Here is a 71,399-nt window from a genome sequence, read left to right as displayed (position 1 = left end):
CCTGCAGACAGAGCGTTTTGTGTCCCAGCATTCAGATGTGCTAATTGATGGCAACACTGAGTGACAGAGCTGAAGAGCTCTGGACATTGTTCTTCCTTCCACTGGGTGCTTCATTTGTCTCTGAAGATGGCACGACAGAGAGAAACGTGCTTTAAAATAAATAAATATGTAACACAGAAATGTAGGTTAGGCAGAGATATATTAAACATTTAACTCATGTTTCATATAGTGGTGTTTTAAAATGCATCGGTTTCATGATACTATTGAGCTTTTGAAATATGTCTTGTAGGTTTTACTGTTTTTTTTTTGTTGTAATTTTCTCCCAAAAGAGCTGTGAAATACTTTACATGCGTTATCTGTTCGCAATTGAGTATTCCCTGAATTTAAACCTGCAATCAATGACTTATAATAGCACCTTGAGACGTGCAGTTGAAAGGTAGTTTGATCTGCAAATCATTATATATCATAGGGGTCTTCTAAAGTGCACCTTGGGTATTGTTATCATATGAAACAAATCCATTTTCTTTTTCATAAGCAGCAAGTCAAGTTCATTTATCGTAACTCCCATCTGTTTTTTCCCCTTATTCTTGTGCAGGGTGTTAAAATTCTGTGCCTTTTTCTTTCTCCTCTGACAGAGGGATGAATATTGTATTTCTGCAGAGGAGCTGTTAGCCGTGGTTCACCTGCAGTGAGATAGGTGTGTGGTGAAGAAAGAAAGTGAACGAATGGATCTGTCAATCAGCTGTCCTGGGCTTTCACCTGTGTGTAGACAGGAAATTTGAAAAGACAGGAGTGTCAGTGACAGCAAGCTGTGTGGCAGAGGGGGATGATGGGATAGGGCAGGGCAGCGATAGAGAGCTCATGCCTGGAGACAGATCGGCACAGGGCACAGCTTTTTCATCAGAGGGGCACAAACAGAAGCAGAAAGTGCTCAGTAAGCCTCTAGCCCTCCCTTCCTCTCTCCTCTTCCTCCCTGCTGACCAGGCCGGGCTGTGGAATGTACTGTAACAAACCGGCCACAAAGGTTTGCCATAGAGACACTGTGGGGATTCTGAAAGGCAGGGTTAGTGCTGGACCCTGAGGTTTCCCTCGTCTCCGGGCTGGGGGGAGGCTCTTTGTGCTTCGGGCCTGGGAGAGAGTGGCTGTCAGTGTGGTGCCAGGGCAGTCATTGACCCCAGACTGGGATCCACTGCCCCTTTAACAAAATCTAATCCCTGAGTCAATAGTCACGCCGCGCTCCCCATTCTTCCTCTGCGAGCTGCTGGGAAGAGTCTCTGTGGCGAAAGGCTGAGGCCCGGCTTTGTGCTCTTCGCTGTGTGCTGCCCAGAGGATCCGAGCGGATTTCTGGGAAAGCGCGGGCCCTTTCCCCATCCATCCATATGAAACATCCAGATCCAGATGAGGGGGTCTTGGGCCGAAACGCACTTTAGTAAAAACGTCTGCCTCGCAGCTCGAGCTGTGACTGATCAGTGCACTTCAGTGTATGGGGATTGCTCTCAGTTAAGGCAACAAGCTCTCTGTTACCTTGGTTTAACCTTGCGTAACTTTCCTAAAATACTGTTGTATCCCCCCAATCCAAATGCACACAATCATTTTTACCAACCTGACAAAAAATGCCGATATTCCTCCTTTTGCTTGTATTGTCTGTGAAAAAGGAACACCTGAGGTTGCTTCGGATAAGGACACTTGGATGCTCTCCAAAAGTGTTTTGGAGAAGGATGCCAGGGTCCTTCAATACAGGCCTTTTCTGATTGTGCCTGTTTGAGCTCGTCAAGTTCTACCACCTGGGTCTGAGGGAAGGAGACAGGCGTGTCAAGGAGCAGCCCACGGTCAGGACCCCACAGTCCCTCAGTCATAAATGTGGTGTCCACACACTGCCTGGACACCTTGCTTCCCTGCGGTCCAGGAAGGCTTGTCCTGCCATCGTTTCATTTATTGAAACGACCCAGTGCTGTTTATTCTCTCCAGAGCTTGCATTTGGATTCAGGCAGCCGTGGGAGGGGAAGAAAATCACACACTCGTCGTTTTTTTGAAATAAGTGTTGTGTTTAATTAAAAAAACAAAATCCCACGTCTGGCGTTTTCTCCGCGAGTTAGAGGCCAGTTTCCATGGAGGAGGTCTTGAGAGGTTTGAAAGTAGCCTGATGAAGGGGCCGGAGCTGGAGCAGTCTGGCAGATGAGTGCCCCGGTCAGTCATGGTTCCGCATGCTATCCCCCGCCTCCCCGTCCTCCTATAGTGTGTCATTAAGAAGAAGAGGAAAAAAATAGTTTCTTCCCCCTTAATTGAGGTGAAATCTAGACCCTGGCTAAGTGTCCTATAGACCAAAGGCCCTTCTTTATTGCCCTGGATTTGTCCGCATTGGTACTCGAGCTCAATTTGTAATTTAGGCAATTTTGGCTTCTTAGAGATCCCTGGCAATTGAGCAGTGTCAGCTGTCAGCCGGGCCATGATGCAAGAGCTGGTGTGATTAGCGCAGCCTCTTTCTGGCTCCCTGCCTCCCCCCCTCCTCTCTGCCTTTTCAGCACGGAGATAAAGCCCCCCTCCGCTGCCATAAATTGTCGCCCTTATTTGCTGTCCCCTATTTCTGGGCTCGCAGTGGGGAGTGTATACAGCGGGGTCCCCCATCGCCTCCCTCAATCGCCGGCCCTTCCAGGAAACACTTTATTTTTGTAAATGTTATCTCTTTGATGGCTTTTTTTCATTCGGAGTTCCTCATTAGGTTGGGCTCAGCGTGTCACTAGGAAGCTTTTTATCATTTCAATGACCTTACGGGAGGCTTACAGTGGACCGGGCCAGCTCTTACTGATTCTCAAGGCATTGTTCCCTTGTAGGCCCGTCACCAAGCAACTGATTATAAAAGCCCTACAAAATGGCTTTTATGATCAATCGAAAAGACGAGCTTTTGTCCCTTTCTTACCATTAATTGGAAAGAGTTTAAGCTTTGTAAGTTATAATTTATTTTTTTGGTGTCCATTCAGTGAGTAAGACTGTAATTGACCTGGTTGGCTCTGGTATAGATCTGGAGATCCTGACTGAAGTGCAACTTGATTGCGAGATGAAACACTTAACCCAGAGCAAATGGGGAGAAGAAAAAGGAAGGTAAATGCTGAGGATTGTGAAAGCATGCAAAGTAAGAAGAAAGTAAATAGAAATAAAGTAAGAATGAGCTGATCCCATAGCTTTGCAAACAGAACTCAGCAAAATGGCATTCTGGGACAAGCTAGAGGCTAGTCTTTACAGGTGGTTCAAAAAACAAACACTTTGGGAAGGTTTCATTATCTCTGCAAAATATCAGTTCTCTGGAAGGATTTAAAGTATTTTAGTAATCGAACTGAAGGATAAGAGACAAAGGTGATCTGTTTAAGGGAGAGAAAGTGCTTTGTGAAGGTCATGTTACTAATAAAATCTCACATTTATCGCACTTCATTTCATTTGCAGTGAGTGGAATCCGCATTTTATGAAGCTTGTCTCCTGCTTTCCTAAACCAACTTTTGGAGAGTCGTGTCGGCATGAGGGAACCTGATTTAAATAATGATTTTTTACATTTATCGGGCTGTGCAATCCCCACTCCCCACAGGCTCAGAAGAAATGCAGCGAGACAAAAGCTAATGTGACAAAAAAAAAACAGTGCGGCCGATGTGTGTTTGTAAGATTGTCTGTGCAGATTAAAACAATACCCCTGAAATTCAAGAACGTGCCCATGTGGGTTGTATCTCCCTCCTTCCGTGGCTGGAATGACAAAGAAGAGGTCATGTTGACATATAACCATCAAAGTGCTGCTGGACGTCAGGGGGGCTGCAGGAATTCCTCGGGCCGGATGGAGGGGCTCCTCACAGTGGCCCCCCCCCCCGATCCCTGCTCCAGTCCGGCTCTGGTCCCGTCTGGATCACGTGCCTGCCGACGGGCCACCGTCTCTCCGGCATTCCTTGATTAATGCCTCTGCTTTGTCCACCTTAAGAGGCCCCTCATTACGTGTCTTTGATGTTGCGTTTCGCACTTACCACTGTCACCGAGCTCAATGGCTAATTTTCACAGGTCAGGGGAGAGCCACAATAGATCAGAATACATTTGGAGGAAACAAATGAAATTGTGCTGCAACTGAGAGCACTAATTACGAGCTGGAGTAGCTTGTGCCACAGCCGCAGCACAAAGGAGAGGAAGTAAGAGGCAGAAACGTTTCATTTACAGTGTCTGTGACAGGGGGGACAGGAATGGGCCGCAAGCTGTTGAAACGCAGGTTAACGCTCTGGGGATAAAGCATTCTGTATTGAAGGGTGGTGGGCGAGATGAATGTCTTGATTGTGGCGCTGGCATGATTTTGTGTTTTTGCTACAGTGTGAGCTGGAACCTTTCAGATCCCTTTCAGCCTCCTTCTACTGGACTTGCGTGGCAGCTGATTAAGGTGGAGTATTAATTTGCCTGTGCAGTGTAGTGCACAGCTCTCATAGAATTCAGCTTCCCTCCCAGTTCATTACAGTGTCAGCAAAGCTAAAGCAATGATGTAGGACTGCCTTGATCTGTTAAGAAGACATATGTGTCTCTCGCTGCAATGTGAATAGTGTAGCGGAAATGGGCATTCTTGTGCTTTAAAGAGGTCTCCCAAGCCTTGTCTGAACAAGTGCCATCCATCCAGTAGCCCCTGCTCAGTTAGTGCTATAGTGTAGCCTGAAAAATACCTTGAGGTTTGCTTTGCAGTGTTTTACTCCATAAGGAGTAAACAGCAAACCATAGTGACTTTTGTGTGTGCAGTGTGTATATTTTTATGTTTTACTTGAAAAAAAAACACTTTTTAGTGTTTTTTATTTTTTTACAGTGCTCTGTCTGGATATGGGGATTAGAAACATAAATAAATAGTGATTTATGACTGTGAATGCCCTGATGTGATTAAAGATTCTCAAACATTCTGCAGGAAAACAGATGATTAAGCTCCAAGAGGTCAGCTAGATGCAATTGCGCTCGAAAAAGACCAAGCATTTCCCCTGTAAACTATACATGTTGATATGTTGCTCTACAGTTCTGTAAGCTGATAAATTCCTCACTCAGAAACATGATGTTTTCAAGTCAAAAGGAGGTTTCATACACAGTAAATAAAATACCTAGCTGTCTCTCATTTGGGAGCAACAAACCTGCAATTCTCCAGCATCTTTCAGCTTAGAAAATTACAGACAAAGGCTGGATTCTATCAGTTAAGATACAATTCTACCAAAGCCACCGAGGGCTCTGAATATGTTGCTACCTGTGGTGATTCCTCTGTCTGATTCTTCTCAACTCTTTATGCTGCAGTGATTAAGGGGACAGTTCTGAGGGAAGCTAACTATAGGTATTCAGACTCTCTGAAGTTGATTATTAACGCAATTTTATTACAAGAGGAAAGGGCAGTGTTTTGTGGGGCTGTCTACATTGCTGTGTGGGTGTGAAGTGTGTATGGAATTAGTGATGAGGCGAATGTAGGTCTTTTATATGGCTTGCTTCTGTCGGACACGTTAGTGCAAGGCAGAGACTGTTCCCTTAGCTGCAATGGCCCCTGATCTGCATGAAGCTCCTAGCAGGCACTAGATTGTCTGTTTTCAGTGGCTTTTAAACCCATTGCCTGCTGAACCAGGTTCCTCTCCAAGGTGAGCATCAAAGACCCCGAAACGATGGCATCAGGTGTTTCATCTGGTTTGATTCACTGTGAGTCCATGCATCAAGCATTAACTGTATAGGACAGAGGGGAGCAAGGAGAATAATAACAAACACAAGGCAGCAGCTGGGTGAATTCTGTGTGCTTTCAATTTGATCATCACGCCCTTGCCAGACTGCCTTCATTTACAAACCTTGTGACAGCACTTTTAAATTGCCTGTTTTATTTTGTCTCTTTTCCCCCTTATTTACAGTATGCTGTTGAGCAGTTGTAAATGACATAGCAGTAAGCGTTCTCACCTCTGTACTGCATTTCACTACCTGGCGTGGCGTTCTTGAGAATGCTCCTCAGCTGCTTTTTTGATATTTACCTAGATGTGTGCTAAAAGGCACAGCAGCCTAGTGCAGATCTTCAGTCGGGATCAGCAGCCTGTGCTACTCTACTGCTGCCCATGCCTTGTGCTTCCCATGTGGGCTGGAAGGCTACAGTGAGTTACTTCCACCCTTTTCTGTCGTTGGCAATATGTTGTGTCTCTTTCCAAGAGAGTCTGATCTTGGCCAGCTTGAAAGATATAGGAAAAGGCCACCAGACTCAGAGCTGCCTGGCCTTGGCCTCATTGTTACTTATTGATAAGAAGCCGCGGTCTCCCATGTCGTATTTTATGGATTTTCTGCACAGACATCCTAAGGGCTCTTCACATCTGGAACTAAGTACAGGGTTCCGGTTAAGAGGAGTGGAGGGTAGCGTTGGAAGAAGATCCTAATCATATTACATTTTTGGATTGCATGTGTTTGTGTTTGCTGTTTCCTCTGTGAGGGTTCTGACCAAGTCTTCCCGGCGAGCGTGTGTGAGGATTTGTGAGTGTGAATTCTAAGTGTGTATTTCGGTGCACCCTTCATCCTTTCGCGTGTTTCTGAAGCTGAAGGTCAGGCCCATCACAACGCAACAAGAAATATCCAAGATGAAATGCTGCAGAAACAGGTTGGGGTGGGCCTACGGTGAAAAGGACTCCATGAGATGCACGCTAGATGAAAGAGACAGAGAGAAGAAGAGTGGAATGTCAGTTTCATATTCCCTTGCATAATGATTGTATTTGGCCCGTATCTGCCAGATTGAGTCAGTCAGACATACACTCTGCGCCAATCAAATGAAAGGCTCTTCTGTTGCTATAAAACAATGCTGTGTCCTCGGGGGCTTCAGGAAGCAGCTTGCTTCTGCCTTCAGGCTTGCTAATCAAGGCAGAGGCGATGCTTGAGGTGGAGGGGGTGGGGGCGGCAGTTCCACCGTATCCTTGCATGTCCTTTGAGAGGACCCGGTTTGGAGACACTGCGGGCGGTGCGTCTCTATTGATCGGCCACACTCCGCACAAACAGATAGGCGGCCTGGGCCTGTTATTGTCCCGCTGGAAGTGGAGTGGGAACCCGGCTCGGTTATGTGATCTCCCCAGGCGCCAGAGAGGAGCAGTGCGACACATCAGTCAAGGAAAGACCCCCGTTTCCCAGACCATCCTCTCCCTGCAACTTTACTCCCATCGACAGCCACAATGGCAGCGGGCCTGTCACTTTGTTTCAGATGGCCTTTAACCGGAATTAAAGAGACATGGTTCCCACAGCTGCTTCTCCAGGGGCAGAGGGCAGAATTCGCCACACAGCCTGAAGCGTACCCCTCTCAATGTTAATGTCGACACTAAACAGCTTCCAAAGGCATCACGGGGTTTATGACAGGTCCCTGCATTTTTCTTTGCTTCTACTCCTGGTACAAAGTGTCTGTCTTGCTCTGTGGACTGCTAGGCTCCATTATGTCTCGTAAGAAAATGAGGGCCTTCTTTCTCAAGCAGCGCCTTCACGACAGCACAACCCCCTCCGGAGCTGAGGTCACATTTCTGCTTTGTCCACCCAAACGGTTTAATAATCCTCAAACACGGATCCTCTGGTTTAGTACTCGTGCTCCTCCTTCTGCTTCCTGGGAAAGTCTCTCTCTCGTTTTCCAGGTGTAGCTTCGCTAGCCAGAGGGTGGAACAAAAAGCCCATGTGCAGTAGACAGAGGGGTTCATCAGTCCTCCTTATCCGTGGGGCATAAGTTCCTGAACTATCTGTGAACAACACATGTACTGACAAAGTCTCCCCTACCATACCTTTTCTTATCGTATTTACCTTATGAATATACCTAATACAGCAAACAAATCAAGTCAAATGTGCCAAATAGCAAAAGTACATGACAGAAAATAAATACAGTACTGCACAGATTTGTTAGGCTACAGGGTAAGCCACTGCAGTTACTGTCTGTTCTAGTGACTGGGATTGTTTCTGATGGTACGTCTCAGAACAAAACATTAATAAGAGACTGCATCGGAAGCCTAGTCTCCTATCATAATTAGTGAAAATGCCATATAATTTAAATAACCCATTTACTCAAATATCATCGATCTCAAATTTATCAACTATGTCTAAACATATGAGACAAGTTTGTCCCAATGTCCCCACATCCTTCTAGTTATAAAAGGGACCATTATCGACACTAATCTTCGGGAAGATTTGATGAGACTGCAGCACTGCACACGAGTGTGCACGATAATGGTGGGGCAGACGTGAATCCAATGGCACTGTGATTCCGAGTGGAGCCTCGGATATGGGCCTCTCAGAATCATCTAGAATCTTAAGGAACACCTCTGTGGCGCCTCTGACACCGTGGGTGTGAAACTGTGGATGGGCAGGAAGGGGTGCCAGTCCCTGAAAGGCCAGTTTCTCTCCAGCATCAGGCAGCTCAGGAATAATTGGAAGGTGTGGGGAGGGGCTGTTTCCCTGAGCAAGCCCTGCAGTTTCTACAATAACAAATTGCACAACCTTTACAGCTCAATCAGGGAACTGCGCTGTTGTATTGAAGCTGCTTGTAATGGATCCATTCAGTGGCTCTGACTGGACATCATGAGCTGTTCAGCCTTTTCATCATCCTATTGCATCTTTTACAGACCTTGTAAACCACATTGGGCCCTTCTTTTGTGGTATGGATATACAGTACAGGGCTGTTTTTATAGCTATTTCTATTAATTGACTTCTCCGGTCAACTGATGTCACCAACACAAAAAAATTCTAGTCTGAACTCTGCAGTGTTATTGGTCATTGAAATTGCAATTGTCAGGACCTCCAGTTAAAAATAAAATCCAGCTATAGATTAAGCCATAGTATATTTAATTTTCTGGTGCATTTGGAAGTTTCTGTGTAGCCTGGGGTTCAAACCATAGAGCCGGAGGAACCCTGGAGTGCAGTTCTCACAGGGGATTCCCACTCTAAATCTCGCTGCTCAGTGAGTCTACAGGGCTGTTGTCATCAATGGATACGAGTGCAGAAGTAATGGCACAAAGCCAGGGACAGATTACTGAGCTCGCAGGGTATCAGAGCGCTGAATCTCAGAGTTCCTATGTGAACCTTTGCCTGATGCACACAGAAGATGCCCATTGTGAAAAAAGGGGTGTTCTGTCTGAACAAATGTGGTTTGGAAGAGTCGAAGCTGACTGGCTTACAAATCAAACGCCCTTTGTTTTTTTGCAATCAAATCTCATGCTTTTCTGTACAATTTGGATTAAGTCCGTAAACAGCTCCTCTTTGCTTTAGGCATGATGGAATATTCCCTTTCCTCCTGGATGTGAGGCAGGTCGTGTGCAGGCTGCTGCTGCCAGCCTTAACAGAACACGGGGAGATGGCCTTTAGACCAGATTGGAGCAGTGAAACTGTTTTCCTTGTGTTACCCCTGCCTGCACCCTGGAATGTAAAGTGCACCCAGTGTTCCTGTGGTCCTGCCACCTGGTCATTTGTGGTTAAGGTCTTTATTTCGGAAGAAAACTGAGATGCACCACACCACAGCACCCCACTGTCCCCAGTCCTTCTTAATTTTCTTAATTTGTGAGTTTGCCCTAGAACCTGGAGCTGTATCTTTAGTTGAGCTGAAATTCATGAAAGATGTGCCATGAGGAAGCCATTGATCTGGAGTAGAATACTGCCTTTATCACAGCCCCTACCCCCCCATCTGTAACGTATGAAACAGGTAGCTGTAAAAAGGAACTTAAGGGCATGACCAATTGTTGAGTTTTTAGTCTCAGTCACAGATAGAAAAGAGACAGACATGAAATTTGCTCTTTTTTGGTTTTGCCTCTCTTGAAACATAATCCATCAGTTTGTTTATTGGGGTTTTTGAAAAGAATGTTTCATTTATCCCTGCTTAGGCTGCTTTGATGTCCCTCTCTCAGCAAGACAGATGAAAACTGAAATGTGTTCAGAGGAAAACCTCTGCAATTAGCAGTTTGTTTCTGCTGCAGGAATGGCCAGGAATGGGGTCGAGCAGTGCAGTAGAATTGTACTGGGAGTCTTTCTGTCAGGAATGAAAATTGGGGATGTTTCTCTTCACATGCCTTTCTCTGGATACAGTTTATGAATCTGCAGGTAGCTTATTCTCTAGCTGTGGGCTCCTGTGCAGTATCTCTTGTAATATCTCTGTGTAATTAGGGAATGAAGTTGCTTCTTTGTTTTTGTGAGCTTGTGAAGTCCAGACAAGCTAAGTGTTTGTAGACAGAACAGTAGACATACAGACAGGGAGATGGGAAAGGTAATGTTTTGTGCTGATTTGTAGCTGGATGAATGGTAACTTGTAGAGAATCTTACTTTGTTCATTTTTTGTTTCGATCACACGGGTGCTCAGTGCTTGACATTTTATTTTGAAACTGACATGATCTAAAGTAAATAAAAATGCACATTGAAAAGCAGATGGCTTCTTGAGAGGTTATGAAAACACTGATATTGCTCAGTTTCTCTCCTTGGACATTTTCCTTCATTCTCTTTTCAGCACACAAACATCTATTGTAAGATATTGTGATCTCAACTGGATTTTAACGGCACTGTTCTTAATTTGTCTTGAATTTAATGACTGCCTTCACTTTGTAAGCTTTCAGACAATGCTCTTCTGTTACAGTAGAAGTTTATTCTATTAATGACTGGGCTCCAAGATGCCCCTGTAGTATTCAATCAGGGTCACTTGTCAGCTTTAACATTCTGAATGGACAGCAATCTAGAACTGTAGCCTATTAAAAGCCAATAATATAATTTGTATTGATTGTCACCTTGTCAAGGGTGACCCTAAAGGCTTGTCCTTGATTTTAAAGGCACATGGTTGGCAGTTTTCAAAGCCAGTTAATTACAGCTCAGTGGCTTTTGAAATTGGTCATTTATATATATTTTTTTACTTTGATTTTCATCCTTTCAATACAGGACAAAAATCCATCAAGTTGGAGTTGACCTCTTTAGAATGCAGTGACCATGGTTGACATGTTTGGTGAGCTACATGGGATTAGTATGTTATTAGCCATTATATTATTCTTATTAGCTGGAGCTATGACCTTATTTTGGCTAGTGTGTACAGTATGTGTACCTTTCACCATAGGCTTGCTGTGGGCTTCATTTCAACCAGAGCACCATGAAAGTTTGTGCTTTCTTCAGTGGTTTGGCTTCATTCATAGGTGTGATATCTGTGTAGTGCACACATAGATACTTACTGCCTGATGTACAGCGCAAAGGTTTTTCGCATTGAAATGTCTAATTCAGCTTTGCATTTTGTGCCCAAATGCTCTAAGGAATCAGCAGCATTCCGATTCCTGTGGAATAATCGGACTAACAGGCACATCCAAGTCTTCACTACCACCCCCTAGCAATGCTGTGTACAGATGTGTACATATCAATTCCAGACTCATAATGTGTCTGTAGGCGACATTGTACCAACAGCTCAGTGAAGTTCATAAAAACCTGGTTGTCCAGGCTGTCCGGGGTTGTCTGGGATTTCCACATCTTACAAATGTATAAATCCCGGAGCCTGCTTCACAACACCATGGTAATGGTCATTGAAAAAAAGAAAATTATTTAAAAGATGTGCTAGTATACAAATTTGTACGCGATGTGTTAGACTGACCAGCTGCTTGATATGGAATACCAGCTGAGAAACTGATCACTGGTAAATGTGCAGCTCTCCCTAAACTGTAATTTAGGCGGGAAGGGATATGTTGGGTGACATAAATGTTACCTGATTGTGTCTGGTCTCCTACCAGAGTGCTGATGTCAAACCTGCCTGTCTATTAATCAGTACGGTAAACCCTTCTCCTCACGCAGATTTAATTATATATAAAAACAATCAATGGGAACAAATACCTGTCAAACGTGCTAAATTTGACTACGCGTTGTGGCATGCGGATCCACCAATATCTGTGGTAACCCATGCATTCTAGAATCTTCGAGATGACTCTCCAAAACTCCCACACCTCCTCTCTCTCACCCTCTCTTGTTTGGCGAGCACTGAATGTCACAGCTGGCTGAACTGGTTGTGTTTTCTGCAGAACCGTACAACTGAATGGACGGGTATTGGACCAATTTTTGTACTTTTTTGGTTAAAACCCTAACAAAGCAGTATGGCCGCAAAACGCAAGGTGTGCAGGTTTCCGCCTGAAAACACTCATGAGGAGAAAAAAAAACCCGTAAGGTTATGACATTATGACATTGTACATCCAATGGCCTCCGGCAGTTAAGTCCCCTGCTTCCAAGTGTATCATCATCATTGACAGCCTTCATTGTCACTATTGAAATGCACGTGTTTAAGAATTCTTACTTACCATATGTGGGGCCATTCCCGTTTGTGTAATAATATGCAAATATAGGTATTAATGGTGACACTACATGGCCCTGTTCACTTGTCCATACTTATTACAAGGGGTGTTAAGTACCTCTGATACAGATTTGCCCAACGTGCTGCTGTGGTGCTGTGTAGCCCAGTGATGGACAAGCGTCTCCTGTACAGTGTGAACGTCTTGGGTGCATCCCCTATGAATTTTTCTTGTAAAGGATGCAAGAGATAAAGCTTTCTTGCAGGATCATTTTGGACTTCTGGCCATTCCAGCTCCGGCAGAAATTGACTTTTTTTTTTGTGGAGGGAATGCCTGGCTCCTGGCCAATGACAATAATGACCTGGCATACTAGAACTAACAGACAAATAACACTTTTGCAGCGTGGGGTAATTAGACGGCACACTCTCAGCTGCACTCCTCAAAACCATTCATTCACGGGCAGCCAGGAAAATGTCTGTGAGGAAGTGTGTGACTGTTGTGACAAGGTCACTGTGAAAACATGAGTGACAGAGTGACATTTGGAGAGCTTGACTACAGTGGCTTGGCTGTGGATTTAAATAGGCAGGTTTGAATCTTTGGCTTTTGAAATTAAGATGAAGTGGAGACAGCTGCTGCAAAATGAAGGAGGATATTTTTTCCCCCCTCTGCAGCTAACAAGCTCCATACCAGAGGTGCTGAGAGGAATGTGGGCCGCAGAAAAAAAATGCAGCTGCCAGTCAAACAGCAAAAAGATGATTAGAATGGTCTTAAATGGCTTAGTGTGGAGCTGAATAAATAATCTGTAATGCCACATGATGCTTTAGTCTCCTCTTTTTAAATGGCCTCCTATTTCAAGGTGTGGGGTTATTATCTCAGTCCATTAGGAAATACCAGTACTTATGCACGTACTCTGTAGAGAAATGTTCCTAAAACTGGGTATTCTTAACTTAAAATTTTCTAATGTTCACACAGTAGCACAGTAGTCTACTGTAGCCTTGGATGATGTCTGTGGAACTTTTGAACATTTGTGTTGTTGGTACATGAGGTAGGTGCAGAATAATAAAATCTTTGCAGCTAGACAGCAAAAAGCACAAAAGCAATGTACTGTGGAAGGCGCACACAAAAAAAGACGTGTTGAGCTGTCCTCCCATTGTTGAGCAAAGCGTCTAACCTTGACCATGGAATTGCAGCGCTTGCAAGCAGCTGAGCTTTGGTTCATATTCAAATTCTGGCCAATTGTTCAGGAGGATTTGCCATTGTGAAGTCAGAGGGTGGTGTAGCGCTGGTGAAGGGATTCGGTTAATTAATTCTGTCTTGGTCCGGATGTCTCGGGACCACCCTGGCCTGCTCAAACAAACGAATGAAAAGGAGGCCAAAAATCCCCTAGTTTTAAGGCTCATCTGGGGAATTCCTGAGTAATGGAGGTCAGAGGTCAGCAGGGGCAGGGCGAGAGAGGTCAGAGGTGAGAGTGGGGCGGGGCAGGAGAGGTCAAAGGAGAGAAGGGGGCGGGGCTGTATGGCATTCTCCATTGGTTACAGTCTGACGGTGTGTTTTTATTCCACATGTGCCCTCTTAATGTCTGGGAACGTCTGCTTTGAGGGACCCTGTGTCTGTGTGCGGACTTGTATGGTGCACTGTATTTATATCTGTGTGTGCCTTGAGTTTTTAGTCTTGGTCTGATACCACTTTGTAAAGATTGTGTGTGGTAGTCCCTGTGGTGCCTTTTCCCCCTGTCTATGTTCTCTCTGAAAGGCACTTTTAAAATAATTTCAATTTACAAGGCATTGTAGTTTATGATCACGTTCAAGTTTCAAGATACATTCCCAGAGTTCTCAGTCTCCTGTTTGCACTAGGATGGTTTTTACCACTCTGAATCTCTGCTGAGCTTTACTGTGAAATCCTACCATAAAATCTTTAAAGAGCAGCACCATCAACTTTTATTAGTAACACCCTCTTCCTGCCTCTGCCTCTCTCTCAACACTCAACAGAGTCCAGCTCTGCTGGTGTGAGCTCCGAGGACACATTAACACACCAAACTTGTTTTTAAAAAGAAAAAAATTGCATTCAGTGGTGTGCGGCTGCCAGGAAACTATGCCATTTTCACTCAATCATGAGGTTCCTTTTATAATAGCGGAATTGTTGCCTTTATTGCAGTACTGATCAGAAGACAAAACTTTGTTCCACGGTTACTTTATGGTGTTGCAAACATCACCGATATTTGAGGCTTACTATTTACCATAGTATTCATTTAGAAATGTGTCTTGTTGTTCGTGTTTATGTTTAAACAGTACAGTCTATGGGATTCCAATAAATCTGTCTCTTAAGAAGTATACAGTTGTTTAGCAAAACCTCAGACTTGCTGTCAGAGAGCAGGTCTAGATTTCTATATAAATAGAACATTATGGGCAGAATTACTAAAGGATGTCAGTTTCCTGCTCTGCCACTCTGTTCTTCCTGTCTGCTAGATGCCATAAGGGCAGCACTGCTATGCTATAGGAAGGAAGGACCAAAACTGTCACTGTGACCACAGTATATTGAGATGTACTGTACATAACATCTCAGGCACAATACAATTATTGCTGCATTAATAATTCCAATAGTGCTCATTGCAGCCATCTCGAGTAACATGTTCTTGTAGAGCAAGGTGCATGTGTTTAAGAGCTACAGAGCTAATCCTCTTTTTATATTGCACTATTTGGTGAAACGTGCATCTCAGTAATGGGTTACCTGACCTTGCAGGATAGCTGCGGGGTGTCAGCTTTCTAATGTGTTTGCTCTTAACATTCGTCATGTAACAGCCTGGAGAGTGATGCTCTATGGCTTATGGGGACCAGCTTTGGGTTTCCTATTTGCCTGCCTCAGTGGTGAAGGAAGTGCCTTAAAATGGGGAGTACAACAGGGTTACCGAAGACCCCATACATCTGCAGGGTTTGTGTACTCCAGTCTGCCTGGCCTCTGTACATCTTGGACGCCATCCCCGATCTGTGTTGTTTTGGAAGGCAAGGTCTCTGTAAGCCATCTCAATTTGCTTGCACAGTCTCTCTACTTGGTTTAAAGTTGGCCTCGTAGCTAATAGAAAAAGCCATATTTAAGCGATGGCCAGTAAAAAAAATCCAAAGCCAAAGACAACAAAGATGTGTCGCAAAGCCCCCCCACACATCCCCCAACGAGGTATTTATCTGAGGGGTCCCAGGGAGATCATCTGACGATTCAATTGAAAGCTTTAAAGTGCTGCACTTGGTGGGAATTGGAAAAGACTCACAAAGGGCAATAGGTAGTGTGCTCTTTGTGAGGATGGCCGCAGTGTAATGCCTTTCTCTTGACTGACTGGGGCCCCCTTTTGTCATTTCTTTCTGGTTTTATTCCGCCTCTCTCTATTTACCCGGGGTCAGAGGTCATCGGGGGGGGGCGGGGGGGACAGGGTGCTGGGAAACCGTAACCTCTGAGAAAGCTCTGGGACAGGAGGCCTCTCCCATGGTCCTGGGGCCTGGCAGCTCTGACCTCTGGCTTCGGTGGAGAGAGGAGACACCCTGGCCTTGGCAGTGATACCGTCAGCGATGGAGCCCCCAACCCCAGTCCTGTCCCCAGAATAAAACGCCACAGCCGGCTTGTGAATGGGAGGAGGCGAGAGCCGTACAAATAAAAAACACCATTGTGATTGGTCAGGCTGTCAGCAGGGACGGACTGCGAGGATTAGGGTTTCTTTAAGCTGCCTGAATCCTTGCAGCACATGGGCCCTTATTTGAGTGAGAAGTACAGGTTCTGCTTCTCTTCAATATGAGTGATGATTGGCTTCATGGTGGGTTCCTCAGTGTTATTACGAATATATAAAGGTATATCCTGGTGATTTCAAGAATATTTAACTCATTTGTAATGAAAATGAGAGGAAAACCACATGATGGTAAAAATGCACTTTGCTAAGTGTGGTTTAGAGTAAAGTTTCAGGGGAAAAAACAAGAGAGATTTTTTTTTTTGTCCCATCACAGCTTCTCGGCCATGCTGGGGGTAAAATGTGCCCCAAAATAAGAGGGGTTAGAGGTCGGCGAGCTAATTTCTAGAGCTGAAATGCAGTTCTGCATGAACCAGTGAGACAAAGTTGCTGATTTGAGAATGCAGCTGCTCGTGTCATCTGCTCCTGTTGGGCGTGTTCTGTGTGCTCTGTGGGGTTTGGTGTGTGTGGAGTGGTGAAAAGTGACTGCCTGTCTTCTTCTGGGCCAGTAAAATACGACTACAGCACCATCCCTACAAGAATCGGCACCTCTGCCATGCTTAGAGGAGGCCCTGCCCCAGTGTTTTCCCACTTGACTGCCCTTCACGTTGGCATAGTGGCAGTGTCTCTGACAGACAACAGCTTGGCCCTCTGCGCACCAGCTCTGACGACAGGGGCTCTTCCTCCTCCGCATGAACACTTTTTTTTCACAACAGGTAAAAACAAAAGAGAGAGCAGTGAAGTGTGGGAGAACAGAGGCCGTTATGGTGACTGAGGTTTGGTGATGAAACTCTGCACTTTTCTAATGTAAGCGGAAGGCGTTTACAGACGAATTGGCCTGTCTTCTAAAGCCGCCTTATCATGCCTGTCTATCTGTATTAGTTATGAACTGTAAATGGGATCTGGGAGCCTCCAGGACATCAATTACCTCGGAGCAGGCAGGGAGTGTGTGTGTGTGTTCACAAGGAAGGAGCGAGGTCTCTCTCACGCTGGGAGGTTATGATGCGATTCTGCTTTATCACATGTGCTGTTGTCAGTGTTCCCACATGGTAGTTTCATCTTTAATGTGTGGGGACCTAAAGAAGGTGAGGAGGAAGAGGCCACTGGTCTTCCATTATATTGCACTGCCTTCTGTCTTCACCCTTCTTCACCGAATTCAGATCCCAAGTGCTTGATTGGCATGACCGATGAGTTACAGTGTCGCCAAAGCAGATGCAATTAACACAATATTTACAGACATATACAGTACAAACATATCATTGGACATTTACATACATCACATAAAGATCTTTAGGTCTTAAGGGCTTTCATCTCGTTCTTAGCTTTCCCCTTGAACACACCTGGATATTAGTGAACAATGGACGACTGTTGACCGATCCCCAGCGGTGAAGGCTGCCGACACGTGATCTTGTTTTGTGAACAGAAAGGCCCTGCTGTTGTGACTGCAGTACAGTTAACTATGGAATTGCCTTGTCAGATAAAGATTTTAAGGGAAGACCCATAAAAAACCGATGAAAAATGCCAGCCGTAGCTATATAACAAATACATAGCAAAAAACAAAACAACCAAAGCCATTATGCAATGCAACTTGAATAAGGTTTGTGCTCATCTTAAATATGTGTTAATTTAATCTCAGAGAGTTTTTTTCTGATACCCAGTTGAGTCTGTTGAAAAAATGGTTTTACAGATACTATTAAATCCTATACCAGCTTGTCTGGTCAAGTTAACAGTTTGAAGGTGCTCATAAATGCTTCCTGTGGATTCACAGATGTCAGGCTTTGTCCTTTAGGTCATCATGTAAAGAATTTATAATGATCGTGTGACTGGAAAGACTTATTATCCTCTTATATGGAGCAGATGTTTGAAATGTTTAAACAATGCATTTCAAAGCATGCAGTTTGATTTTAAAATGCTGCACATATGCTTTGAAAACACTCATCCTAAATTTGTATTTTTTAAATTTGTATATAAAAAACAGTGACTGTATTTTGAAAATAGATTTGAAATGCAAATTCTTCTCAGCGATGAAGATGACTGTGGACTTACACTTGTATGCATTTGAAAGCTACATGTTACTTTTACAATTTTAAGGGTAAGATGTGTTAATTGTTAATTTAATGCACTGATGCCTTCATGATAGGAGACGTATATTCAACCAAGTGTGAAAAGTCAACTGACCAAAAATATGTTTGTGTAGAATGCTTTGAACAAAAGACATCACCTAATAAAATAATTCCGTTTAACACAAGTGTCCAAACAAGGAATGAAATAAAACTCTCTGATGAGCAGTGTGCCCTAGAGGTGCAATTCCAAATGAAACTAAAACAATACAAGGCACAAAATTCCCATGATAATATCCTATGAGGAGGGGATACAGCTCTGGCTCTTAAGAGCTAAAGTCCTGCTGTTTCTGAAAATCCTGACCAAGACCTAGTGACTCTGCAATTTGACATCTGATCTAAATAGTTCAATTAAATGATTAAGTAATTAACACCTGAAGCTCCCCCTCTAAAGGGGTAGGTTACCTGCTACTGTTCTACTTTCAAATCAGGCTCTCTAATAAAACTGAAGATCTGCTTCTCTGAGTCCCTCCCAAACAGTGTGTCTGTGTTTATTAAGGAAATTTGGACGATAACTACCAGTTCGCTGTCATGGTACACACAAGATACCTATTAATACATTCTTTAAGAAAGCAGCAATTTGCTGAACACCCAACGCAGAACTAAATATTGTAATTTCTGCCATTTCTCTCTGTGCAACTGAGCATGAGGTTCTGCGGCTTATTCCAATAGTAAGTGAATGGAAAGAGAGAAAAGGGACGCCAACTACAAAAAACCCAGTGACTTGATCTGGAGTGCTGTCTGTGTGGAGTTTGTATGTTCTCCCTGTGTTCATGTGGGTTTCCTCCAGATTCCTCAGTCCAAAGACTTGCTGGTAGGTTCATTGGCTTCTGGGAAAATTGGCCCTGGTGTGAGTGTGTGTTTGGGTCTATATCTGTCTGCCCTGTGATGGACTGGTGTCCTGTCCAGGGTGTACGCTGCCTTGCGCCTGTTGCTTGCTGGGGTAGGCTCTGACTCTCCTGTGACCCCGAATTCGATAAAGCATTTACAAATATGAGGCTATCCTCAGATTCAGGATTGCGCCTTAATCACCAGCAGGATCAACAGCCCTGCTAATTTTACATTGCACCGATCTTTTCCTAACAACTCGAAGGGATTATTTTTGTGTTTTGTAATTCCGGTGAGAGAAAATCGGTTCTGTGTAGGAGCATGTTGACCAAAAGGGTTAACTTTGCAATGAATTTAAGGCTTTATATTGTCTTTTGTTTTGTGAAAAGCACCAAAAAAAGGGAAAATGTTAATCCTAATTAATCCCAGTAATCCAGGCCTGCGCGATAAGGGAAGAGGTGCCCCGACTGGCTGCTAATCACAAACCAAGACCCGGCAGCTGCTTCTGCCCGTCAAGGTGGAGAATCAGACCCAAATCCTGCATCTACAGTCTCAGACCTCCCATTTCGCTGTTGCAGGAAATGTGCTTTTTATCACCCATACAGACAGGGGCTTCCAAGAATAATGAAACCCAGAGGTGGCTGGGAGAGTGTAATCAAAGGTTTTAACCATTTAGGGCTCTCAGTGGACTCGCGCAGGCTGGGCCTGCACAGTAAGTGCCCCTCTGAGACCAAGCAGTGGGTCACCAGGTCCTAGTGCACTTCCTTCTGTTTTCAAAGCCTCATTTACTGAAAATGGTTTTGATGGTGGAGGTGTGCCCGGAGCCTTGGTTTGCCGAATAGCTGGGTTATTTCCTTAAACGCGCTCCTTTATGGGCTTGAACAGCCTGGGCCCTGACTGTGTCTGTGTGCTGTGTTCAGATCTGCCTGTGGTGTGCGCTCTGAAGACTCTGGTTTTCCTGGCACGACACTGGGAGACACTGGGTGACACTGGGAGACCGTGCTTTCTGATCTGCTGCTCCAAGACTGTGGAACTGTTTCCCACCCCGTCTGAGATCCTGCTAATCAATCAGCACATCCAAATCCTGTCTTAAACCTCGCTTTTTATCCACTCCAGCTTTTAACTGTTTCATTATTTGTATTTGTGTACATCCGTGTCTCTGCTGTTTCCGTCTTTGTTTCATATTGTATAGCGTCCTGAGGTAATGTGCAGTGCAAGGCGCTATATGAAACAAAGATTTTCTGTTCCCTTTTGTCTCGTGTGCTGCCAGCGAGACCCAAGGTCTTTGACTGACAGCTGTGTCCTGGCCTTTCCTGGCGTAACTCAGCAGGGCGAAGGGGGTGCTCGCTGGTTTGGGGGCGCGTCGCCGCTATGGTGGGGCCATGTGTGACACGAGCAAGGTATCTCGCCGCTGTCCTTCCCCGCGCCTCCCTGTCTTCTGCTGGGCGTGCAGCAGTAGGGGTGGCTCCCAGACCCCTTTCTGGGGAGGTGCATTAGCATGAATTCATATGGATTAGCTGGGGGTTGGGGGAGAGCTGTTCTCCAGCAGTGATTTCCCTGGGGGCTGCAGTCAGATGGCTGCTTGGGGGCCTTAGAAGAGGTGGCTGCCCCAGTGCCAGCTGGCTGGCGGGGACCTGAGGTTCAGCTTCTTGACTCGATCATTTCGACAGCTTCCAAAATAGAGGCGCCGTGCTGGTGGTAGAGGGGGGAAGGGGGGCAGAGCCCAAGGTCAATAGAAACATGTTCACCCCGGCTTTCGTCACAACACCATTAATTTCTCTGCCATGCCTCCCTGTCTAGTCTCACATTTGTTTTGCTCTCTATTAATGAAGTTCATAACAGGAACTGAGGAGGAAGGTTAGATCCTCATCTTGCACGCTTCCAATCGCCTATGCCTATAAGTCTCGCACCCGGGACTTCCGGTCCCATGTCTCCCTCACACCCCGTCTACACCCTGGCAGCGACTCACTGGCTCAGTCCTCGCTCAGTCCTTTGCCCAGGCTGCCATTCCCTCAGCCAGCAGAGTTAGGCCACGTGTACTCTGTACGTCAGGGCATCAGGAACTAACTGAACCAGCGAAGCAAAGCTAGGCATCTTGGCACATGCAGGTTAATAGCCTGAATACCGTTTTCACTGCTCCTGGAGAGGTGTCGCTGAAAGGCCTAGGAAGCCGAGCCTCTGGCGAACACTGTGGGGATCCTTCCGTTATTCTCCGCACCTCTGTACAGCCATGAGTTCATGGAATGTGCGGAGTGGGGAAATGCCGAAAGTACCGCACGAACCTGCACCTGCGTGGTTCCGCTGTGTGAGTTATGTTTTGTGCTATTTCATATCTGCCACATGTTGTGGATGTTATTGCAAAAATTCCCGGCAATTAATTTTTTTTTAATTCCAACATTCATCGGTTGCTATGACTGTTTTCCAACAATAGCAAATTCTCGTTTTGATACTATAATTCTCCATATTTTAAGAATTTAGAATATTTAGTATAAGATCATAGGGTATAAATTCTGTTGAAGATGGAAAATCAACTTCATCTGCATGAATTAATGATAATTCTTTGCACTTTACAGCAGTATATAGCAGTATAAGGCATATAGAAAAATATGAAGCTTTTCACCCCTAAGGATCCCAAACATTACATATCAGTCATCTCTTACATGGCTATGGAGTCTTTAAGGATAAATCAGGACCTTGCTTTAACTGCTTGTCTGCACCTCTTACTGCACAGAGTCCCAGGTCACCATCCTTAGCTTGGAAAAAGTAGTCCAGAGGGAAGGGCGCACCCTACTGGTCTACCAATAATGCATACAACAACCACTGTACCTACTCAGGATCTTAGTAGATTGAACTGTCATGGAACTAGTCTTATTTGCCATCCTGTTATGATGATGATGTTATCCGGTCAGTCGGATCCGACTCTCGGCGATTCTATAGGCCATCTCTCGCCATGCTTTCTGGTCTTGAACTTTCCCATCCTGGTATAGTGAATATTAAAAGATGTGTATGCTATATCTGGGACTGCTTGATTAATTGGGACACAGAAAAGATATCTGTCAAAACGCCTTACCAGTTAGGGAGAGTTGTCTGGCTTTGCTGTCCACACTTAGCAGCACTGCTCAGTGCTGGGCCCACTACCTCAGAAAACAGTTCATAGCCTGCTGCACGTGACAGCACTTTCTGGCCTAGTTTCTGAAGAGCGGCTACAGTTCAGCTTTTCCTTGAGTTGGTGCCAGTTGGCTGCTTGGAAAAGAGAAACCATTACTGCTACCAGCTGAGTGAGGAGCAGAGTGGATCTGTGTCAGTGTGTGGACTTGTATGTGTGTGTGTAACAGAGAGCAGGAGAGCAGAGGGACTTGCAGCAGTCCAGGGAAAGCTGCACACATGAGCACAATGCAGGCAGCTTCTAGTTTCAAACCAAGTACATCTTATCTGGGTTAATCGATCAGGGTGGCTTTGGATAATGGATTGCTCAGTCTAAATCACCTCTTTGTGTCAGATTGTTTTTGTGTGTATATTTGAAAGAAATGGACAGTTTAAAAGGCTGTTTTAGAAGAAGTATTAAAACGTACTGCTTGTACACACATTCAGCACGTGTGTGCATTTATTAGAGAAGGAGTCTCAGAAATGATTAATTCAGTAAACTTGGTCTCAGTGTGAAATGCAAGAATGATCCTGTGGTTTTTAATTTAGCCTTGAAATTGAGAGGATTGACCTCCTGGCACAGTAAACTACAGCACAGAAACACTGCCTTGTTTCTGTGTTTATTTGTTATAAGATGAGGGAAATAGTTGAGTAAAGAAGCTTACAAGCCTGTAAGAAGGTTATATAGCCACAGTGAATTATTTTTTAATTGCTCTGCAGTTCAGCCTTCTAATGCAGCAATGTGCCAGTATGACAGTAGGGCACTGCTGGAAACACCACAGCGCAGGTTTGGGTGCCATAAGCTGCTGGCAAGGTGTCTCTAAAACGCCTCGCGCCAAAGGCTGGGTGCCAGGGAGCTGTGCAGGGTAACGCTGAGCCAGGCACTCACCTCCCAGTGCCAGAAAGCCATGTGCCCCAAGCAAGTGTCGTCTTTACAGCTACACGCAAAGCAATGGACTGTGATGAACCTGTGGGGCCCCAAGTACTGATATCTCCCTTGGAATTCAGACTGGACCAGTCAGGGAGAGAGAATGGGGATGCAGCAGTATTCTAGACCCTGCATTTCAGTGACCAGACCATGTGAGGATGAGTCATACTGCATCAATGAACCAGCTGCTATCCTTTAGCATTCATTGGAATTCACAGCAAATCAGCATATTGATTCCTTGCATGTGAAGATCCAAAAGCGCTTTTGCCTGTCGAAATCTTCTGCATTGCATCGAGCACCGAAGTGTATCACCCACCTTAGTTAATATGTAGCAGCTGTTCGGCGCCAGCAGCCCCACTGCCATCAGATCAGGAAAAGGTGAAATTATTTCAGTTGTTGAATTAAGGATGAAGTTTTGAGTAGGAAGTTTTGATACCCAGCCTGGCTTAGAGCTGATGAGATCAGGCTATAAGACCATCTTGATCATTCCGGAGAGCAATAGTGTTCAAAAACTCGGAAGAAATAACATAACGCTTTTGCCAGCGGTAATTTCCCTGCCCTGTAATTTCAGTGCGGGAATCCCAAAGCAGCGAGTTCAAGTACTGCATTAAAACTTCTCAGAGATTGAAAGGAAAATACTGAAGCGGAATGCCAGGTCTTTTTTTGCATTTAAATAACTCGTATGGGTATTTCAGTTCACAAGCTGTTAACAGCGCTGTTATGTTGTGGTGAAATACAGACCTACATACAGAAATGTTCATACCGTTTTTAAAGACCAAGCCTTTTCGTAATTTCGTTATCCTTTTCAGTTTCGCTAAAAGGATAGTATGTACCTTGAGCGCTGCATGCATTTGGCTTCGAAACTACTGTGATGTGTATCTTTTTTTTTTTGCCACATGCTGCGCGATACCGTATATTGGCGAGGTGAAGCCTTCTGACCGGGAGCCGCCTGCAGAGATGGGAATGACCGTGACGGGTGCGCGGTGCGAGGAAAGGACAGGGGGGGACATGGTCTCCGGACGGGCCGACCCCCCGCTCCCAGCGGGGCTCTCCGAGGTCGCGCACTCTCCCAGGGCTGGGTTTGGTGGGGTGTGCGTAATGCTGCCTTTGTGCGCGGTGGTGATTTAAACAGTGGCGGGGTGACAGCCCAAATGCATGTCCCCCCGTTGAAGGGCACTGGAGCGTGCGGGGCTGCCCCGCCCCGCCTCTATTGACGGGCTGGGGGTGGCCAGATGTGGGCCCATCAGTCACTGTTAAGGGGAGGAGCACCATTCTTCCCGTTCAGAGCTCACGGCCACTCTCTGCCACAGCCGCGCTCAAGCTCCGCATGTCAGACAGCCTGCCTACAGCAGCGCGGGAGGAGAGGGGGGACCGGGGACAGGTGATCACTTCCTTTCTTTGACGCACACGGGATCATCCCGAGCCCGTCGTAAAAACAATGAACATTTTGCTTTAAAAGTAAAAACGAAACAGCAGCCGTAAGCTCAAGAAAATAGCGAACACCCCCCCGACAGAATAAGGCACGATTTGCGCATGTGAACGGGTTTCATCGGTTACACCCTAATGGACTGGAAGTAATTGGTCTGTGCTGTGGGAGATTTAGAGATGCCAAATGTCTACTTTGTTATTCAAAACAGAGTCACTTTCACTCCCAAGAAATTTGCGCCTTTTTTTTTTACACAAAAAGTTTTTCTGATGGAACTAAATTAATGCGGCCATATGTTTCAACACATTCTACTTGAATTTATTTTCTCTGCATAGCCGTTTTCCGAGGTAGATATTCAGAGTTGTAATTAAAAAGACGGTGGTAGTGCTTTTAACATTGCTTCGAGTATTCCTTTGCATTTCAGTTGAAAAAGACGCCAGCGCCTGTTCATGTAAATTCATTGTCTATTGGTAAAAATAGCCACACGTTATAATTTAAATTCGAAAGCCACCGATTTTATCAAATGCTATTGGTAATATAATTACATATATTGCCCAGGGCAGCTGTATAATGACAGTCTGTATGTTCTTTTCACCAACAATCAGTTCTTGAAATTATCTTCTGGCCATAAGATGAGATAGGTAGTGATTGGGAAATCTATTTTAGGGTACATTAGTTATGCTGCTCTCTTGCCCTTGAATAAATGAAACCCTTTATGGAGGTAGATCACTGCAGAAAAGAGAAAATTAACTGCAGATTGCTTTTGTGGCCCATGAAGCTGGTTAGCAGAGGCTGGATTAATGTGAGGTGTTTAGGGAACCTCGGAGCTCTGTGTTAAGTATGAAGGAGATCTGGGTTATTTGAGGACTTTGGGGTGTAGGGAGTGGCTGTCGCTGGCCTGGAATTGTTCCCAATCGTCACGTCATGTACCATATTGTCCCATTTATACCCGACGTGACATGACCATGATGCCTTTAGAGGGAAGATTGTCACGACTCGTACCTTCTCCCAAAAGCGCCCTGGCATTACCACACGCACTCAACTCCACACACACTCATCCAGGAACTAATTATCCAACCACGTCTCTCTCTCTTCGATATTTAAACACTCTTCAGCGGCTTACCTACACTCACTAGTGAGAAGTCTTCCACAGCTTCCTCCTGTGCGCGCTACTATTCTCGACCGGACTCTTTGACTACCCGACCTGGTTCTCCTACTTTTGACTTCGCTCTTGCCTGACGACTTGGATTTGGAATCTTGGATTTACTTTTGCTGGTACTACTGTCCTCACGGCTTCGCACAGGGGTCCAACATCTCACCCCTTTCAGAAACCCTGACAAAGATGATGCAATAGGGTGATTTCAATAATCCAGGGGCTCCAGGTAGCTGGCAGCTGGAGGTGGAAGGAGGAAGGCTTGTGTTGGATATTGCGTGCGTGTCCGTGTTTCTCAACAGCTGGACCACGCTAGCTGTTCAACTTCAACCCAGGGGTAGGTTCCTCTGTGTCAGCGGGCCATTGTAAGACCAGCACAGTGAATGACTGAGCTGGGGAAGACAGAAGACAAGCCAAAAAGAATCGCTGTATGCAAACAGCACATGCTTTTAAAATAACGCAACAACAATTTGAGTGAATCTCCACTATAATAGGCAGTACAAAAATGACTGTAGGAAAGTTCCAGGCAGGGAATTTCTTTCAAACTGACATGAATTTACCATGATGTCTTTTGACTCCTTGCAACAGAGCATATCTCTCTTCTTCATTGCTGAAGCCTTAGTGGTGATGCTCGTGGCTCTGGCGAAGAGGGCATGCACACCAATTAACAAGCCTGTCCATGATCCTCCTGTGGACCAGTGTGCATCCTCAGCCTTTCCTGCACTCGCCTCCTGCTGCAGTGAGCACTGGAAGACTTGTGGGGATTCCTCCACTGACAGCCTGCAATCCTGGAAAACCCTATTAGCTCCAGCTCGCCTTCCCTTCACTGCCTGAGGACGGCAGAGAGAGTGCATAGCTGCACACAGAAAAAGAGGGAGGGAGGGAAAGGGGGATAAGAGTGATTTGAAATTACAGGCTGAAGGAGCTCATCAGTTGTCCAAGCCAGATCCGCACACTACATCCGGAGCAATCACAGTGTAAATCCCTGAATGAGTCGGTTATTCACAAGGAGGCCATGCTGGGAGGGAGGGGGCAGGTTAACAGGAGATCATCTTTTCCTCCCAGGTCTTCAATCCCAGGCGGTCAGACTGAACCAGTAGTTCTATTGTCTTGAAGCCTCCAGACTTTTACAGAGACTGCTGCAGTATCAGGTTCAGGTGCTGTAATCCTCTGACCACTACTTGTGCAGAGCAGGCGGTCTCCAATTATTTATAATGGGGGAGAGAGAGAATCATTTGTGTCATCTCTTCCTGTGACTCAAAAATTGCAGAATTACCTGATGGGATATTGGAGTACTGGAGTATCGTTGAACTATGGAAAGGATAAAAACAGACCATATTGCTTGTGATGTGAGGTACTGATGTTCTGTGTACTATTTCTCATCTTTAAGAGATTCATATAAGTTCAAACATGGCCTCGGGTTTCAGTTATGCACACTAAACGCAGTGCTGAAAGAAGAAATGCATTTCTTCTACACAGCAAATCCTGATACTGCACAATTTCAAAGAATCTGAATACCAGAGGCAGAGGAACTTTATTTTTTAAAGTTAATTTTGTATTCCTACTGGAAATGGAAATGCATAAAGCTTCCCTTATGGCTGATTCAAACGTCTTAAGGTTTGTATAAAAGATACATCACCATCGCGTCGTTCAAACAAGTTTCTGCTTCTTCAGGCCCATGCAACGTTGAGATGGTATTCCAGTGTCACATCACCTTTTGGCAATGAAGACATGCTCAGATTGCACGCTTGCAGGACAGTCCTACTCGGGAAGTGTTGCCTGGGTGTATTTGTCTGCAGTTCTCATGATTTTGTTTCCTTCCTTCTGCCAATTTAAATGCGCTTTAGTGGCAAAGCAGTCTTTTGATAGCGCATCATTAAACAACAGTCTCTTTCTTTTTTGTTGATTTAATGAATCAAGGTTGGCCTTTATCGAGTAGTTCCTCCCTCTTCATGGCTGCTTGTTAGTGCTTTAAAAAAACGTGCTAATTAATTTCAAATGGAATGCACCCCCCCCCCCTTCTCTTCTGATAGTAGTCATTTAAATAATCTCTTAATTTTCAGCGGCGGTTGTGAATGGCGCTTTTGTAATTAGCTTTGTGCAGATATATCTGTGGGGCTTTGTTGTTTGCAGTGAATTGGTCCATCTTGGTGGAGCCTGGGACAGTGCAGAGCTGAGTGTTAAAGAAACACATCTTTTGTTCCCCACACTGCTGTTTATAGCAGGAAGATGGCTTAATGAGTGACATGCCTACCCATCACTACTCCACTTCAGCTAATGTCTTTATGTTTGTTCATTAATTACCTGCTATCCTTCCTGGAACAGACCCAATGATATATAGAAGCCTGGCCAGAGATGCTATTTACGATCTGGATGAGGGAGAGCTTTTATTATTCCTGTTGCTTTTAAAGTGCATTCCCGCTTATTGTCTTTATTATCAGGCGTGGATCCTGTTGACTAAAGCTCCTTCGCATCCTTGGAGTGGTTTTGTTTTTATGATTCCCCCCTCCCTCGCCGCTTAAACCGCAATGATCCCAAACAAGCCGCGCCTTCCCGCTTTGTCCCGCGCGCATCCGCGCAAACAGGCGAGCATTCAGACGATAAACCTGTCGCGGAATGAGTAAGCGGCTGGGGCGCCAGCTGAAAGGCGAGGGGTGCGTGAGAACCGCAGGGATGCAGGGAGCGGCCGGTGAGGACGTGGTGCCCTTCTCCCGGCGGGGGAGCAGAAGGATGCAAGGCGCCAGCGTTCCTCGAGAAGCCCCGGGCCGTTGCAGGTCAAGCGGGCTTGAAGCCGCTGGGCTGGTGGCCCTTGCGCGGTAAAGCAGAGAAGCTCCCCCACCTGCTTCCTCCAGAGGCTCAGGTGCTTCTGTGTTCCGGGCTCTGCTGTCTTCTGCAGCTGCTGGAGGTCTGCAGCGGTGAGCAAGATCGCGCATTCCATGATCAATTAACTTGTTAGCCCATTTCAGCTCTCTGACGTCAGGGACTAACTGAATTGCATTGCAGATTGAGAAAACAATTTCTTTATTTTTCTTTATTTTTCTCTCTTGGCTGTGGCCGAAGCGCAAACTGTATCAACAGATTAGGATTAAGACTTTAAATCTTTAGGATTAAGATTAAGTCTTTAGGATTAAGGTGCAGCCCCTTCTGATACAGATCTGGTGACCAATAACTGTTCTGCCACACATGAACATGCTCTTTTTGGAAGCAGATGAACTTGTGATAAAAAGGGGTCTACACCCAGGATGGTGTGGGTATGGATTTTAAAGTAACAGATGTCTCTTTAATTAAGAGTGTTATTAATTCACGTAATTTGGTCATTATGAGCTTTCAGTACTCTGCACATACTGTACTTATGTCTACAGGGTCAAAGGGTGATGCAAAAGAAAATGTCTTTTTACAATTTAGAAAATCTCTAGAGGTCCTTCCCCCAGTCTCTTCAGCTTTGCTCAGGCTGCAGAGTTAAGCGTGTGACGTGCTTGTGTGCAGTGGTGTTGTGTACAGGTACAGTTGTCTCACCCTGCCTGGGCTAGCCTTCCCAAAACCTTTACCTGGTTTTGTCTGCCTTCCTTACTTTAGTCTCTGGGAGGCACTCAGTGGCCTGTAACACAAGAGGAATATCATTTCTAATAGGGGCAGAATAATGCCTCCATTGTTTCTTCCTTTCTTTTTTCTTATATGACCTCATGCATCAAACGGGCAAGAGAATCTTTCCTGTATCAACTCCAGACAAAGAACAGGAAGCTTTAATGAGATCAATATGTGCCCTTTCTTAGGATTTAATCATTGAAAACCACCACCAAAAAGCTACATCTGCATAAAAAACACATATTTGGATCTCTTTACTGCAAATTGTATTGCAGTGTAGCTATTTAAAGGCCATTGAAGGGTGACTCTCCATGCTGAAGTAGCATCATTTTTGCATTATTTATGGCTTTGGCGTCCATTATTCATGGTGCCCATTAGCTGGGCCCTAACTCCTGCTAGGATGTATGTGGTGGATGATGTCAAAATTAATGGGGAAATAAAGTGATAACATTACAAGAAAGAGAGGGAGGATAGTTCTTGCTTGGTAAGAAGAACAGAGCTTCAGTGCACTGGTTTCAGCAGCCTTCCCTTATGGGGACCATAGGGCAAAAAGCATGTTAAGATCAGAAGGAACCTGAGTTTTCTGGTGTTTTAAAACCTGTTGCCTCCATCTCCTCTTTCTGTCAAAACGTTTCCTGTCCTGCAGGACACAGATCTCGTGAAGGATCTGACTGTGTCAGTAAACCAGCAAATCTTATCTGGGAGCAGACAGCTTATAACCTTCTCGTGTCTAGCGTCTCCTTTCCCCTCATTTTATCATCCGAAAAACATTTTTAAAAAGTTTTTGCACGATAAGGCTGCACGGCTGCAGCTAACTGTTTATTAAATGTTTCAGATTCGTCATAGTAGTATTGTATAATTAATAGGAGTCATAAGAAATCTGCTGGGACTCAGAAGAGTAAAACACTGATGTTGTTAACTCCCCGATAATGGGCATTTTACCCTGTGTGTGTCAGTCTTCTGGCACTGTGGCTGCAGGGCACAGTGTCTCTGTACTGCAGGCGCGAGCTGGTTAATGCTGCCATGTTTAATGCATGAATGTTAATGGCCATGGCCCATCTGGGCCGCCCTGATTGCGAGAGAGATGAGTGATGGAGGGGTCTGGGGCGGGTTGTGTCGAAAAACAGATGTAGGTTGATTGTCCAGGACAGAGGCAAGATTAAGTGGGGGTGCCACATCACCATCACCTCATGCTTTTACTTTCCCCTGATCCAAGTACTGGCTTGCTGCATGCAGACTTGATGAATCATGTGCTGACAGTGTGGCATTAAGACTGCCCTGAGCCACTTCCTGTTTGTTTCTTCATCTTGTAATTGTTCCACTGATGTGACCGAAAGCACCAGGGAGTCTTTACAGCAAGAAAAGCTGCAGAAGTTACTTCACTCCTACCCATCAGTGGAGGGTAATACCTCAGGTGGGGCTGCAGTAATTACCTGCTCTCACGTCTCCACAGCCTTCTCTGGGAACCTTCTCTGCCAACAGTCTAGCTCAGGCTTCACAGGGGGCACTGTATCACAAAACACTGGGCCACAGCCTTCAAGAGTGGATTCTTTCCCAGAGCAGACAATCTTGTGGCTGTTTTGCCCCAGTGACACACTGATACGAGCTCTGCATGGTTATTGTTCTTATTGAAATTGACACACTTTGCATCACAGCCGGCTCGAGGAATGCATTAACGTCTAAACCGATGAATAAAGAAAGGAAACGAATGGGCGGACATCTCCTTAGCCAGAGGTTTGTTTTTTTTTCCCTGTGCCTTGAGGGCTTTGAGGACTGTGGCCGAACTGAAATAAAGAGGCAGTAAATGTTGTTCTGCGTGGACGAGAGAATGAAATTGCCCTGAAATTTAAATTCTTAAAGGAAATGTATATTTGGAATGCTTAGCCAGTTTGATCCCTGGATTTGTTAAAACACAAACTATGCATATGTGTGTGCACAAATGCATTTTACACATGAGCCATTCAGTAGTTTGCATCCATGAATCATGAATACACAGGCTGGAAACACCCATCAGCATGGTATTTGCTGTTGGGCTGTTGGCAGGCTCGTGAAATTACACAGTTTTTAAAAACGGTGAATTCTATTTCTTTTTGCCATTAGCAAATGTCAATGGGTTCGAACAAAATAAGCAACACACTTTAGCACGTATCTGTGCGACATATACAACATATTTCAAATTCCACATTGCAATAATATGCAAGATCAGTTTTTATGGCTTACAGGCAAAGCATTGACAATTAGGAGGACTGATGCAATGTCACAAGACTCTGATTAGTGAAGAATACAGCTATGAATTCTCCAAAGCTAAAACATCTGGGGGCGATACAGTACACTGGTAAGCATTGTTGCCTCATAGTGCTGGGGCCCTGGGTTTAATTCTGGACCTGGGGTGCTACATGCATGGAATTTGTATGTTCGTCCTGTGTTCACATGGGTTTCCTCCAACGGTGCAAAGACATACTGGTAGGTTAATTGTTTTCTGAGAAAACTGGCCTTGGTGTGAGTCTGTGCTTGTTTGTGTCTGTGTTTGTGAGTGCCCTGCATTGGACTGTTGTCCCATCCAGGATGTATGGCATCCCATCCCATTTTGCACCTGTTGCTTGCCAGGATAGGTTCCAGCCCCCTCATGCCCCTTAATTGGAAGGAGCGGTCAGAAAAAAGATGGATGCATGGATAAGAACATCTGCTTGCTCTTCTGTTATGAGTGGTTATCGTTCATGTAGCCTTCCTAAAGGCTTCCTGCGGAGGGCGGGGGTTGGGGACCCTTCCTGCTGAGGTTTTTGCATCCTTTGTAGACCTTGCAAAGGTCACACCAAAAGGCCTGATATCAGATCAGACTCGGCAGCAGCTGGCCCACTGAGCGAGGAGCTGTTGTGTCCAGGGATTTTGCTGTGTCCTTTCCCCTACTTCAGCCTATCAATTATTTTCAGCACGCTCTCACCAATTAGGGCTGTGAGATTTGAAATTGCCAGATTATCTCGCTTCCTAAAGTGTGCATCACAGAGTGCTGCTGCAGCTAATTGTCTGAGAGGGAAAATTCGGGCAGGCTGTCAGTTAGTAATAATTGACTGATTAACACCACGAGGAAACTGAGGTTTGACTAAAAAAATCATAAAATCCATATTCCAAGTGTGTGTACCAAGGATCAGGATGTTACAAATGCACGTAGAAATGTGTTTATTTCCTGTCTGGAAAAGGCAGTAACAGAGAAATATTGATGTGTGTCTCTCGAGCTTTTTTAGTTGTTTCTTGTACAGTAGGAAGCAGCTCAGAATGAAGGCGCAGTTCCTCTAATGCCAGTCACATCCTTTTGAAGTGCAATACTTCCTGATTACGACATTGTCCGCACTGATTATTTTCGTATACCTCAAGTGCACTTTGCCTAGCTCTTGGAATTTTAAATCAGGTTGTTTAAATTTTAATCAAAGAACTGTACTTATGTATTGTAACGTTCTGCCATACCATGTCAGACCACTCTGCATTTTTCACCAAAACCTTCCTTTTAGTAAGATGGGCTTAAATCCATCCATTTTCTGACTGCTTCTTTCAGTTAGAAAGAAGCAGATAGGGTCATGGAGGAGCTAGAGCCTATTTTGAAGCATTACAGTCCACGCACAGTCACAGACAAACACTCACACCTAGGGCCGATTTTCTCAAAAGTCAATTATCCTACTAGCGTGTTCTGCGGGAGGGAACTGGAGCACCCAAAGAGAACCCAAGTAACCATGTGGGGATCATGCAAACTCCACACAGACAGCACCCCAGGTCTGGAATTGGCCCAGAGCCCCAGTGCTGTGAAGCAGCAATGCTAACCATTTTACCACAGTGCCGATGGGTTTAATTAACACTACCAAACAGAGTCGACTCACTGGTATTTTTCCTCTATTTCTATAACTCTGCTTGACCAATCAAATGTCATTGTTCCGGATTTTGAACTCCTCTGTGTTTTGCCAGTACAATTAAATGATTTAAGTCTTTCTTCCACATTGTAAGATTGAGTCTGTAAAAATATATATGCTTTCATAACACCCTTTATGAAAACAGGTGGAGATTGTGGAGCTGCACTGACTTCATGCTTCTTATGTCTGTTCTGTACAACAGCAGACCCAGCTTATCGTGAACAAATCTGTGCATGGAAACAAATTGCCGGGTGCTACACAGCAGAGTTAGTTTATCCCTCTTGTTATGCTAATAGAGCTGAGATTAGCCTTGCCTAGTCCCAGTTAATTAGGGGTGATATTTAAATAAGTGCACTCATCTCAAAGACTCAGTGAGAGCTGCAAAAAAGCCAAACTTCTCACTAATTTGAGTTAGTGCAGGATGCCCCTCGTTATGATCCTTAGCTGATGAGATCCATTGCTGCTCTCAGGAAAAGAAATAAGGGGAATAAATAAAGATATTGGATATTTTATACTTAATACTATTCTTTGATTAATGCCTGGTTTATATCTATATATCACTACTTTCTGGAATATTGCTCAATGACATGTAACAGCAAATGGTAGCCACACTGGAGTTCTGGGCAGGGAGATAGGCTTTAGTTAAGTGCTGGCAGCTAAATTTCACACTCATCTCCCCATCAGTCCAATTGACTGGGAATGAAGTGGCATTTTTGTAACCCTTTATGGTCATAGCCAGAAACACCTGTATTTATTTGGCCATCAATAATCCAGTCAGAAAGACTGTGGACCTGTCGCCCTAGTCCCACCAGAACCCTAGCGTGTACTGGCCACTAGTGCCTTGCCTTGGAGAACATTCCTCATCTCACAGGTTAGAGCCTCTTGCTCTGTTTCCTCCTCTCCAGCTGTAGGAAATTTAACAGCTAGCGCGGAGGCCAGTCTGCTTGAGTTTGTTTCCTGCGGAATGGGTTGGTAGGAAGACAGGTCTTGTGCTTGGCAGGCGGGGGCAAAAAAGCAGCTTTTAAAAGCAGCTTCTGCCTCTTAGAGAGGGCGGTAAAGGCAACCTGACAAGGTCATCTCATCCTTGCGATCAGAGGTGCTCGTAGAAACTGCACGCTCAGTGTCACTGCGCCAAGGACAAGGGAGTCTTCAATAAAAGAAGTGTCTCTCTCCAACTCTTAAGACATTCGTGTTCAAGTGCATTTAAATGCACAAAACAGAATAGGATGTGGAGACAATTATTCTGTGTCTGATTTATTGCAACCTTGCAGACAGGTGATAAAAACCCAGCCCTGTGGTGATTATACAGTATTGCTCATTTGTCATGTGTGTTCGGCCTGCCTTGCCCATTTTCCACAGCTAAGCAGTGAGATTAGCGATCAATAAGAGATATTGAAGGCGGGTTCTCAGTCCTTTTCCTCCAAAATTAAAAGCAAATGGCAGCGGTGGAATGAATAGCACTTAAATTATGTTTACGAACTGTGAGGAAGCAGAAGAGTTTGGTTCAGCTACTTCTGGTGGTCTAGCCAAGACGTTGTTATTCCAAGTTTATCAGGGACATAAAGCTTCCCAGAGCATCCCCAAGCCTTTCTTCTGATGTTTCTCCTTCCAGCCAGTAAGAGGCAGGGCAGAGCGTTGGTGGCAGAGGCTCAGCAGGGTGCTGTGGTGTGGAGAGGAGCTGTGGGCTGCCGCCGTGTCTGACCAGGAGCTGTCTTGTTTCTTTTCCGCAGCCATGGCAGAGTTTCACGTGCAGCCCCAGTCCGTGCTGGTGGAGCAGGGGGGTGTGGGGCGCTTCCAGTGCCAGATTCACGGCCTGCCAGAGCCTCTCATCAGCTGGGAAAAGAACGGAGCGCCTGTGGACACCGAGGATGAAAGGTACTGCCTTTGAATCCCCTCTCTGGGAAAGGCTGAGTTATCAGACGTGTTGCAAGCCAGCTGTTTTCGACACAGCTGTGGTCATGGCATTGTAGCGGCAAGTGTTGTCGTCAGCTGTTTTTCTTCTAACAGTTTTTTAATGACTGAGAAGCTCAAGCTATGCATTACCTTTTGTAGACAAGCATTATGTGAGCTTCCACCTTGAGGCCTTCCGATTGAATTAGGAACTGCTCTTGTATTAGGAACTGCCCAGTCGAGTTCTATAGGGCTTTTTTTATTCAGATGAATACAAAATGACTGTGTTTGAGGTCCCACAATCCAAAGCTCTTTGATTCCTGGTAGCAAACTTGGGTGAATAATGAAACAGAGGAGCTTCAGTGCCCTTGCAGTGATCCCCACTGCACTTTTTCACAGCTAATGGATGGCATCCCAGCCTGTGGGCAATGCCAATAGGGAGGGCTGCCCTGCTGTCCAGATTACCTCCTTTCTTCACCCACTCATTCACTGCCACACACCTTTTCGCCAGCACTTCTGTCTCACACGCCTGAAGAAAAGACTGTTCAGCGCCAATTGTGCCTCGTGTAACCTGTCTGATAATTTATGAATTGTAGTCTTATCTATTGATCTGTCTTAGCAGTCTGTCTGCAAGACTTATTACACGGCTATTTATGTGTTTCCTGAAGTACAGTTGCTTTAGTGGTGAGTCGGGTTTGTGAACAAGCAGTAGTGGTTGGGCCTGGCTTGGGCAGTGTGAGTGAACGAAGAGGGGCGCAGCGGTGCGACCCAGTAATGCCGTCTCTCTCCTGGTCCTCAGGTACACCCTCCTGCCCACAGGCGTGCTGCAGATCACAGGGGTCCGGCCCGAGGACAGCGGCATCTTCCGCTGCGTCGCGGAGAACACCGCGGGCGTGAAGCGCAGCGCGGGGGCGAGCCTCACTGTGTCAGGTGCGTACAGGCTCCGTCACCGCTGGCACACGGACTGGTGAACCCCTCGCCCTCACTGGGAATCACTACCCATCTCCTGCCCCACCTGTCACTTCGGTCAGTATGACGAAGCAATGAATCATGTTCACGGATACCGGGGAACGCTGTGCTGTGACTCTCCTGCATGAACATTTTCTAATGTAGTGACAGATAAGAAATGAACAGGGGCGAGAGATTTAAATTGGAATCCTCCTTCTGTCTCTCTCTCTCTCTTCCCCTTTGCCTCGCAGGCTCTCAGTCGTCTGTTTACAAGGAGCCCGCGATTCTGGTTGGCCCGGAGAATCTCACCCTCACGGTTCACCAGACTGCCATATTGGAATGCGTTGCCACGGGATACCCACGCCCAATCGTCTCCTGGAGCAGGCTGGGTGAGATACACAGCAGTGGAAGGATGTAATGTGCTGGCTCGGGCAGCATGGCAGTGCTCTTTTGCTTTGAGACGCTGACACAAACAGGCTATTGCTCAGTGTCCTCTAGATGCGACTGCAGTGGAGATGGTTTGGGCAAGGAGGCCTCCAAGTGGCTTCGCTTTTGGTGCTCCTGTTTCGATACAGAATGCCTGAAGGAAAAGGCCCTGTTTATTCACTTGTTCTCTTTATGATGTACAACATCAAACTCTGCCAGCAAAATAAAAATGTTAACATCAACAAATAAAAACAAAAGTCTTGCTATGGCTTTTTCACCGGTTCTTTGCTTCCCTTTTCCACCAAACATTTCGATTTAGATGGCCCCAGCTTAGATGGCTCGCTTCAGTCGTCCTTATTGGACATTGAGCTCATGGGCCAAAGGCCAACTTAATGGAGCTGAGACAGAGTCTGCTGGGTAAGAAGGCCGTGAAGTGGACGAGTGTAGCGGGAGTGTTTGCCACCCATAGCAAAGGGCCAGTCAAAAGCCCAGCTGGCAAGCCGGCGTCGCTCTGGTCTGGACACGGGGCTCCTCAGTTCAGCTGCTTCAGCCAGTTCCTTTCACTTCCTGACCTGCTTCAGTCGGAGGGAGAGTGCAAGACTGCTCCGGTAAAGTGAATAATGAGTCCCGTTGACTAATTAAGAGCCAACACAGGATAAAAACCAGAAGATTGGATAGGCCTACAAGGACTGATGAGGACTTAGGAACACTGTTTCAGTCCATTCACCTGCAGAGAGGCCTCTTAATTAAGCATCTAATTCATTATGGAATAAAAGGAGGTAATTCTGCCAACATTCCTATGCTGCAATGGATTAGAAGGTCCTGCTTATGACCATGGAATGGTGGAATAGTGGAATAGAGCAGACTCACAGTGTGACAGTAGTAATATACGGAGGGTTATGTATATTACTACTGTTGCACTGTGAGTCTGCTCTTTCACAATCAGCTGTGAAACACACAGACCCCCTGTCTCCCAAGTACCGGAGGAACACTCCACGGCAAGGACAGTCAGAAGACTGTTATACTATGATCCCCCTTCTCAGTGCGCTTCTGATAATGTTCAAAACCCACTCTTCAATAATTTAGCGTCTCTTTCAAAATCCATTATTCTATTGAATTTGTTGTACAAACGGTAACTTATTGCTCACCCCCCTCCCGGCTTCACGTCCTCACTAATAAGATATTCTTTCTATTTGCTTTGAATGCTGCTGCCAAAATTAAATGCTAACATGATGGCTTCTGTGAGTATTAGATTACCAGGGAAGAGCCTAGGGTAGGCTACATAATGAATCTGATGGATAAACATTAGTCTTTCTCTAATGGGAAAGTTTTTCTCCTTTTTATTCATCAATGCTGCTACATCTTTGTCGTCTTCCCTCTTTGTCTGTAATTCCATTATTGCCTGAGTTGCAGAGATCCGTGTGAACTATAGAGGTTCAGTGTCCAGCTCTCTTCCCTGACGTTTGAAGGGTCTCTGTTCTTGTCCAGTTTCAGATAGTAAAATGGCATTCCCTCTTCTAGTGCTATACTATGGCAAGACCCTAAACCATCGGAAAGAGGAAAAAAACCCACACTCAAATTGTTATGGTGCTTTCAAGTAAAAATCAGCAAAGATGGCAAGGTCAGTTGGGCACACACTTCATCTGCTCAGAAGATAATTGATATGTTAGAACCAGTCAGTGTTTCATCATTCTCAAGTCTTCATCGGGACATACAGTACACCACTGGCTAGACGAAGATCTTGTCTAAGACTTTAAACCAACCAGCACATTAATCACTTAATTGACCATTAATTCCTTGATTGTACTTTAATTGCTGAATTGTTTCTAATTTCTTGACCTTGATTTCTTAATTGGCTCTGTTGCTGAAGGTTGCGTAATGAGCAGCTCTCTCAAGTTCACTATGACTTGTCCTAAAGCCACACAGTGAAGACCATTGAAAGCTGAGCACTTCAACCACACATTGGTTTTGCCTTCAGTAGCAGCAGATAAATGAAAACCCCGGTTGACACTGACTGGGAGAATCTGTTTCCCCCCTGTGCTGTGCTTGTGTCCTACTGTAGGTCATTATTCACTTGGCTTGTCAGTCATGCCAATCACAAGCTGTAGCAGGAGTCTGCCTTATGGTTTGCATAGCTAATTGCTGTCTGTGTGTTGATCCAAATGGCTTTAATAATAAACGGTACTATATGTTGGCATCTGTGGATGCCTGGCACTGTCATTCACTGACATATTCAACCATTCGTCGAGTTGAATACGAGTGGACTGTAATCCTGCTTGACATCCATTGTGTTTAGAGTTCTTAATTGCATAATTGAATGACTTAATTGCTTAAGTGGACCATTTTATCCCCTCAAGGGTCTTAAGCCACCTGTAATTTTTAGAGATGAATAAAACCTACTGGACTGTAGCAGGAAATGAGATGAGCTCCGCCGTCACAGAGAATCCCACAGACTTTCTGGATTCAACAGCTCTTCCGATTCCAAACGAGCTATGGACTTAAATAAGCAGCAAACTGAATCCATTAAAAATAATACATCGAAGCACTTTGCTCTTGTATTTTTATGAAATATGCATAATACACTATGTCATTACAGTTTCGAATTTCATTTTGTGCAAGACCTGCACATGTGCTTGTGGAAATCCACTCAACTGGGTTTTCCATTTCACACAGGCCGGCCATATGGTCCCCACTCGCTGCCTGAATGAGATTGCTTTGCTGTGGCAGTCAGCCATGCAGTGTGTATTTTACACAGACCATCCATTTCAGCGCTCAGGTCTTTAGCACCTCTCAGTTTGAGTAATGTAGATGGCAGATGTCTGCTAAATGATGGAGCGCCCGGACGAGTAAAAAATTCCCGCTGTCATGTCAGGATCTTTTAAAATGCAAATGCGTCTTTCCCCATAAATTCGGAAAGGAAAGCCAACGAGAAGGGGTGGGAGCGGAAGGGACCATGGGGAAGACAGAATTCGCTCCTTAGAAAGTGTGAAATGGAGGCTCGTGTGAAATCCACCACCGAGCTGTGCCTGCGAAGCACGAGAGCACTGCCATGGCTGAGCCTGGGGTTGTTGGGGACGAGGACTGGGGGGTACGGGGGAGGGGGCTACATGTGACATCTGTAATGCTGTGTTCATGTGTACAACACCCCCCCCCTCCTTTACACGCACACACAGGGACACACACCCCGGCGCATTGAAACCATGGCAACAGAAATCTTCTCACCCACTCAAGGAGCAGCTGGTGGCGTTTTTTATCAGACTGCTCGACTGGGAGAAACTCTTCCATTGTCACACACCGGCAGCCATGCCACAGCAAAACGCTTTTTATGCCTTGCAAATGTCTTTTTCAGAGGTGCGGGAAGCGAGGTTTCTACATGCATTGCGATTTACGGCACGAAAATCCCGTTTTTCCCTTTCAAGATCTGTGCGTGTCGTTTAAAGAGAGGTGTGACAGACGCAGCCTGCAGTCCTTTAATCTCACCCCCCTACTGATTGGATTTTGATATAGTGACACACACAGACGTGCTGTATACCTGCACAGCTGACAACTACATGACACTCAGGGTAGGATGCTCTGTCTCTTCCACTGCCTGGCTTATTCCAGTTTATCCGTTGGCGTTTATACTACGTGCAGTATTTTTATGATATCGCTGCTTTGATCTGATTGTGTTCCAAATTTTATTTTTTACTTGCCTGCAAATGTTTAGTCATAAAATACTTAGATTAAAAAAAAATAAATTGGTAATAAATAACTGAGCTTCTATCCCCTGGAGAGAGACAGAGTCACCGACAAGCATCTGTTGCAGCCTGGCCTGAGGAGGGGGGGGGTCACTGAGCTCAGAGGCCTGGGGTCCCTGTAGTTCCGCTTTGCGGCATTTGTAACCCTTCCTGTGTTCTTGTGCCCGACGCAGACGGGCGTCCGATCGGCGTGGAGGGCATCCAGGTGCTGGGCACGGGGAATCTGATGATCTCGGACCTGAGGGTGCAGCACTCCGGAGTGTACGTGTGCGCCGCCAACAAGCCCGGGACGCGGGTGCGCAGGACTGCCCAGGGCCGCCTCGTGGTGCAAGGTAAGGGGCATGGTGCCAACTGTGGGCCTCGGCGGGGACGAGGGCCAGTCAGGGTTTCTCTTGTAGTAGAGAGTCGGGGAGGGGTGGGCCTTTTTCTTTATTAACATAGTTTTTTCATCTCTGTGGTGAGCGCCGACAGATGTGGGGGGGGGGGCAGGTTTTGACCCACATCAAAGCCAAACGGAAATTCTGATTTCACTTTTTTTTTTTGCCCAGCTGGGCTGCTCTTTTTTTTCCCCGTTCATTAGAAATGTCTCTGCCAGACGGGGGCACAGGGAAGTCAGAGGGCCCTCTGTAGATTGTGTTGTTTCCCCCTGGGAGCCGAGTTAGCCGAAAGCACAGGCGTGTAGCGGTGGTGTGAAATCCATGCTCTCGGAGCTCGGGAAGGGTTTTCTGCAGCTCTCCGTCGGGCTGAGAGCTTGAGAAAACGCCAGCTCGGCCCCGGGTAGCGAAACTCTCTGAGCGCCGAGAATAGAGGGCTGTTGAGGCTGCAAGTTCAAGGCTTAAGTCCTTGAGGTGAGCCGTTAATATGAGTGAGGATTTTGACATCAAATCTGACAGAAACCACTTTCCAGCCCGCTGCATATTGAGCTGGGCTGCGCAGGTGCTAATCCTGCCTTGATTACTTAGCTCCCCGAGCTCCTGGGGCCCCCCAGGGAGTCCACATTTTGATTGGTTTAATCACTCAGTATTGACCACCCGCACCCCTGAACCCAGAGTTATGCATGTAGCCCCCAAGTGGACTAATTGAACTCCTCACCGAGGAGGCAAAGAAAGCCTCTCTATCAATAATGGAGAGTACTTGTCATCGAGCAAGGTGTCGGGGGCCAGTTTCATTACCAAGGCTGGAGAAATATGAGACTGAACTTCTCCTGAGCCAGCAGCACGCGGTCAGTGTCTATAGATCCCTTCCTGTTCAGTATTTTATTTTCTCCCAGAGATCCGGGTTCCAGAGCTCGCCTCGTTAAACTGACCCAGCAGCTAATTGTATATTTGCTTACCTGCTGCATCGGTGTTTAATTAAGGAGCAACAGCTGTCGGCCTTTCATATGATATCATTAAAGGGATTACTTGTTGACAATGAGAGCTATTGAGAGGGGTTCCTGTCTTCCATTTTGTTTCCCAGATCCTGTTTAGAAATTGTACGATGCCATAAATAGTTGGTCCACAAAGCTAAGATGCAGGTACCTAAATCACTGCTCACTGCTGCAACACTGCGTTCCTCTTTCCCCTAAAGCTGATGGATGTGAACTGCTGTCATCGGGAAGTTTTATTTTTTTCTCGTTTCAGTAGCTCACGTGACATCGCCCGGAGTCCTGCTACGCAGGCAGGTGATGGAAATATTGCCCCCTTTGCGTTTGTCACGGGCAGTTTACTTTACAGCTTACAGATGTTTTATAAGCCCATGAGGCGTTATTTATTCCCGTTAAATACCCCCAGTGCGTTCACAAAGTCCTCTTTTCAATTGGTTGCCTGCCCCTGCACACCATGTGCTGAAATCCAGTCCGTATTTCCCACCTACAAAAAAGCAGGAGGCTGACTTTATTTGTCTTGGCTTGTGAATCAAAGAAAAGGGGGCAATATACAGTGGCAGTCCATTAACTCCTCGCTGTAGTGTATGGTGTTTATTAGCAGTGTAATGTCATAAGAGAATTGATGTGCTGTGCATGACCAGATGGCCATCGGCCTCTGCTTTCTACACACTTCATTTACTTCGGAGAGGAGCAATCATATTTGCACAGTGCGCGTCAGTGGCTGGCCCTGTAGTCTTGGGCCTGCCTTTTCATTCATGATATAAAACATCAGCAGCAGTCCTGTCAGTGGGGAGGGATTGCGTGCCGTGTAGACAAGCACTTCTGGACTCTCAAATTCGACAGTAAAATCAGAGAGCTGAATGAATCGGGGCTTACTTACACTTTAATGAGAAATCTCTGTTCTCGTTCTAGTGTAAATGGTGCACTTTTACACTTAAAATGGTTTAATGAAGCAGCTTCGGACAATTTATTATGAACAGTAACAGGAGTAATCATAATCAGTAAAACTGAGGACTGTCTGATTATGTAGAAATAAAGTGCCAAGTTACCTGCAGCTTCTCAGCGGGCTCGCTTTAACAATTGAAGGTAACCAAGCGGTGGTTAAACAAAAGAATGATTCATCACTGTGCCTGCTGGAAATAATCCTTCATTGCTTTGGGAGAAATGTCAGTCGAAGAGACTGCAGTGCCTTTGGCTGTTTATCAGCACCAGTTTAATTCCCTTTTCAGTAATTTGTAATCTCGTCCAGATTGGATTCTCTCCTTTCTTGTTCTTTTTTAAAGCCTGTTTTTCACAACTGTCATCAAGGTAATCCGGCTCTTAACAGCTTTTTTTTTGGCCTCTAATACCCTGCTCACAGTATGTAAATAGCGCGTGATCAGCATGGACTGACATGGACTGACACCACATGACCAGCGATCTCATCTGCCTCTGCCTTGTATTGACGATGGTTGGGTGGCATGTAATTTAGATAATGGGGAGAGGCAGTCCTGGCTTCTGAGCTTCTCCTGACGCACCGGCCCCTGGCCGATGGTTGTCGTGCAGGCAGTTAAAGAGCAAAGGCAGTGCTTGTTTTGTGTTTGGCTTCATCATATACAGTGTGCACTACGGCTTGGGGTGAGGTTAGGGGGGGTAGGGGATTCTCATTGAAAACAAATACCCAAGGAAATTCAATATTTTGCATGAAACTCCTGAGCAGCGGAGGAGGGACGTTGTACCCGTGCCAGGACGGTGACCCTGGCAGAGCGGCACAATGGAGTGAGGCTGGAGCGAACAGAGGGCCAGCAGGAGAGAGAGGGGCAGGGAGGGAGGGAGGTACAGGTGGAGAAAGAGATGCACATTCCGGTCCAGATGTCTGGGCCCCGCAGGGAGAGGGAAGAGGGAGGAAGGTGTGAGTGAGGAGATGAGGGCGAGGCTGAATGACAGAGAAGAGACACAAGCTGGAGCCAATAGGGGAGAAAGCTGCTGCACCTTCTGCTACAGTGCAAGACGTACTCAGGGAGGAGACAAACATTCTGCCCCAAAATACGAAGTCAGGTAAATCAGAACAGCTGTCAATCCTACAAGAGGAGGGGCGAGGAAACTCCATTGAGCTGCACCCTGGCATGTCATGTCCTGGCACAGCCTGAGGAACAGAGTGTGTTCTCAAATAATATAATGTCGCCGTCCCGGATATTTGTAAATCTTTGCTAATCGTGACTGCTATGGCAGCCCATGTTGTGCCAGTAAAGCTCTCCTGGGAGAGCGGAAAAATGTGGGAGCTGGGGAGGGAGTGGAAGCCGTTTTCTCCCCTGAGACCGGGCCGGGTTTGGAACCTGCAGCAGGAGGGACGAGGAAAGGCCAGAGAGTGTGGGAGAAGCAGGGGGAGGGGAGCTGACGGCTGATTGGCTGAAGACGGAGGTGGGAACAGGCTGCTGACCGGATAGGAAGAATACACCCACCAGACCCTGTTCTGGAGAATTCCCGGGTTTTTTTCTTAGTTTATTTTGCTTATTTTATGTTTTGTGGCTAGCCATGACCAACTACAACATGCATCTTTAATACTGCAGCCAAATGAGTGATTTATCTGCATCTTGTTATCATCTGTCCTACAACTCCTGAAGGTCATGGTCTACAGAAGGCGCAACAGGGGTGAGACCAATTGAAGCTTAATTCCGTTATGGCTGCCATGGTAGTAGAAAAAAGAGAAATCCGTCCGTCACCTCCGAGCGAGGTGGTGGAGAGAGAACCACCAGTGTGCTGTCAGGAATCAGAGTGTGTGACCACCCCTCCCACACCCCAGAGACGAGCCTTCAGAACCCCGACACTGACAGCTGTCTGACAGCTCTGCCTGAAGCATGCCTGGCCCCTGGCGCTTGCAATATAGACACTTTACAGACCTGGTTTTCCGGGGGGCCCCTTTGAATTGAATTTGACAAAAGATCCGGCAGGATGTGAAAAATGAAAGCAAAATTGAACATCGCTTTTTTCCAGCTCTAGTTGCAGGCACAGGACAGACAGCGTCATGTCTGAAACAGAGATTTTCTGTAGGCACATTCTGCTGCTATGGTTGGCTGTGTGCTCAGTGCTAGCACGCTGTGCAGCACAAATCAGTGCAGTATGCTATAGTGTGGTGTTGTGTACTATATTATAGTATTGTGCAGTATGCTATAGTATGCTGTGGTGTATTATATTAGTACTGTGCAGTAGTAATGCACTGTAGTACAGTGCTGTGCTGAACAGTGTAATACAGTAATATGATGTGAACAATACATGTGTACTAATATAATGTACAGTCCACACTTTTATACTGCGTAGTAATGTAGTTATGTAGCAATGACCTGTGCACTACAGTATGGGACAGTACTGTGCAGTACAGGCCTGTTCGGTACAGCTGAGTGCACTATAAAGTGGAACAGTCTGAATAACTTCAGTCTTTCAGTCTCCTAGGATGTGCTTTTCAAAGCACAGATCACAGACTCACCCACCTGCCACCATAGTTACTATCAGTAATAACATTTACTGATACTGAAGCTATCTTATATTTAATTTCTTGCTTCTTTCTTTTTAATTTTCAGTGTGATTCTTGCTGTCTTAGTATCTTGTGATTCATTGAGAAATAGAAAATATCAAACTGCTAGACAAAGAATATAACAGCCCTGACAGGGCGGCATTATGAACTGTGCCAATATACAGACATTAACAGACCTCTTGAGTATTGATGAGTTTAGGAAATGTTGTGAAACACTGTTCAGCATTTAGATAAACACATTTCCTCTCAGATCCTAGTGACAGCAGTGAAATTGATTGCAAAGTCCATCCTGGTCAATTCACTATCTGCTGCACAGCATCAATAGTGTTCCCATAGAGCAAGGGTTTATACACTCAAAATGAGCATTTATGCAGATGGAGTGTGTTTTTGTTGTTGTCTTCTCTAAGTGATCATCTGATGTAATTGTGACAAATTTGGGTCAGTTACAGTAACATAACCATTCATAACCATTTGAGTCTGACCACTGAGTGCAGTTGAGCATTGCTCATCATTTCCAGCCAGATAAAACTCATCTATAGGGGAGAGATCACACAAAACATCTTGTCTCCTTTTATAAATTTTAATTAACGAATGGGTAATTTCCTCCCCCTCCCTCTCCCAGCACCTGCAGAGTTTGTGCAGTCACCCCAGTCCATCTCTCGGCCGATTGGCACCACTGCAATCTTCACCTGCCTGGCACAGGGTGAACCCATGCCACAGCTCACCTGGTTGAAGAACGGACAGATCTTGGAGCCTGGTGGCCATGTGAAGCTGAGGAATAACAACAGGTGAGTCATGAGAGCCAAACACATGCACGCCATTTTTACACTTGACGTTGGCACTGAAAGGAGTCTTGGACAAGGGACTGATCCAGGGCACTATCCCTTCCATGTGGAGTGGAAGGTAAGGTGTGCAGGTAACAAGGAACACTGTGTAAGGTCCAGTTTCTAAACTGGGGAAGGGGGATTTGGCTCTCCTTTCCACAACTTAGATATGGTTTCTAAGTGTCACTGTGATTGGCCACAGAGGAGAAGAAGGGAAAGAGTGTACAGCGTGCAGGTTACATCCTGAGAGCCTGGATGAGAGATGAGAGGCAAGGGCCTAAGCTGAAACCAATAACTGGCCAATTACAAGGGGCTTTCATGGGCTGTGTGTAGTGAGGAGAGAACAGGCTGATGTTCTTAGGAGGAGATTGCAGGTTACATGAAAGAGGATGAAGTAGCTGCTCTGATAGACTATAAGGAGATAGAGGATGGGAGATGAGCCTTAAGGGCTCAGGTTACAATCTGAAGGGCTTTCTGGGAGGTAGACAAGGGGTTTAGCTAAGCACAGGGGGCTTGCTACACAATAAAGATCCTCAAGAGAGAGCTTTGTTTCTGCAGTGAACCAATAGCCTACTGCAGGAAAGTTTTTCACTAAAGAGCAGGAAATTGCCCAGAAATCAATGTTTCCAATCTGTTTTTCCTCTTTATAAAGCATTAAGGACTATTGGATTTAGCCCTTCGTGACCATTGATAGGTGCTGCTATTATTTTTAATTAGGCAACAGAAGTTTTCATGAGGATAAGATGGAGGTTACTTTTTGAACGTGCTTCTCAATATTTTAAAGAGCAATAGGCATTAAAAGGTCTCCCAGGTTTTTCGTCTAAACATTTCAGCACTGAAGGCAAAGCCTGGGTGTTAAATCCGGTTCAAATCTGGATGCTTCTGCTCTTGCAGCACTTAAATTTGAACGACTGGAGTTGACACCCTTTTTTATATTACAGAAGGTGTACAATTATATCCCCGCTGAACATACTTATATACACTGAACAGAAAAGCACAGGCTGGAAAGCAAGGATTCTCTCTCAGAGCAATAGTGTGCATTTAGGCAACTGTACTAGGTTCTCCAGACAAGCAGAGCTGAGGCTGTCTTTACTTTTATGAGTTGATAATGATTTTTTGAAAAAAAAAATCAATGTAACTCAAGGAAAGGAAGCAAGTACTTTGCAGATCATAATGAGAAATTTAATGCCTCCAAAATCTGAAGCTAGCCTTGTATAGATCTAAAAAGCATGCAGAGGGGTTCAGAGGCCATAATTGGTTCCTGGGGTAATTTTTCTCCCGTGTTTCTGTCCCTCTTCTAGCTACAGCTGTAACGAGCTGTCCAACTAAAAACCTGCTTTGCTGAAGCATGGGCTGGTCCAGTTCTCCTGTATTGATTGAGCAGCAGGGCCCCAAGGGGTGTGTTAAACTGATGGCTGTTTCTCACTCAGAGAAGAGAGGAGGCAGGCCAAGGCATGGTGCAGGCCCCAGTGATGTCACCTTGACCCTTGACCTCTATTCATACATCACCCTTCCCTTAATAGGATTGACTGGCTGCAAGTCCGTGGCTCTGCTGCGCCTGCAGCATCGTTAACTAATTGGCACTTAAACATAGGAAGGGGAATGAGAAAAGGGCAATTTGCTTAATAGCAATTGATATACTGTACAGTATATATTTATTATTGAATTACATGCACTGTACTGTATATAATAATAAACCAGGTTTGAAAAATGCGTTCAATTCAACTCGCTCCATCTCTCATTTATCAGAAAGGCAGAACAATAAGAGGAACCAAACCAAACCTCTCACCAGTCTAAATTGATTGGATTACCAATATTGTAACACCAAGATATCTTTTTTAATCTGAGGACATTACAAATACACGTCTATACAGTATATATCTTTTGCAGTCTGAAATAAAGGAATAAAATGTTTTTTATCGATCTGAACAGCCAATATTCTGCAAGCACCAAAATAACTAGCTCAGCAAAATCTGGCCTGTGACGTGGACTGCGCTGGGTGAAGGTTTGGGATTTTTTTCCACGTTGTTGAGCAGTCCCCTGAGAGCGTCCTCGCCTGTGTGAGGGGCCAACACGCGGCCCACGCAGAACTGCAGACGCAGAGTCCTGCGTGTGTCCTCCCCCTGCCTCTCCAGCTCCAACCCATCCTGCACTCACAGCCTCCTGTGGTATTGACCTTCTGGGGAGGTTCATGAGCTGAAAGGCCAGTGTATTGATTAGGTTTGCAGGAGCGCCTAGGATCTGCCTTTAAGGACAGACACTGCAATGATAGATGCTGTTGGTGGCTTTACAAAACAAAAGGCAGATTCGAGAGAGCCGACAGTACTGCTAGAGTGATTGCTAGGGAGATGGCAACGTTGTTTCATTTCCCTGACAAATGTTTTTTTTTCAAGTCGCTTTTATTGATGTATTTCTCCTCTGTTTTATCAGTGCATTATGATATTTACATTGCAGACTAAATTCGTTTTGTTCCTAAGATGTTCATTACTTCGCAGAGAATAAAAGGCTGTTTCATTTGCGGATTCTTGGTGTTCGATGTAATCGGCACACTTGGGGGAATATTAGGAACTAATGAATGACAAGTGACCTGAATAAGGAAGCGTGCATTTTTTTAAACTCCCTTATATGCATAAAAGTTGTATTAATATGGCAGCACGTTATAGCAAGTCCCTTTTGCTTTTAGAATGTTTATTCAAGCCCATCAGTGTCAATGAGAACGTTTGAAACAGCCGTCCATAGCTCAGAGCTTAATAATGTTGAATGTTTATGGTCTGCAGACGAAAGCAAACAGGAAACAAAGCAGTTTTTCAGATTTTAAAGTCCTGCCACTTATTTAGAAAGTGGATGTGCATGATTCCCTAATCTGGTGGAAAATTGCTCACACTTAAACTACTGTACAGGAAAATGTACAGCACATCAGGATCCACAGCTGACATGGGCTAGATTTCTGAAGGCAGCTTTCCCCTGATAAGAATGCAGAGGGTGTAGGCAGAGGTTTAATGGGCAACACTTGAAACACTCTCAGCCATTGTAGGGGATTTTCCATCTGTAAAAAAAAAACTGTTATTAATTTCATTAAATGTCCCTTTGGCTGGGGGGAGAAAGCTTCTTTTTAGTGCGCGGTGATATCATTCAGGTCCGGTGAGCTCCTTGTTTGTGCTGTTGAATTGCTGGAGAGCTTTTTTTTTTTCCTTGTCAAGACTAACCCTTTCGGAGGTCCAAACAAATGCTGGGACGAGGGGCGCTGGCTTTGACCCTTGACCCTTCCGCAATCAGTCATCTTGATCGCCTCGTGAGAGCCGGGAGACAGCTTCTCAATGTGCCCCCTCTTCAAAGACTCTGCCTCTCCATCCCCTCCCCTCACTGCCCCTTTCTTCTGCAGACCAGCTTGGTGAGAAACTGACACGGCCCCGACTGCCTTTCATTACTGGCTGTTAGTGCATTCTGCTGCAAACTGCTGATTGGCAGTTTCACAAACATCGCCGGCACCTAACAAAACAGCCCTTGCCTGAGCTATCTGTGAAGTGGTTTTGAACTGATGAGTAAATGACGGTATCAATCTGCTGTCAGTACAAAGGAAATCCACAAGAGCAGATGGTCTAATCAGGCTCATTTTGGGGACTACAAAGGATTTTTTTTGTCCTGTGTTTGTGTCTGCTTATGTGATTCCCAACTATTTATGTCCTGGTTAAGCATATTTTAATTATCTGAGCAGGGCTTTTTAAAAAACAAATCTCCCCCCTTGTGTGAACAGCAGCAGTCAGACGTGTTCAGAGCCATTGGTGCAGATGCTGCATTATTCAGTTTTCACTTGTGAAATTTTCCACTTCGCATTCGGTGGCAGAGTCGGCGTTTTGCACATGATTTTCTCAGCATACGAGAAATAAAAGGATGGATTTGAGAAAATTCACTTACAGGTTTTCCAGCACAAAACTTTTATCTCTGTACTGATTGCATGCATGCTGGAAACAAGGGCTGTGTTCCCCATTCCAGCTGAGTTTGCTGTCCTGTACTGCAAAGTGATACTGTTGAGGTTTTATACTACAAAATGTATAAAACAGGATTTTAAAATAATGTTCTGAGTAACAACTTTAGCTTTGTACACTTCTGTTGAAAATTATCCTCTGTAGTGCTGTGCTGATAGTGAAATATTAGTTACTCATTGTGAATTTCAGAGGTACATACTGTACACAGTTGTAAGCCCCCTGCAGATTCTCTCACACAGCATGCATCTGCTGACTTTGATGTTGTGGAGTTCAGAAAACACATGGATAGCTTAGACACATTCTTACTGCTTTCACAGCTTTCAGGCAGATCTTTGACTCACATCTATTAACTGCTTTTATGAGGCATTTATAATGATAGTCTGCCTAAACTGCCAATGCAATAAAAAAGATAACATAAACAGCACGTAGACTGAGTTTATGTTCTGTACTGTTCTCTGATAGGTCTGAATAACTTAAAGAAGATGTTAGACATCATTTTAATTGTGGAAAGGAAAACATTTGTACTTTCTTTAAGCAGCAGTTGGGATTTTTTTTTTCCCTAAAGTCTTTGCATGCTAACTGGGAACGCTCAGTTTAGTTTTGTTTCGTGTTGCGTTTCAATCTAATTTAATGTTCAGTTCAATCTTGTGCAGGTGTGCGTTTGGTATGACTATTTCTTTGCTCCTGTCTGTGTGAATGTGGGTCTCTTCTAATGCCCTGTCCTGCTGCTTCACATTGTGCTGCTTTCCCAGTGTGTGTGGCACCCTGGGGTGCCCAGGGCTGCGGGATGTGGAGGAAGTGGTGGAAGGATGATTCTCGGGTGTGTGGGCGGTGCGGGGCGCAGGAGGGCGATGGGGACAGTGGGCTGGAAGGGGACGGAATGTTGACTGTGGGTGTGGAATTTCACAAGCCATAAATCAAGCCGTTTGCACCGTCGAACTTGGATAGACACGCTAAAGTGGTACTGGTGCCCCGGTGAAATATGCAGTGCCTTTGAAATATCCCAGGATACCTAGAGCTCCAGCCTCATTCTTAATGCTCCCAGGGGGCCTGCAGGGCTGTGACTGGCGTCTGGTCAAGCAGCCTGGCGAGCAACACTTCATTCATCCACCACCTCAGAGCCTCTCGCTGGGCAAGACGACTGGGACAGGGAGGGAGGGGCTGCAGGCACCTCCAGGTCAAAGGTCATATTTGCCTTGGGATGCAGTCGCAGGCTGGTGTAAAACTAGGGGCTGAACAAAGGCTTTTTAATCCTGGAGTCCTAGCTGGACTAGAAAGTGATTCTGTGAAAGTGACTCTGCCCTGACTTGAGTGAGGTTCATCCCAGATGGGTCCTGCTCAAAGGTTTTTGTTTGAACCCGATAAGTAACTTCAGTATGAAACCCCTTGCATTCTAAACAAAAAAGCTGTAAGGTTTTCTTTAGTTGTAAAGTCTCGAAAAGCAAGCATAGCAATACTGAAAATGAAAAGAGATAAACTCTATAGCAGTGTCCATGGTCAAACGATTGCGTGTAAAAACATGCAAAAGCTTTTACATATTATAAGGTGTTGCATCTAATCCATTTGTTTTTATATAGTTAAGATGGCTTGGAGTACATGATCAATTTTGCATTGCAGTTTTGGTATTTTATTGCATGGTGACTAAGTCAAGGCTTTTGTATCCTAAAATATACTGGGGTGCCAGTGCAAGAGAGACAGGGATAAGCCCTGGAACATAAAACACAGCTCCTGGCTGAAAACCAGGCCAATTTATCTTCCACACAGAGACCCCAGCTGCTTTGCAGCACCAGTGTGGATTGGAAAATGGAATGTTTTGAGTAGGACTGGAACGTGTCCTAATAAAATTGCAGAGGATTCGAGAGGATTGCCTCTTGAGCTGCCTGAGGTGTAAATAGAGCTTCCTAATTCCTGTTAGCACCTCTCCCAGGCTGGCCCGTCCTGACCCAGTGCCACAGGGCTTACAGGGATCAGCACAGTCCAACAGAGCCGCCTGCTCTCTGCATGTCAGGAGCCCTTCCTCCCCACCACCCACTCACCCACAGCAGTCACCCCTGTGATGCCTCTTTTCAGCAATGCTCAGAAAAGGCTTTTTTTTGCCTTGGAGATTGGAGTAATTATTTTTTTTTAAATTGTCGACAGGCAGTGTTTTTTTACCTCCCAGTAACTGACAGCCAGAGTCACGTGGGCTGGGTTTTCACCTCTGGGGCCTTTGTCTCATCACCGCGCACAGCACCAAGTGTATCTAAAGCACATTTTAAAAGCAGTACGCCAGGTTGAGGTTTCTTAATAAAAAAGATTCTCTATGTCGAACATTATACTTGCATGCATTATACGTTACTGGGAGGTTCTTATAAGTATGCACATATCCAAAATCAAAGTTTCCAATAGGAACTGGCAGTGCATTATGCAAATCATATTGGAGAGAAATAGAAACATTTCAAACAAAAGCAAATGTTAGGTTTTTGTCTTCCAAGGTTTAAGGGCAAACATGAACTGCATGATTCCTTACATTTTCTAAAACGCACTGCAGTATCACTCGGGAGCCAGTTTGTGTTAAGCAACGGTATATTTTGTTTTTCTGTTTTTGATCCGACACATTTTCTCTGCCCCTGCAGTTTGCACTGGTGGTCTGGAAAATAAGAACTTTGTTACCAAATAAAGAGCGCGTTTGAAACACAGAGCGGAACCCCTGTCTCCAGCCGGCAGGGTGCTGCTCGGCTGTGGCCATGCAGAGGAAAGCCTGATCTTCTCTCATTCTCTTTTTTTCTCTGAGATTGATCCCATAGAAATGGGTTTGAATAGAGGTGACTGGTGCCACTCAGCTCATCTGTATTGAGCCCAGCTTCGCTGAATGGGAGAGCTCGGAAGGGAAAGAAAGCATATTTAACTTTGTGTTTCAGCTCCGTTTGAAAAATGCCTTCGAGACCTAAAGGAAGTTCTGAGAAGCATAAGAAGAAAGCTGGGATAAGGATTTTTTTAATGCAGATATTGATCCTAGACGGATCACCCAAGGGATCCCAATACTAAGACGAAAGTGTAATAGAAAGGCACAGTATAATAATAATAATAATAATAAAAATAATAATAATAATAATAACAATAATAATAATACGTGGTTGCAAAAGACACAATACAATAAATGCACAGTACTGTAAACATGAAAAACTAAAGCGAACACATTTTTTTTTGTTTATGACCCCTTTTGATTCAATAAAATGAAAGTGCTCCTTGCAGCAAAAGCTGTTCAGAAAAATAATAAAAATAATGGATTCCAATCATCTGCAGTTGAAATTAAAATGGGCTGCAGGCTGATTTACACATTCTAACTCTCAAGTGATTTGTTTAACTGTTAAATGTTTTATTTTTTTTAGCCCAAGGATTAGAGGAGCAAAGTATCTCATTATATATTCAGCTCTAATAATCCCCTAATACTCCTCCTGCAGTTTTCATGGAGGTGGTTGCGGGGGAGTGATGGGCAGGGACTACCTCAATCACTGCCATTGGGCTGGTGCTGTGTCTGTGGTCAAGGCTGCTGGCTCAGCCAGATGCCCAGGGGAAGTTAGTTTTAAACCAAGATTAGGACAGTCTTTGCTGTCCAGAGTCTGGGATGAAATCAAAACTTCTGCTCACTTGCTAACAGTACAATATATATAATAATGCAGGTCATGGTGAGGTCATGTCATTTTTTTGTCAGTTGGATATGTGATTGATGGGTTAAAGTTTTGAATCAATCTGGATCCTCTGTTTCTTTTCTTTGTTTTGACGTAAACTGCTTTGATGTATACTGCTTATGTTTTATTCTTATAATTTTTATTTAGTCATAAGATGTCCTTATTCAGGGCGACTTAAAGAAGATAAATACATATAGAGCCAAGTGCAATAACATAATATTACAATTTGAATACATATAAAAAATTCAAGAGATTTCAAAATTCCCAATACTGAGTCAGACAATTATATACAGTATATTGATATGGTTTTGTCTGGAATAAGCTAAAAGTACCAGGCGGGGTTCAGATGAGTTGAAGACAAATTCTTCCAAGTAGGCTGTCGAATAGAGGTGTGATGAAAAAGCCAATGTGAAATAATGAACAGATTTTCGTATCTAATTACAAATCATTTACATTGAAATCTTAAGTGGCCACATATGGGTCTTATTCCTGTGTCTCAAAACCCAGTGCTGACATCTGTGATCAATAAGCTGCTTGCACCCACACAAGCACAAGGTCTGAGCAGCCTCCTGTCTTGTGTTGCAGCTGTCCCAGAATAGGCTAAGGCGTGCGGTACACGCCTAGAACCAGGGCAGGGCAGTGCATTATGGGATGATGTTGTACTCACGGCTTCCTTTTTGTTTTCACTTCCTCGTTTGCAGCACCCTGACGATCTACGGGATCAGCCAGGAGGACGAGGCCATTTACCAGTGCATTGCGGAGAACAGCGCGGGCTCCACGCAGGCCAGCGCGCGCCTCACTGTGCTCTGGGCCGATGGGCTCCCCGGCTCCCCCCACAGCGTCCGCGCCACCACTGTCTCCCCCACTGCCATCCAGGTGTCCTGGAAAGAGCCTGTCCAGAACACGCACGACATCATAGGATATGTGCTGCACATCCGCAGGACTGGAGGTAAGATGGCTGCTGGGAAAAAACAGAGAAAAAAACAGCAGTGCAACGAGCATTTTCATCTTCATCATCATCTTCTTCTTCACTGCCTGAAAGAATATTGTAATTGTGTTGCGTAATAGCAGTGTTAGGTACAGTAACAGTAAGGCCTTCAGAACTGAGTTTACAGCTGGAGTAGGACTCCTGGTCCACCAGCTTTCCTTGTTTTTACCACACAGACGAGAAACCAGCAAAGACTGCTGCCTGAGAAATGTTTCGTGAGATAGGATATAAGACAGGCTACAAAGGGAAACATATAATTGCATTTTACAATTAAATGAAGGTATATTTTAACATAAGCATTGAGAATCATTAGAAATGGTTTCAATGTTCAGTTCATGCTGTATGTTGTTGCTAAGCAGCGAAGGCAAAACCTCCAAATCAAGTGCAGGTTGAAATCCAAACACACATTCCTGGTGGGGACGGGTACATGTACTGTATGACCCTCTTTTTCTGCAGCAATCTAAGGATTGAAGGCCAAACTGCTTTGGAAAGCCGGTCTGCATGTTCAAAGGGGTAACAGCAATGTCTTAAAATAGGCCGCATAGCCCTCAGCTCAGGATGCCGGGGTACAACCAAGATTCAGAGTTTTAAACGCAATAATGTCAAGCTAATACAAGCTACTCCAGTGCCTAATTGATCAGCCTCATATGATACTCATTTCTCGTTTGCCTGAGCCAGATGATTAAAGGCTCTTAATTAAATCTGAATTAATCGCATTATCCTGTTTTTTTTTCTCCTTTCTAGTGTTTATTTTTGTATTGTTTAGGCCAGCAGAACTTACCCAGGCAGTTCTGTGGCCACAGCGGTTCTTGCAAATCCCTGTCAGATGGCCAGTTAAAACCCCCGGAGGCCTCAGAAGAGGAAATACTTTAATTACCAACTAAAGACAGAAGCCCAGATAGCACAGGGAGTTTGGTAGATACCAGCACAGTGCGCACTGGTCTGAACTAGGCCTGATGTTCAAAGAAGAAAATGAAGTTCGGAGGCCGGGGGCTAGTGCTAGGTTTTAATTTAACGAGCTTCTACAATGCGGTGTTTGTGCCCCCCTCGTGTCTCTCCCAGACCCCGTGGAGATGGAGTACCAGGAGGCCGTCAGCAAGAACACCCTGCAGCAGGTGGTGGGCGACCTGCAGCCCTCCACCAGCTACACCTTCTACGTGAAGGCCTACACCTCCCGCGGCGCCAGCAAGCCCTCGGAGAGCGCCGTGGAGAGCACGCTGGGCGAAGGTGGGGGCCCGCTCTCATCAGCCCGCTCCACAGTCGGGCGGCGTTTGGCTTGCGCCAGCCTCTCGGGTCACATCCCCTCTCGAATCTGGAGACGTGACTCGGCACAGGCCAAAGCACTCGCTGCCCGATCTGTTTCAGCTTTGCTTCAGGATATTTCCTTCGTGGGGTTTGTACAGCTCCCTTGAGGGTGGAAAGGAGGAGACGTAAACAGAGCTGGGATCTGCCAGTTGTGATGTGTACCTGGGAGTCCTTCGTTGTTTTCTAATGTATAGAGTAAAGCTACTCATCCAGCTCTTTGAACCCCAGAAAACCGCAGCACTACAGGCAAAGGGTGGCTCCCCAATACCTGAGAATCTGGTGTATAACAGATCACTTTATTGCCCATATACAATTTCTTGTATTAGGAATTTATCTTTTCGCATACCCCAGCTTGCTCTCCATGAGACACACAGACAGGGAGAAGAGCTTGGGGTCAGAGCGCAGGGTCAGCCATTTATACTGTGCCCCTGGAGCAGTTGGGGTTGAGGGCCTTGCTCAGGGGCCCAACGGAGTAGGATTCCTCTGCCGGCCGCAGGATACAAACCGGCAACTTTCCAGCCACAGGCGCAGATTCTTAGCCAAGAGCCACCGCACTGCCATGCATATGACATGGACTATACAGTGCAATACATTTCCCAGGGGTAATGATGGGGTATTCACAAGCCATTAAGTCTCACAAACAGATTTGCGTAAAGATTTAGGTTGGGAGTTTTGAATATTCAGGGAGTTAGTAAGACTTTCCTTTTTGAAATGCATCCCTGTTTCCAAGATGTATACCATACTCCTATGTGTAATCCGTCGTAGCAGTATAAAAGGCTTAGCCAGTGGGTTGATATTTTTTTTCTGCAGGTTTCGGATAATCTCACTAAAATGTAAAAATAATTCTGTTGATCTTCCGTTTACAGGCTGTATTGGCCTTAATACAAGGTTGTCCTTCACCTGTTTCAGCAATTGTTACATGCTAGCAATTTGAGCAATAGAGTATTTGACTTGCTGGCTTAAGGTTCACAAGCTCACAGTTCTCAAGCTTCTTTGCTTCATTTCAGAATGATATATGCTACCAATAAAAAGAATTAATTTGCTCTTGTCCTCAGCATTAGACAGAGGAGTTACTGTTCTCTTCTTTGTTTCAGTTCCAGCCACTCCATCGCTCTTTATTAAAGTTTTAAACAGCACGTCGGTTCAGGCCACCTGGGAGCCTTCCATTAAGCTGGGTCTCCACGAAGGCTTCAAGCTGTATTACCGCAAGGTTCATGCTACTCACTTCACTGGGCCGCTGCTGCTGTCCAGGAACGTCACCTCCTACAACATCACGCAGCTTGGTGAGTCCTGCTCCTGTCCTGCGGTGGGGGTGGGCGGGGCTGGAAGGTTCTGTGTGTGAACACTGGGTGCTCAACACTGCTCTGCAAGGGACATCACAGGCTTCTTCTTAGCTGGCCTGGAGGCCGGATCCTGAGACTCTCTCCTGCTGTGCCCTCTTCACGTATCACTGGCATCATCAGTCCGGCTGAAAAATGCTGCCTAGTGATTCCCGTTTCGATGGCCAGGAGACATCATGTGTTGCATATATTGGCTTTTGTTTCTCCCAGCAAGCTAGTGGTGAATCTTGTTAGAGACAGTGCCTCTTCGTTTGAGACACCCTGGGTTGTGCATGCCTGAATGGTGCAAAATTGACATCATGCTATGAAGTACCTTCCAGCTGTGTGACTCAGAGCTCTTTTGCTGATTGGTAGACCCCTCAGTGGTGTACGAGGTGAAGCTCCTGGCCTTCAACCATCATGGAGACGGGAATTCCACAGTGCGCTTCGTCTCACTGCGGGAGGCCATTGAGCGATCAGGTGAGACTGGGGGGCAGCTGTGCGAGCAGTGGGTTGTATTCATCAGCAGTTTTTTGCCTGTGCAGTAAATTATTAAAATGCAATGAGATGAGTGGCGTTTGGCTGTCATTTTTCTTCTCTTTTTTTATTCTCTTTGGTCGGCAGCAGTGGGTGGTTGGGTATTAGGCTTTAGGTGGACACGTTTTCCGCACTGTGTTTCTACTCACGGTGTGCTTTGTCCTCCACATCCTCTCCCCAGTGCTGAACACCCCCTGTGACTGCGTGAAAGATGAGCAAAGCAAAACATCAACCCCTGGCATCCTCATAGGAATCCACATTGGGGTCACCTGCATCATCTTCTGTGTCCTGTTCCTCATGTTTGGCTATCGAGGAAGGTAGGCTGCCAGCTGGCTAGTAGCGTTCTTGCAACAGAGACACATCTCAAGGGTAGTGGAATAGCAGGACAGGTGTGATCTACTCTTCCCATACAATCTGTCCCGTCTGCACTTTGTCTTTCAAAACAGAACTAATGCGCTCTACTATAATTTCCTAAACAGAAACAGCTGAATGAAGCTCCACAGTATCTAAGCTATCTATGCCCCATCGTTGTAACAGTTTATGTTCACTAAAGTGGGCTATGACTGCTAATTCTGTAAAATCTCTGGCACCTGCATTGCTGCATTGCATACAGATATAAATGGAGCTGTGTGGTCAGTGAAGCTCTGAGCCTTGCAGCCCTTTTTTGACTGATCAAGATTTTAAAACAGCCCTATAATGAGAACCTCTCCTGGCTCTGGGCTTTGTTATTCCACTAACAATGAGAAAGGATTTTTTGTTAAAAGAGGGAATTCTTGTGTGAGAGGCTTCCGTGCTGCGTGTCTTCTAAAGGGCCTCTTGTTTTAAGATCCTTTAAGAAATTATTCACATTTTATCTCAGTAGGTGTGATAGGAAAACATCTGCTGTTGTACTGCATGAAAGCTGCATGAAAATTGTTACATTGCATGAAAGCAATGTAAATCCAAAGAGCTAAATTATTTACCAATTCTGAAGTTCTAGACTTGAACAGATTAAATTCGGGCAGTCAGTACATACAGAGACATCATCAGGGTTAAAGATGCAGCCTGTTGTTTGCACCCATGCTGAACCCCATGACTGTTTTTGTACAGGGCCTTTGGCAGATTTAGCCTTGTATGATGAGGAAAAATATGGATCTTAGAAATTCTGTTTTTCAGCATATAAGCATTGCTGTTGCAGAACTGCATGTTCAGGAGAACAGTGCTGAACTGAGGTTTCGGCGACTGTGATGAAGGTGCTTTTTCTGGTGTGGGGAGCTGAAGCCCGATCGGAAGGGATCGGGAGGCCGCCAGTGACGCTGTCCGCTGTCGCTCCACAGGCTCATGATGTGCAAGAACATGCAGGACCAGCTTGCCACTCCACAGGCAGCCCGCAATCCCAACAGAGGTGGCTCTGGGCTCCTGGTGCTGAACGGAGTCAGCCGGAGAGAGCACGAGGTGGCCAGCAGTGCCGGGAAACTCAACGACACCAACGAGCTGGAGCAGCTGTTCCCGGGACCATCCCTCCGAGAGCAACGGGACAAAGCAGACATGGTGAGAACTGGGGCCCGGAAAGCAGGCAAATCCCAGCACAGGCTAAAGGGATGCTGCTCAGGTCAAAAACACGCAACCATTTATTCTGAGTGTGATCCCACAGAGGGGTAAGCATGTACTTAAGAAGAGAAGGACTGTATGTACCCTGGCAGACCAATTACAATGGATGAGCTCCTTTGGAGTGGATCAGTTGGCAAACGCACACAGGCTGATTCAGGAGAAAGGCTGCAGAATTCATCATTTGTCAGGCTGTCATAGATATGTCATGAAGGTACTGTGCCATTACCCACGGCAGATAAGCAAACGTAAAGGTCAGAATCTCTCAGTAGTAAAAGGTTACTGTAGCAACGGGCCACGGTTTGCACTGCAGCTGGCAAAGGATTTCAAATGTGAAAAGCTCATTGCTTTAGGACACAAATGTTTATTGTAAAATCCCCCTCTCACACACTGTAATTGTCGCATTTTTCCAAATAATTCTGACTCCGTGGTAGAAACAATACCCTTCTACAAGACTATGGACACCAAACCCTGCAGGATGCACAAGGCCAGGGTACTATATGTTGTCAAGGATTGCAGAGTGCCGGGCTTGGTGTACAAAGGCTTCAGGTCTGCTGTGTTTTGTGAAACTGTGTTGTTAACTTTGTCTGTGTTCTTCTGGGCAGACGGACCATGTCCCAGCTACCTCACACGATGAGACGCAAATTTCCACCTTGCCCCTGGACGAGTTCAGCATGGTGGAAGAGCCGCAGTTTGAAGACTCTCCACCAGGGGGAGATGGCTGCAACAGGCAGAACACAACCCAGGATGAAGGATAAATGCCAAGTCTCGCTCTCCGCCTCTTGTAGGATACTTTCTCACAGTGTATCTTCTTTGACTCATCATTCTCAGGTCAATTTAAGTATGTCATAGTTTTTTTTTCATGCGAAGATTGTCGACTTAAAGTACCCTTGAGAAAGCCGTACTCAGACACTCCAGCATTCTATGTGTTTTGCAATGGACAGTGTATAGTGACAGTGTCACTGGACAAAAGACAAATGACATTCTCTTGTACTTTTTGTCCCTCGGTCCCATCGTCTGCCTGCCGCACACTGAATGAGCTGGATACATCTCTTTAGTGTAAAAAAACAACTTTGTTCACAAAGGTATTGTATTACAGGCCTGTTGTTTTTATTTTACATTGGCAGTCCTGGACCTATGACTTAGGCCTCCTTGAAATGACAAGTCCTGCCAGCCTCAGCCTACCAATGATTCCACAATCCTGGCCAGGAAAGGGCCTCCTTCCAGGGATCTGACATTCTGTCTCAGGACACTTTTTCTAATGTTTTTTTTTCTTTTTTTTTTGCTCAGTGATATTGGTGGTTTTTGCCTACATGAAGGCTGTTACAGACTTGGCTAAGAAACCCTAGGATACGCAACAGAAACCTACCTCAGCCGGAATGAATGTTGTCAGGGAGGCAGCAGGAATGTGCGTCTTCCCTTTGTGCTCAATGATTTACACAGCACTCGCTCGGTCAGAACAGGTTCAGCACTACCTCAGCCATCGATCCACACATCCGCTATTAAAAAAACAAAAACAAAAAAAAAAGTTTCCAACGTAAAGCACTTCCAAACACTGAAGGCAATGTTCTACCTCAGATTGTTGTTCTTATTTTTTATATATATATACACGTATATAAATATATATGAATCGGATTTCTGTCACAGGATCCTTGCTTCCCTCTACTGGGAATCTTACTCATGGATTTGATGGCGCCTAGTGACACTGTCCGAACAGGACGGTGTTTGAAATTGTTTTTGTGAAGGTTTTTTTGGTGATGTTCCTTATTTCGTCAGGTGCCTATGTTGTGTATAGTTTTTCAGCAGATTTGTTTCTTCTCCACATTGTAAGACTGTTAGAAATGCAGTGCACTCCTACTAATAATGTAAGACTAGTTTTACATCTGTTAACAAGTGTTAGGGGCATTTAGTGGGTCTGTACAAAATCATTTCTGTTTTGTTGACTGATCCGTCTACATACATGCATTTATGCATATATAATATATACAAAATGTGTGTATATATTTAGTATATACAAAATGCATGTATATAAATACAGTATATACAAAATGCTTGTATATATACAGAATATATGTACAAAATGTGTGTGTATACATACAGAATATGTGTAGATTGTGTTTGCTTAACAGCAGTTATGTACAGAAATATCAGATTTAAAGCACAGAATTATTCAATCAGCCAGGGCAATGCAGAGTGTGCATTTTAAAATGGATCTATTTCAAAATGATGGGGTCTGAAATTGTGGACATTTAATTGACAGTGCAAGAACACTTGTATACTATCAGTCAGACTTTGGTATTGCCACTTTGTCATTTTAAGTTGACACCCCAGCCATAAGGAAAGGAGAGAGAAAGCCCCCTAATTGTTTTGTTGGAGAGGAGCTATTAATTAGCAGAGTGTCAGAACCCACTTAGGCTGGTCTCAGGCTGTCAGTCACAAGTCTCTCTAGATATCTAACCCCCTCAGAGAGCCAGCTTAAATAGAGCATTCCGAGTCAGAAATAACATACCCGTGTATTGAAAAAAATCAGAAAGTCAAGGGAGTATTTTTCACTCATCAGTTCCAACCATGAGTTAACAGGGACTGGAGTTCTCAGCTGAGCTGGATTCTGGAATGAACAAGTCCCTCCAAGTCAAAGTTAAACTCAGATTTGTTTGAGACTGAGGTGTGGAGGTTATTTAACCATGAGTTAATGATCTGCAGTCTTGATACTGTCTTAGGATACGGTGGATAGTGTTATCTCTGTAGCTTCGCTTTTTAAGCCTTGGAATAAGCGATACATCCAGCCTGGAACTGGTTTCTGATTACCTACCTCATCACAACAGCCAGGTGGTCCCGGTGTGATCTTACGACAACAATAGACCGGGAAAGAAATATCAGGGGCATTCACTGATGGAAATGCATTAAATGGTAAATATTTCTGTTTTGTAAACATCTTCCGTGTTTCTCAGTGGATTTGTCACAATGTCTCTATCGTTTTGCATAAATTTGTGCAAAATTTGTCGTGGGTGATTCCTTTCTGCTCTACGTTGTGTGCTGCACAGCAGTAGTAGCATGAAAAGGCAACGGATCATAAGCCTTTACTGCCGAATATGGGAATATATATTCTGTATATATATGCCAGCTGAACAAAGAGCTCATTCTCCTTTCATAGGTTATTCATCCAGTCCATCAAAGGTTATTATAAATAATGAACAAACTTAATGTAGTTGTCCTTCAACTGTATTTAGTGTGTGTGAGGGGACTTTTTAAAAGCCAAACGCATTCAATTTCTGTGTTTTTGTTTTAAAAAAGCCCCAGGGATATCATTCCTGAGAGTGTACAGTAATGACCTGTCCAGTAGCACACATTGCAGACTGCCCATGCTCTAAGCATGACTGAACAGAATACTGTAGATACATTGCCCGCTTCCAATACTGGTGCAGAATATCAAGTGTTCTCTGAAATTTAGGGAAGTAACATCCAATTATGGATCGAACTGTACTTTTTAAGTATATTTCAACGTAATGACATGGATTTGAGGGAAATGTGGTGATGTGTACTGTAAAACTTGTTACTGTTCTTGGATTTCCATGTGAAGTAACTACTGTAGAGGGACAATAAACATTCCTGAAAGACTGAGCTCATGCTTTGACTCCTCAGAGGGATGTTGAAGCAGTTCTATGGTGTGAGCCATTGTTTATTGCTCATTAATATATTTTTTTTATGTTTCAAGTGAATTTTTGCAAAAGTCACCTACAGTAATTTTTGTGTCTGTGTGTGTTTCTTGGTCGTTCAAAGTAATTTCCTTTCCACATGTTTCAATATGTTATGCCTTTATATTTGTCAGTATGTAATATTCATAATAGGAAACCTAGCAAAAGAACGATGTCTGCGATAAAGGTAAAATACCTGTATGTTTATAATACTGCTACCAATGTGATTTTTTAGTATTTGTCAAGTATTTTTGCCCTCGTACTGATTGGGATCTCTCCAGGGAAACAGGTCGTTCTATTCACACCTGTTCACATTTTACCAACCAGACAAGCATGAGGTTTTCTAGTCTACTGGTACAACTCTCATGTGGCCCAACTTTGCAGCACAATGTATACTGAAAACATTTTTCACATGTGGTGCTGTAGGTTTCCAAATCAATGGTTCTTAGACTCCCCGATTTAAACACTGGAATGGCAGGAGTGTTCTGTTGTTTTAAAACTGCAGAGAGAAATAGCTTATGGTTCTGCTTTTTTACCTCTTTCTCTAAAAAAGTCCAGTGATTTTGGCATGTCTCAGCTGAAGAAGAGTTTCCCTGTCATCTTCATGGTCATGGAAACTGAAAACCATTTCTTAATTTCTTTTTTATCCGTCTTTTTTCCCTGCAGAGATTCCTGTCCACCGAGTTTGGTTCTTTTTTATCAAAGAGAGTGCCCGTGATGGCTGTCTCCTCAGGGAACATATCCTCATGTTGCAGTAGCTCATAGTGCGATAATAACAGGGTATTTTTCTATTAGTGTCAAGATATTTATTACGTTGTTCCCACTGTTCTTCACATCCTCTCAGAGCCAGTTTTGTTTTGGAGGTACCAGCTAAACAAATGTTAAGATAAACTGTGCCATTTCAAAACGCAGCAGTAAGATGCTGCCTTGCTAAATCATAGAAAAAAAAGATTGCATTTGCATTTCTGTAAGATTTCAGAGCCTTTGCCATTGGTAAAAGGAATATCTCTCTCTCTGCTGACAATGCTGCCTCTGTCAGGGTTACCCCAGTGTCCCAGTTGCCCTAGAGAGAGACAGAGGCAAACTATTAACATGTAGCTAAGCTGCAAATACTGCTATGGCAACAGCAGGGTATTTAAAAGATTGTAGTAAGAAGATCAAACTTTGAATCTGAAAAACAAACAGTTTGATGCACCAATGTGTAGCCAATTCAGCTTTTAAACCCTTTAAAAGGGATTAAAATTCTGTGACTTTTTTTTTCTTTCCCTTTCCTTCCCTGAAACAAGACTAAAATTCTTATGAATATGTGGTGTTAAACATTTCATTGTGCAGCAATTTAGCTGTTGGGAGAATAAGAGCCTCCTACTGTTTGCAGCAGAGACTCACCACCCCCCCCCCCCACCTCCTTCCCTGCTTCTTTTGTGCAGCTGATCATTGTCAAAAGAGTTTAAAAGAGTTTGCTTCCTTGTTCTGAATGCTCAGGCCAGCCAGCCAGAGGCACAGCACCAGCAGAAAGAAACAGTTCCAGTGGTATAATTGAATGAGTAATGTCCATGTGAAATATTTAGTCAGCCCAGACCGTGAGCATTCTGCCACTGTGTTTCAATCTTAGTGTGCATTGCCTGCAGTGACCTGTGATGCCAAACAAAATCTGGAAACCTGGCATTGCCTTTGTCTCACACAGGCTCCACCTGTGAGTTTCATCTTAAATATGATAAGACTACTGCTTACAACTGACCCGTCCTTAGGTTTTAAAGAAGGCCAAAGGTCCAAGTGTTTTAATGTGGCCGAGATCAGGACCAGAATCTTGTAAGCACCATCCCAGAGCTACACCCTCAGAGCGCAGAGGAACAGGAACTCGTTGTTTTCGGCAGCTGTTATTCTTCAGTGGAGAGTCGCATACGATACACATTCTGCATTAATTGCAAGTCCATTGTTGAATGTGTTTTTTTGCCCCAGTGTCAGTTATTGTTTTTAACAAGGCTCAAAGATTCCTGACTAGTGTCTAATTTTAGAAAAAAACAGGTCTCTTATATTCTCTGATAGGGATCTTTTTGTGAGTGTGAAAGCAGTTTACTTGGTGTGACAATTCAGCACAAGCTCCCTCTGAGGAGAACAGGTGCAGAAGTCAATGCTTTGCGCTGTGAGGACTGTCCAGCTGGATGTAAAAGGTTCTGGTGTGTCACCCTGGGCAGCACACAGACCAGCTGGTGACATACCGAAACACCCTGTTGACCCGGCAGCACCGCTCTTTTTTTAAATCATCCTCGCTTTCAAAACCACTGTCGTGTTCTAGATGACGTTATCGTGTAGTGGCTCCTTGAAAAGTATCTTCTTTTTTTCTCTGTGTACATACTGTAGAAACAAAAGAAAGGAAAAAAGCTGAAAACTAACCTGCGCATAAGACCCAAGCGCTGCTTGTGCTACGACGCTAGAATTCTCAGTTGTCCGGGACTCGTAATAAGCGCCTCCTTTTTTCAGACGTCACTGTCGCAGTAATAGAACATTGACATCAGAACGTTTTTGCAACGCTGAAACCCATTTTAAATCAAGTACCAACATCATGTTGCACTGCATTTCCTTGAATTGGGACAAATCTCAAAGCAATGATCTTGTTGTGGGTACTGCAGCCTTAGACTCAGCCCTGGCACCAGGTCCTATGTAGGGATCACTTGGCACCATGGATCACCCAGCATGCCTTGGTCAAGCACTACAGACACACAAGTGTGCTTCTGCAGCCAGCCTTTATGCTTGGCTATATTCATAGACCGTTTGGCAGGGGAAAAGTTTTGTTCTGAATTTTTATTAAACACAGCACTTCTGTTAACAAGTGGACAGAGGAAGAAATGAAACTGCATGCTGCACTGCACAGTAGATTGTGGGACTTAGCCAAAACAAAATGCCAAAAACAGTCACAGCTGTCCAGTTGCCTAAAGGCCTGAAGCCATCATTGTTGCCACATGGAGTAATAATGGAATCAAAAGCCCCACTTTTTAATGTGCAGTAAAAAGATCAGTTGCAGCAATCTGGTGTTTGAAAAGTGATTTGAAGAAAGCACAAAATTTATTCAGGTCAGATCTGCATTGGTAGTGTAGAACATCTCAATCTGTACATCTTGCTCAGTCCTTATTCTTGCCCCAGTCCTAACTTATAATTCAGGTAAAGGGAAGTTTTCAGAAAAAAAAAATCTGTCTGGAAGCACTTTTTTTTCCTGCTCAGTTGTACTCTCCATCTCTGTTACCTGTCTGGGTATTTAAAACCCTGATGGTCCTATGATTGTTGGTCATGTGAAAATCTAGGCGATTTTTGTAGTTTGTATTGTTTTAGAGCTCATTGTGCAACTATTGATTAAATGAAACAATAGTAATAAAATAGTTGTAGTTATAAAACAAATCTGGATTTGTGGTGTTAGTTTTTTGTTCTGGTCTGAGTGTGTGATGTGTTGTAACTGGGACATAAAGACCCGGTTGCAGATCTCTACAGAGTGATGTCCTGCAATGGAGGAAATGAACTACTTTGGGAATTTCCAACACCCATCAGCAGAGCAACAGACGGCTGGTGAACTTACTGTATACAGTATGGACAATATAAAGCATGCAATGAGACTAGCAAGTATATTTACAGCCACACTACCTACAGAGGGTGCACGAGTAGTTATCACAACCACTATAAAGAGCATAAAGGAGAATGTGTTAAAGTGCTACATAGTGCCATGGACAATATCTTGCAACTTGCATTGCATGTACAGTATGACTACCAGACGGCCTCAGCTCGTTTAAAACTTTTATGTTCTTATGCATGTCCTGGGGTATCACTGATCCGATCAGTTTTAAGTCCACTATCCTCCATCTGAAATAGTGATACCAAAGCTAGCAGTAGAAGCTGGTGGCAGTAATTAAGTGTTTACTAGCCGAATATAAATAAGATCTGGACAAAGACTAGGTGAAAATAAATGACTATTCTTACTACTGTACATGGTCAGTCATTTTACGGATCAATTTTTGTATTTTAATAGAGGAACTACATTTAGATTCCAAGGTATTTATCACAGATGGTACAAGTCATTATGTTCCTCTCAGAAAATCTGAAGCCAAACAAATTTCAATCTGGCACCAAATCCAAAAGCATTTTTATGGTTTGTCATGGAGCCTTCTATGTAATGTAGGCTCAGGGACTTTCTACAATCCTTAATTTAGTTTGTCTCAAATAGGTAGCTGTAATTCTAGGTATTAAAAAAATAGCATCCACAAATTAGGCTTTGTTTGTGCATGTTGGGAAAATAAAACATAATATTCCCGGGCTTTTCTCTGCTTTTTTTAACAGCTGCTATCCAGAACTGCGCACACATTTGAACTGTGTAGCCAAGGTCAGTAAACACGGACGACGGAGGAAGGCCGCAAGACATTTTAATGACAATACAACTTGGCAGCTTCTGACCAGCGCTTGCGTTTGCTCATTGGACATAACTCATGTCATTAGTGTCTCCTCGGTTTTATAGATGCAGTGTGGGTGTGACAGTGTAGGTTTATAGGGAGATAAAAGGAATGGGGCTTAATCGGAGGCCAGAATCAACAGTGGCCGGCGGGCAGCGATTCACACTGTAGAGAGTGTGCCGAGATGGGGGTTTTACAATAATAATCAGAAAAATAGCATTCTCTTAAATCCACCGAGCATGCGAAATAGAGTTTAACACATCTGACGGGCACAAGATGAAACAGGAAATAAATGTAAAAATGATTGATCTGGGGTTATGAAAAAAATAGTTGAAAGCGCAGACGCGTTTGAATTGGCTTGAATTTACCGTTAATGGCCGGCAATTTTCTCAGCACACGGGCGGTCTCTCTCCTCTTTTTACTTAACGTTTTAATTCGAAACTTTAAAATAAAAAAAAAATCAGGTTCGGGCTACAGAATTGTCTTTCTTCTGTAATACTCTTCCTCGGAAGAGTGAATGTGTTTAAAATTCACCGAGGGGTCCGCTCGCACAGGTCAGGCAAATAAGCGTTGCTCGGGGAACCAGGCATCAGGTAACAGGTGCTGATTTCCCGTGAGACCGCGGGAAGTTTGGCTTCACCGTGCGTGCAAACCACTTAATATCCTATCAAGTTTTTCTGTTTTCTTTATTTTCAAATATTTTTTTTATGTTCTAAAAATACTTATAAAATTTCTGTGTGCCACCGTAAGAGAATGCGGCAGATATTGGAAAGGTAAAGTCGTTTAAGGATTGTTGAAGAATTCTTCTAATTAAAAAAAAACCCATGCACTGTGGTTACTCTGCCTTGTTTGGTTTTGAATATGATTTTTACGAAATGGCTAAAACATTTTGACTGGATTACTAAATGTAAAAATAATTTTACGCAAAGGGAATTAAGTTTCACTCGCGCTCAAAAGTTTCGACACGCACGTTTAATTTACTTTGGATAGAGAAACCCCATGTCCGTCGCCTCTTCTGTCGTAATTTATTAGGGGCCTGCTGCCGACTCTGTATGCCGAAAATGTAAACCCTACTTGTAAGTGTTTTAAAATATTTAAATCCACACGATGCTGCGGCCTGCTCCACCAAAATAAAACCGAGTTCTCAAGGTGTTTTTTAAACCCTCTAGGAAAGCTAGGACAGCTGCTGTATTACGCAAGCCGTACCTTAATTGCAGCGATCACTACAGCAGCTCTGAACTGTATGTACTGTAGGACGAGCGCATTTCACGCCACAATTTTCAGCTCTTTAATAACTGAAAAGGGCGTTTCGCACTCGCCACTAGCAGATTCCAGTCCGCTGCCTTCCATCCATAAACACGGCTTTGGTAAACTACTGTAGTTTGCTAATCTGTATGTGTGACAATCTCCTTTACTTCCTCACTTGCAGAAAAATTCCCTGGCATTTATAGTAGTGAGACAGGAAGAACATGTCAGAGGAGTGAGGATCAAAGACCTCTCCATACTAGAAGTTCCCCATTTCATTTCTCCCAGCAAGAATGGTTACCCTGACCTTTCTGTCTGCGTCCTTTCACAGGGATTCCTGGCCTCCTATTCCAGAAGGACATTAAAAGCCAGGATTGCCCTTATATTTAGATCACACCTTCCCCTTTATCACAATGATAGACTTCTTTCTTTGTAGACCTTCTCCATTCATTTCCAGAATTCAGCTTTTCATACTACAAAACTACATGTTTTTTTTACATACCGTAGAAGAATTCTGCAACCGTCTTTAAACGACTCTACCGTTCCATCATCTCCCGCAGATCTCCAGTCATCTCTACACTCTTCCTTCCCTGCTCTGCCCTCTGTTCTCCTGTGCTGCCGGCGTCTCTCTCCCTCACACCCGGGGAAAGCTTAACAGCCAAAAACATTGTTTTTCTTTTTTCATTTCAGCGTAGAATTAACTTACTTGTTCCTTTTGCAGCCAACACAAGCTGACACCACTGGCCTCTCAGACGTCCCTAGTTTAGCCCAGGGTAGGTTGCAGACCTTCATTTTTACTGGGCTGTGCTATTATGACTGGATCAATAGGGCTGTTTATCATCATCATCATCATGGGCTGCTCTCACCCCAAGGCATAATTAGGTATGAAATACATGTTAATACTTCGGCAGTCTTAAGCCCTCTTCACCCATTGTCTCCGCTGAGAAACCAGAGACTGGAGGGAAGAGACGCCATTTGAGCTGCGCGGTTTAGTCCACGGTCTGCCCATTGTCACGCCTGGCACACAAGACCGTTCCTCCGTCGATAGCTTTTCATGTCTGATGGAGGGAATACGTTTAAGCCTGGGGAAATCTGTCATGCGCCACGATACTTTGCGTTTACTCTAGAACAGAAACTGGGATTCTGGTTATGTTGGTTCTAACATCTTACCTTTCTCTATGGTTTTGGGTGCAAATTAACACCCCCTCCACACACACTCAGGGCCTGTTTTGCACACTGTCTTTGAAGACTGGCGGCCATTAATCTGAGCATAGGGGGGATGGGGGGTCACCCTGGTGCCCCAGAGAGGCTGGGGCTCATCGTAAAAGCTGTGAAACGCGATCCTGGGTGGGACCACCGCAACGAGACTATCCACAGGCCTCCCTGCCCCGCCGGTGATAGAGGCTGGGCTGAGCCCGGGCCCCCTGCTCTCTCTGGGCCCACATGTTTGAAACGCAGCAGAAGAGCCCAGCTGGCTTTTGACTTTTTGCTGCACATGCTTTTTAACAGCTCAAAGGAACTGGAGCGAAGAGGTCAGATGTCAAGCAGGCCCCACTTTCATGCCACCTACTTCTAAAGTTTTACTGCTTCCAGACGTCCCAGCCATGACACGCATCCCAGGTGACTGCAAGCCTCCCGCTCCCTCGCGTTTGATAATGGAAACCATCTTCTCAGCCGGTGCTTTGATTTTTTCCTTTCTTTTTTTTGGGGGGGGGGGATTTTGAAAAGTCCACCTTTGTCACAAATACACAAACACGATTCAATTTGTGCAGCTCGCTGAAGAGTCCCTGTTGAACCCTAAACACTTAGAAAGTGCACAGCCAAATTTAATGTTTTGTGAGGTATTCGCATGCATAAGGGAGGTAATGAGTCATAAGCTTTCGTATTATGTTCTTGTTCAACGTGACAGGATTGAATTGCACTCAGCGAATGATTATGGAGAGCTGATGCAGTTAGAATCCATGGTTCAACACGTGGAGCTTTGCAGAAAGCACTGATTTATTCGGTCGTCGGCTTGTCTTGTGTGACCGTGATCTTCTTTGAGAAAATGGGAGCTCAGCAGCGGCTTCACAGGGGGGAGAGCAGTGGTGACTCTGGAGCAGACTGAGGATTCTGTGAGTGCCTAATGAGGTCAGGGCGGGGAGCTGGGGGATCGAGAGACAGAAATCGGGGAGACACATTCCAGGGTGAGGTTCTGAAGGCAGCGATTTGTTAACCAACAGCGAGATTAGAAAGAGATCAGTTGAGCTTTGCGTGCAGGAGAATGTGAACCCTGTGTAACAGTTTGGCCTCTGATGGCTTTCTAGAAACAAGAGTCTTCGAATTGCTGTGGAAGGACTCAGACAGAGAGATCGGTGTTCACAGTCAGAATGGGCGTAAGGGGGGTCAGCTGGCCATGTCAGCCAGTCTTCATGTCTCCTGTTTTGCAGATGTGAAAGGACACTTTCTTCATGAAGTGAGATCTCTGGACATGCATGATGCTCTCTGGGTGATCTCAATGGGTGACCCAGAGGGACCATGTATGTACTGTATGTGCTGTTGGACGTGTGTTTGCATGAAATATAGCATCCTGAACTGCCTGGTGTGCATGGCAGAAGCCTTCTCCTGGATTTTGTCAGATTCCCTTCTCTTTCCGATCCTTTCCACTTTCTCCCACCTCGTTCTCATCTCTCCTTTCTTTTGTTTTCCCCGCCTCTTTCTTGTATGTCTCTGCTCTCTCTCCACCACACACCTGAAGAGACTCCAGAGCTGATGCTTACTTTTAATCTTCATATTTACTATTCAGCATGGAATTGACCTCTGCTTGTCCCTAGCGGTTCAGTCTTGTCCTGAAGTACCCCTGTGTCTGCTGTTTCTTGTTCCCCTTGGTGCCTGTAACC

General features: G+C 44.9%; 2 protein-coding genes across 2 annotated transcripts; both read left to right on the top strand.

The window, feature by feature from the left end:
- The first annotated feature begins 34,784 nt into the window (after positions 1–34,784).
- On the top strand, positions 34,785–47,083 carry LOC148831316 (immunoglobulin superfamily DCC subclass member 3-like). Its single transcript, XM_088920022.1, has 8 exons — positions 34,785–34,927; positions 35,742–35,872; positions 36,142–36,279; positions 36,686–36,924; positions 38,379–38,397; positions 40,227–40,385; positions 45,553–45,718; positions 47,056–47,083. Exons 1-8 carry the CDS (start codon positions 34,785–34,787, stop codon positions 47,081–47,083), a joined length of 1,023 nt encoding a protein of 340 aa, XP_088776148.1.
- Positions 47,084–50,527: 3,444 nt separating this feature from the next.
- On the top strand, positions 50,528–59,905 carry LOC148831315 (immunoglobulin superfamily DCC subclass member 3-like). Its single transcript, XM_088920021.1, has 9 exons — positions 50,528–50,633; positions 50,786–50,924; positions 54,113–54,360; positions 55,462–55,626; positions 56,799–56,987; positions 57,399–57,503; positions 57,742–57,877; positions 58,877–59,090; positions 59,753–59,905. Exons 1-9 carry the CDS (start codon positions 50,528–50,530, stop codon positions 59,903–59,905), a joined length of 1,455 nt encoding a protein of 484 aa, XP_088776147.1.
- The last annotated feature ends 11,494 nt before the right edge of the window (positions 59,906–71,399 follow it).

Source organism: Atractosteus spatula, chromosome 7 (assembly GCF_055471065.1).
Source record: "Atractosteus spatula isolate fAtrSpa1 chromosome 7, fAtrSpa1.hap1, whole genome shotgun sequence".
Taxonomy (NCBI): Eukaryota; Metazoa; Chordata; class Actinopteri; order Semionotiformes; family Lepisosteidae; genus Atractosteus; species Atractosteus spatula.
The sequence above is the reverse complement of the archived record's forward strand: the minus strand, read 5'-3'. Positions and strand labels throughout refer to the sequence as shown.

What these genes read in the sequence shown, in the direction of transcription:
- LOC148831316 (XM_088920022.1), top strand. Translation starts at nt 34,785, where the DNA reads ATGGCAGAGTTTCACGTGCAGCCCCAGTCCGTGCTGGTGGAGCAGGGG. An exon ending in GGCGAGCCTCACTGTGTCAG is followed by an intron (nt 35,873 to 36,141) that starts GTGCGTACAGGC and finishes TTTGCCTCGCAG; the next exon opens with GCTCTCAGTCGTCTGTTTAC. An exon ending in CGTCTCCTGGAGCAGGCTGG is followed by an intron (nt 36,280 to 36,685) that starts GTGAGATACACA and finishes TTGGACATTGAG; the next exon opens with CTCATGGGCCAAAGGCCAAC.
- LOC148831315 (XM_088920021.1), top strand. Translation starts at nt 50,528, where the DNA reads ATGTGGAGGAAGTGGTGGAAGGATGATTCTCGGGTGTGTGGGCGGTGC. An exon ending in CAGGCACCTCCAGGTCAAAG is followed by an intron (nt 50,925 to 54,112) that starts GTCATATTTGCC and finishes CCTCGTTTGCAG; the next exon opens with CACCCTGACGATCTACGGGA. An exon ending in AACGGGACAAAGCAGACATG is followed by an intron (nt 59,091 to 59,752) that starts GTGAGAACTGGG and finishes TCTTCTGGGCAG; the next exon opens with ACGGACCATGTCCCAGCTAC.